The sequence below is a fragment of the Cyclopterus lumpus genome, chromosome 12, assembly GCF_009769545.1.
Source record: "Cyclopterus lumpus isolate fCycLum1 chromosome 12, fCycLum1.pri, whole genome shotgun sequence".
Classification (NCBI taxonomy): domain Eukaryota; kingdom Metazoa; phylum Chordata; class Actinopteri; order Perciformes; family Cyclopteridae; genus Cyclopterus; species Cyclopterus lumpus.
This window is the reverse complement of record NC_046977.1, coordinates 4,023,380-4,095,468: the sequence shown is the minus strand read 5'-3', so window position 1 is coordinate 4,095,468 and position 72,089 is coordinate 4,023,380. Positions and strand designations below refer to the sequence as shown.

Genomic DNA, 72,089 nt, shown 5'->3' with positions numbered 1-72,089 from the left:
GTGTGCATGATCTCATTCACACGGAGGACAGAGAGATGTTCAGATGTCAGCTCCACTTCGCCCTCAAACCCAGCGACTCGCACTCGGACGTGAGAGCACAAGGTGCGACTTCAACTCGTCAATATCTACCTGTCAAATATATATAACACATGTTCTTATCAATCGATAAGATGATATTAGAACACAACTATTTCGATTGAACACATTCCCGACTTCCACTTTGTCGGTTCAACGGATTTTCTTTTTCTTTTTTTCTTTGTCTCGATCAATAAAGTTTTATTTGAATAGCGCCTTTCAAACAAATCGATGCACCACCAAATAAAGTTAAGAAAAATAATAGAATGAATAAAATACAACACTAAATAAATTGATCATGTTAAAAGATTAAAAAAAGAAAATAAATTAGAGCAAAAATAAAATAGAAATTGCATAGAACCACATAAAAAAAACATGTAATAATAAACAATAATACTAAAACCCATAACATTATAGAACACTACATTAAAGCCAGACTAAATATGTCCATTACGTAGATATTGTTTTCCCCACAGCTCGGAGAATATTATAACTGAATATCTTCAGGTTTCGATCGAACAAAATTGATCTGATACGGCGCAGAAACACACGAGTTTGAGATGTTCCTTCTCTGCAGGTGGCCAGTCGAGCAGTAAAGCTTGGAGCCGCTCCGTGAGCTCGCTGCCTCAGTACGTCCCCCCGGAGAACTCCTCTTTCCTGGACAGAAGCTTCTGCTGTCGCCTCCGCTGCCTCCTGGACAACACCTCCGGATTCCTGGTAACGACGTCAAAGCGTCCGTTAACCCACGAGCAGCGGGGGAGGGGGGGGGGGGGCGTGTTACCTTGTTTTCCTGTGCCTATAAAACGTCCTGCTCGTGGGGCAAAACTTTACGAAATGTCACGATTTTAAACCTCGACTTGGTTGCTTTTTCTGATGGAGGCGTTCGTCCCACGTGAGCCATTCGAGGATGGTTGAAAAGTTATGACTATATGACACATTTTGTGAATCTTTTTCAAGGAAACATGCTTTTCAAACCCGCCGGAAAAACAGCTTCATTGCTTTTAGCTAAATGCTAACATGCTAACGTTTGAAAGGTATAATGTTAACCAAACGTTGGACAAATTAAATTTACCAGCTGCAACGTGAAAGTGGTGAATACATTAATGCATCAAAAATGATCATCCAATAATATCATAATTTATGATTCTGAAGGAGGACGATTTTTTTAACTTATTTTGCATTCGAGAATATAGACATGGTGTTGATAATAAACGCTGAACATTTGAGAATAAAGGCAAAATACAATAAAAATATTCCTCCTCATATTTTACCTTTATGCACTTGGTCCTAATACTCTACCGAGTAGTATTGCTTTGTTTACTTTAGTTAAAATACTGAGTACTGAGTACTACTACCGAGTACTCCCAAAGTGATGGAGCAGCATGGATGTAACCTCGGTCTCCTCCACCTCCAGGCTCTGAACTTCAACGGGCGTCTGAAGTACCTGCATTTGCAGGGGAGCACATTTCCTCCTCAGCTGGCTCTGTTTGCCATCGCCACTCCTCTGCAGCCTCCCTCCATCATGGCGATCCGGACTAAGACCCTCATCTTCCAGACGAAACACAGGATGGACTTTGCTCCCCTGGGCATAGACACCAGGTGAGCACCTGTGGTCAACTTCTTAATATAAGATAATGTGTTTAATGCTTAGCAGGAACAGCTGCTGTAACAGCCTGTGTGTGTCTTCGCAGGGGGAAGCAGGTGTTAGGATACACAGAGATAGAGTTGCTCACGACAGGCTCTGGCTATCAGTTCATCCACGCCGCCGACATGATGTACTGCGCTGACAACCACCTCCGCAGTGAGTTACCCCTGCAAACACACACCGGCGCCGCGCTCTTTCCACCTCTCAGTGCTGCCGTTAACCTGACTGCCGTCACCGCCCCGCAGTGATCAAGACCGGAGACAGCGGCTTCACGTTCTTCAGGCTGCTGACCAAAGTGGGGCGCTGGTTGTGGGTTCAGGCCAACGCCCGGATCGTCTTCAAGGGAGGGAGACCCGACTTCATCATCGCTCGCCAGAAATCCCTCACGTAAGCGCCGGCTTCTTCTCTCACCGCCTATAATATGTTGTGATAAAGTCATTCGAGGGGAAACATGATTTGAATTAAGGTCGGCGTATTAAAAATGGAGCAGTTGACGCTTCGCCAGCTTGCTATTATTCTGAAGAGCAGGAGAATTTAGTTCATTACAAATGTACAAATGCAGGAAAGAAACTCCGATTTCATTGTGATCTTTTCTTCTGAAAAAAACAAACATACAACCCCCGATTTAAGGATTTGAAAGTACGGTGATTTGCAGCATTAATGTATTTTTTTTTGCAGAAACGAAGAAGGAGAGGAACACTTGCACCAGAGAAGACAGCAGCTCCCGTTCAACCTCGCCACGGGCGAAGGAGTCCTGTACGACGTGGCTCTTGAACCCATCCCCGGTCTTCCTGGCTCCGGCTCTCCGGGTACCGCGGAGCCCGCGACAGAGAACCCCGCCTCCCTCCTGGGATCCCTTCACCGGCAAGACCACTCTGTTTACAGCCAGCCGCAGGAACCCAGTGCCCAGCTCCCGATCTTCACCCAAATAGAGGACCCGGATTTAGAGCGACCCCAGTCGACCTTGGAGCAGGCCTTCCTGGACAGCCACGCTGTGCTCAGCGTGCCGAGCCAGACCCGGGGCTCGAGGTCCATCACGGGGGACCTCACATCGGAGTCCATGATTGACTCTTTGCAGCAGATCTTGGAGGATATAGTGGATGGAGGGCTAGAGGGTCTCGACGTTGAGGAGACAGAGCTGAGGGACTGGGAGAGCACCCTCGCCAGGCTGAGTGACGAGAGGGACGACGTATCGAGCGAACTAAATCACATCTTGGCCAACGACGTGTTCTCCTACGTGGAGGAGGCTCTGAGGAGAGAGACAGCGCAGGGTTCACTTCACGTTAACAAGTTATCCATCCAAGGACAGCATCCCGGGACTGTGTTTTCAAACGACGCGTGGCGGCAAACGACGAACGCCACGTCTGTCTTTGCAGAGCAGGCTCCGTTCGGAGATGTAGAGCACGCTCCAAACGGAGACGTGGAGCAGGCTCCGTTCGGAGATGTAGAGCACGCTCCGAATGGAGACGTGGAGCAGGCTCCGTTCGGAGATGTAGAGCACGCTCCGAATGGAGACGTGGAGCAGGCTCCGTTCGGAGATGTAGAGCACGCTCCAAACGGAGACGTGGAGCAGGCTCCGTTCGGAGATGTAGAGCACGCTCCGAATGGAGACGTGGAGCAGGCTCCGTTCGGAGATGTAGAGCACGCTCCGAATGGAGACGTGGAGCAGGCTCCGTTCGGAGATGTAGAGCACGCTCCGAATGGAGACGTGGAGCAGGCTCCGTTCGGAGACGCTCTCGGTGCCGCCGGTTACTCGGTGGCACACAAGCGGTGTCGCAACGCTCCGCGGGGACACTCCTCTTCACCGTGGCCTCCGGGCAGCAGCAGCAGCAGCTCTCACCGCTGTGGCAACCAGACGGCGTCAACACAATCCTGCCCCGCTGCAGGGACGCAACGCTCTCGGCCTCCATCTGTTCAACACACCGACGGTTTCCATAGCAGCGGCCGCGGCTCCAACCAAACTGTGCAATACACACTAACCGGTTCCCAGCAGCTTCAGAGCCCGTCGGCGTGGCAGCAGTTCCACCATCACACATCGACACATTCCTCACACGCGACCCGCTCATCCGGCAGCTGCATGTACGAGAAAAGAGAGGGTGGCGAGCCGGACGCCGGGCCTCTTCTGGGACCTTCGTGCTCCAGAGGAACCGCAAACGTTCTATTCGTCCGGCCCCGTGCGAGCACGACGGGCGGAGACCTCGGTCCGGGGATGGCGCAGGCGATGGCGGCCGGCTGCACAGATGTGGACAACGTCGGCTTCGGATCACAATTTCCTCCTGAAAGTGGATCAATACAGTCGTCGTTCTTCTGTTGGACCGGTGACGCTCAGGTAAAAATAAAGACTTTCATAAACTCATTTTGGGATGGAAGGGCTCGGATTGCTTCCCAACTGTTTGTCCAGATGCTTGTGATTTGTCTTGGAAAACACATTATTAATAATCGGGCGGTTCTTACTCTGTTTTGATGAGCCTCTCCTCCACCTCAGCTGTCTATCAAACACAGAGGGTTGTGAGGGATTTCATTTAGTTAGATAGTTGCAGCCCTTTCTAGATACATACGTGCACGAAACTCTCCAGTTTGAATCATCACTTGGTTCTAAAATAGCTGGTCCTTTGATGTAAAAAAAAACAAGTACAAGTGTGTGCATAACAATTCAAGGAGAGGAGATCAACAACTCTCTCGCAGGGATTTAGTCTGAATGATCCAAGCACCAAGCTTAAAGGAATAGTTTGTTATTTTCAGGATAATCACCGTGTTTTTCTCCCACAGATCCCCAAAGTGTCCCTGAACGGTGTCATCGACCCGTTCGCCTTCTCCGCTCTTCCCACCGGGAGCATCAACCTTCCCCAGAACGACGGCACATAGCGGCTCGGAGACTCCGAGAGATTTGCACGAAGTACGATGGGGAGTTTCCCGTCTGGGATACTCGTGGTATTTCTGCGGCTCGCCGAGAAACACGAAACCCTCTCATTTCAAACTAAAAAAAAAACGTTTTGCTGCATGACAGCCTTTTGCTGATTTTGGGTCGTTGGACTGATTTATTGTACGATCTTTTCCAATAATCATCTTTTTACTCAATATGCACACTAGGAGTAACCAACAATATATGCGAGTAGACTCAAGAAAAAATCCTCTTTCAATGTCCAGTTGATAATTATTTTAAGACGGGCCTCATGAGTCGTGAACTTCTACTTTTACTAGTTTTGTTTTTGTCTCGGCGTCTGGATTTTACAAAAAAAGATTGAAATATAGAAACTAATCTTTTCCCGACATGTTGGAAAATATTGTGACTCAGCAGATGTTTTCCGTATTTTAAGAGTTACATTTGCCAATTATCTGGCAGTTTTAAAAACAACGACAATATGTCGCCATGTATGCAGTTCTACATTGAATAAGCATGATAGACATAACTTGCACACAATGCAGTTTTAAAATACTGTAAAATCAGTTTGACAGCTCAATGTGAACAGATCTAAATTAAGGGGTGTGACTCTGAACTATACAAACACGGCGTTTAAATCCGTCTCAGCTGCGTCAAAGAAGAACTTTGTTTACCTTGTCAAGTCAAATTATATTCATAGTAAAGTACACATTTATGCATTCTTGCCTGGAGGAGATCGCCATATTATTGCGCTTCTGTAATTCATTCAAAGTCATTCTACGCTCTGTAGCTGCATTGTGTTCCTCGTGTACAAGATATACCCACTGGGGACATGTGTAATTTATTTAGCCATTAAAGAACTGTAACCCCTCTTGTTACCTGCATGTATTACTCTCCGTGCCACACATGAAGCGTTATCTCTATTCATATGGGGACACACTGTGTGATTGTATTCAAACTGGGTCACCCGCTGACATCTCCAATACGAAGAGGTATGAGGTTGAAGCCTGTTATGATTGTATGCCAACTTGTATTGTTACCTGTGGAGTATCTTAGATGGCTCTTTCACGTTTTTGGTTCCAGCCTTATTGGTTTCACATCAATCCTCTTGATATATATATATATATATATATATATATATATATGTATGTTCCCACAGGCCATTATGTAACCGTCAGCTGCATCCCTTTTACGTCTGCCCTCACACGGCAGACTCCCCTCGGCCTCTTTTGTGTCTCCTGTGTTTTTGATTGGATGCACAATCTTTTCTTTCTTTTTTTTTTTAAAAAAGAGGCCCAACAAGATCAAGAGCCAGCAGACATTCTTTGAGACTGTATATGAGCACAATGGTGCCCGGAGCTGAATGACATTGCCCTAACCTGTGTTAACACTCCTCAGTGGAGGAGGGAGTACTCAAAAAACATTTACTTAACTAACAATAACAAAACCACAGCGAAGAAATACACTGTTCAAATGTTTACCTAAATAAAAGTACAGAAGTATTACCATCAAATGTATGCAAAGTTATGTAAAATGGCCAAGTACAGAAGGGATTAAGTCTCATCTTAACCTGTAACTCTACATCGCAGTTTGTGTATTGTTTCATAATGTTTTGCATTTTAAATCTTGTAACGAGCTATGAAATAGATTATGTGTGGTCATGTGAAACAATTTAAATATTCAACTACTCGGTTACCTCCCATCACTTAAAATTGTAAATAATTCTGAATTGAATGCTTGATAGTTTTAAAAAAGTGGGTGATTTTATTAGTTTAAACAAAAAGTGTTGTAATTAGTTGCCAGAGGCTCACAACGCCCCGAGTGAGAATATGACAATGCGCATGCTCCAAACTTTCAGTTTCAACCTGAGCTTCTGATTGGCTCGTAGTTGCCAGCGGACGCCGGGTCCTTTACTGAAGAAGACGGTAAATTACCTGTCGTCACCATGAACTGTGTTAATTACCTTCCACACTAAACTTTTAAAAGTCTGTCTTTTTTTGTTGTTGTAAATACATGAGATTAAAAACCGAGGTGTCCACCGGCCGCCGGGTGTTGTAGCGAACTAAACCTCTGGTTAAAATAATCAGATATAATGGTTCTCCGGGACAAAAATGGCCAACGGTAACTAGCTAGGTTAGCTAGCCTAACTGTAGTTAGCTGCTAACCTAGCTAGCTAGTCCGAGAAGACGCGTTTTGCTTCTCATGTGTTATTCTCGGAGGGGATGATAGATAACTGGCCAAGAACATGATTTCAGGATCTCAAACATCGTTCTGATGGGGTTATAAAAACATGAAAGCAGCAGGACGACTATGTAAAATGGCGCAGTTAACCGAGCTAACGGTTACACAGAGCAGGTAGCCTACGTAACTAACGTAAATGACGTAACGCTACGTGCCCAGTGGGGAATCTCAAATACAGGGAGGACATTTAACGTTATGTCGTAGTTGATGGATTTAGAAATAATTTATTTTTGTGGATTTGCTGCTAAAATGTATGATGCCTTTTTTTGCTGCATTGATTTAGTCATACGGTGTCTTCATTGTACTTTAACTTGAGTAGGATCTATTATTACTCTTTCCTCCTTTTTTGAGTAACCACACACTGCATATATATATATATATATATATATATATATATATATATATATATATATATATATTTAAATATGGTGTGTAAAAGTTAAACGTTTTTTTTTATAATTGTGACATTTATTGCTTGTTTTTATGCATGTCCTTGCAGAATGGTTTACTATTGAAACAATGTACTAAATGACTTTTGGTCACGTTTCTAATAATAGATATTTGACAATAGACTGTAGTGAGCTGGTTCGTTGAATATAATCTTCCTTTTGGAAGCATTCTGTTTCATCTCCTCAGGTTACCATGTGTGTTGTTCTTAAAGGGTTTCTCCTCTTGTCTAAGTGAGCAACCGCCTAATGTAATGCTGAACTATTATGTTGGTCATGTAAAATAAGCAAAATACCTTTTTTATTTTATTTAAAGCTTAACCAAATCCAGCGCTGCAATCCAAGCTGTCCCAGAAGAAAAGGCTGACTATTCCGTCTGAATGAGGAATTAAAGACTGAGGGAAAATAAAGTAACCCAATATCACAATCAGCTGGACCTGATACAACGTTCTCACGCGAGGAATCTGATGCTCTATTAGGACGTGAAAAGAAAAAGAGGGAGACATGCTTGTGAAAAAAGGGGGAGATAGAATGAGGGAGTGACTCTAAAAACAATCAACTGCTCTGGGAGTTGGTTCATGGAAGCTAAAGGAACATTAGTTCAGCTTTAGTTCACAAAGGGTAGATGAATATTGCCTAGAGGTAGTCTGTATAGGAATAGATTATAATGAGATTTCAAATTTTATATTGGCTTGCCTCGCAGTTATTAGCAGTATTTTCATTTTCTGTTGTACTTCCAGGGCACTACATTTCAGAGGGAAATGTACTTTTTACTCTACACTATAGCCTTTTTCTTATTGTTTTGACAGCTACAGTTATTTTTCAGATTATGATTGGTTACCTCATACCTAGAAGCAAAGTCTTACTTTTTGGTGCATTTCATAATAAATAGGCAGTGTTTTTGGTAGGGCGTGGGAATATATTTCGATATTATATTGATGTTCTGATATGATTTTGAAGTGTTGTAAAAATACCTTAATCTAAATTACTGACGATTATCCATAACAAATATTATTGTGTAATTATTAGCGAAAGCACAAATAGTCAACCGTACACTAATATCAATATTTAGGTATGTGACATTCTCCTTATTGCCCAGGTGGAGTTTTTGGTCACAGCGTAGTAATTCCATTAACAATATATATATATATATATATATATATATATATATATATATATATATATATATATTTCTACCCTAAACTTCTCTGATGAGGACCAAACAAATAAATATAAAACAAAGTATTGGAGTTTAAGTATGAGAGAAAAGTCCCAAAAATACAAAAAAAGATTGTTGTATGAGAACTTAGTTTCTTCTTTTCTCCCATTAATCATCTCTCGACCCCCTCAGATGTATCTGGTGACATTTTTGAAGGGGCTCGACCCCTATGTTGGGAACCGCTGGACTAAACTAGCTCACTGTATATAAAGTAGTTAAAGTAGCTCCACATGGAGAAGCTTCAACAGCAACATGCGGCTCTAACATTTATGCTTCAGTCTTTAATATGTACTTCTGATATGTGACGTAGGATATTAAAAGCAGGATTTTTTTCCCCTTGTAATGTATTTACATTATACATTGTTGTCCTAGTTATGACTTAAGTAAAATATATGAATACTTACATCAGTCTAGCTCAGCACTCCAACCAGTCTGCAACGCAACACCAGAATGCTTCTTTGGCTCCATCATGTGGCAGCGAACCGTCCACGTGATATTAACGATGCTCTCAACTGTGACTGGAGAAAGGTCAAAGTAGAGTTTATTGTTACTAAGACATATTCAGTGGTCAGGGGAGTCCCTGTGAAATTATTTTAAGTACACAATGAAAACGGAAACAGTCAAACAAATCAAAAGAAGCAACATATTTACTGCTGTAGATGCTCGAATTGTAGCTAGTTTAAAGTCCAGTGGTTCCCAACATGGATGTCGGGCTCCTTCCAGAGGGTCGTAAGAAGATTAATGGAGAAGGAAATAAGGGGAAAAAATGTCTACTCGTACATCTGCATTGAGTTTGACTGACTAAACACTTATTTAAAGTAAACTGTGAGAGGTTTAGAGCGGAAATGTCTCTTCTGTGGATGTTGCAATATTTTTATGCAAGAAAAACAAAAACATGAAATAGATCTGGATTGCTCAGGTTTCCTCAAAGAAACGTGACAATATTTCGTAGCAGTCACAAGCCAAAAAGATTAAAAACCACTGGCTTCATCTTTTTAAAAAAAATGTTATTAGAAAAAGTTATTATAGTTGTCAGATAAATGTTGTGGAGTAAAAAGTTCACAAATCCTCACGTAGAGTGCAAAGTTTTACTCAAGTTCAGTACTTGTGTAAATATACTTATTGAACTTCCACCACAGGTTGTTTGAGTTTGGGCTAAACACGTCAATTATTTTCTAGAGAAATTCCCCTCCTTCGCCTGCAGGATGTTGTCCAAGGATTAGTTTATAAAAAAAGACACTGTGTGTCTGAGGAGTGCAGATCAACGAGCTCCAGTATTCTAATAGGAAGGGAAGAGAGAGTGCGGCTGGTTCATTACACGGATGCTTGTTCTGCAGATACCTGGAGGTGGCGCTGTTGTGTTACGAGAGGATTGGACCGCCGTTCTGGTCCGGTAGCTCCTGTTGGTGGTGGTGAGTAATGGCCCCCAGAGGAAACCCTTCTTCACAGTTTGGGGCAGAAACATGACATACACCTACCGACTGAACCGTTACATCAGCTGTTTCTTGGAAACCGATGAATAATATCATCATGGTGTCATAGTTCAATCTGGAGGGCGAGTCAGTAGAAAATGTGGGAGAGAGAGAGAGAGAGAGACACTTCTTGAACTGATGATTTATTGGTTGATTTCATCCAAAATCAAAGTGAAGTTAAATAGATATTACATTTTATTTTCTGTGTGTGTGCGTGCATGTGTCAGCTACAGTAACATGAACGCTAACATGGTCAAATTAAGTGAACTACAATCTGCCACGTAAACAAACCAACAGAATGAGTTAAAATACACAACTCCAGATTCAGGACAGATTCTGAAACCAGCTGATTCTTTATTAATAAACTTAAGACAGCTCAGTACATTTACTTTTGGAGGTACTTTGCGCTCATACTTCTCTACACTTAAAATATTGCACTTTTTACTCCACTACGTGTACCTGTCAGAATTAAATCCACTCAACTGTATAGGGAGTAAAATGTCTGTCGACAGAAGCGTCTATAGAAACAGAGCGACCGGGTGCTGGATCGCAAGCGTGCGTCCAAGAGAAAAAGCTACAAAATGGCGGTCCGAAGTGGCTAAAACCAGAACCACCTGCCACGGATGACAGGGTAGTAATAATTAATTCAATATATGACGGAAAATATGTCATTTTTTCCCCTCAAAGTCCAAAAATAACACTGGACTTGATGGAACTCAGAAAATGAGTGAGAATATAATGTAATTAATATTATTTTATTGCATATTAAGAGCTCGCTCTTCGTAGTTTTTCTCCATTTCTGTTTTGTTGTAATATCTAAGAGCTTCAATTGTAAACAAATAAAACTCCCGTTATCAAAGAGATAAATGTTTTTTACTAGATGCAACACAATGTGAATCTACTCGCAGTAACACTGATACTCTGTAAAATGATGAATCCATCCATCCATTATCACCTCTTATCCGGGGTCGGGTCGCGGTGGCAGCAGGTTCAGCAGGCCGACCCAGGCCGACCCAGGCCGACCCAGGCCGACCCAGGCCTCCCTCTCACCCGCAACACTTTCCAGCTCATTCTGGGGGATCCCGAGGCGTTCCAAGGCCAGCCGGGAGATATAATCCCTCCAGCGTGTCCTCGGTCTTCCCCGGGATCTCCTACCAGTTGGAAAATGATGAATGTGAAATGAAAGTTTTTACTAATTAAAATGTTTTAAAAATGTCAATATTGCGGACAAACAACGCTCTTGTCTCGGGGTTGGCTTTCCCCCGCTGGCGTTCGCCGTTCCCCTCATTGAGCCTTTAAATATTGTTGTTAATATTATAGATAATTAACAGAATATAATCAGCAAATACATATCATGTGTTACTCTAGGTTGAGATAAGATACTGATTATTGATCCCAGTTCAACTATAAATGGTTTGTCCATGTAGAATAGACCAACTGGCCCTCACTCACTTAAAGTCTTTGTGGTCTTTTTCGATCACAAATCGTATGAAAACATTATTGTTTTTCCCCAAAAGAAGATTGAATGGTTGCATTCAAATTGTCTATTCCAAGACCTTCTATCTTTATAAAAAATACATTTTCATATTGCAGCAGCGTTAAGATATGTGATGAAATACCCACTCCTTTTGTTCTCTCATTTTACCTCTCAGGCCTTTTCACTCCATCAGAGAAATTATTCATAATTTTCAATCAGCAATTCGTCAGTGTTTAACAGTAATTGAATTTTGATATGGGGCAATTATTCATCATTTATGGTTATTTGCATTAATTTAAAATATTAATGGTTTCTTTTGGGTGAAAGAAGAGATGAGTATTTTGGTCACAGGAGCTCCACCACTCGAGGCATATATATATATATATATATATATATATATATATATATATCCACTGACATTACCCAGCAACCTTTGCACCGCGTCTGCGCGGCGCAGGTCGAAGAAGGGACAGTTCACGGAGCGAAACAAATAAAGGGATTCTTTAAACGTGCAGGAAAGAGCTGAAGTTAAAATCTTAAGCTTGAGTAAAAACACTTCAATGTCTCTCGGAAGAGTTTCCTCAAAAATTATAATTGCAAATGACGATTGTCGTGAAAGCCAACGTTCTCATTTAATCTCGTCTATGTTCCCTCCACGTTGTCATGGCGACGATGACATTTGCCTATCAAACTCAGTTTCTACTTCTCCCAGTTTTACATACTTATTTATTCTTTAGTTGATTTTAATTTTGCATGTTTCTTTCAGCCAGACCGGCATCACGACTTCATTGGTTGAATCTGTCGGTTGGTCCATGAACTGAAATAAAGACGGATTTCCTTTACAGGACTAGTCCCACTTACTTTGGTGATCCTCTAACTTTCCCTCTAGCGCCACCATGAAGTTGGCATTTTAAGTTTTAATTTAAGGAACTATTAGACATTGGTTTTGCACACATTCATTCATTGTTAGCATGAATTCTCATGACTTTGATGATCCCTTAACGGTGCACTGTGTACGATTTGATAACATTATTAACAGAACGTGACGTTGTTTTGCAGAGATGTCTACTGACATGAGCACGCTAACCAGCTAGCTTGTTTATTGGATGAGATCTTTCAATTTGTCCATGACCAAATACCTGCAACAATAATAATCATCTGCCTCGTGTGTACTTGGAGTGTGTACTAGCATCCATCCATTTTCAATACCGCTTATCCTCATTAGGGTCGCGGGGGCGCTGGAGCCTATCCCAGCTGACATAGGGCGAAGGCAGGGGACACCCTGGACAGGCCGCCAGTCCATCGAGGGCACATGTAGGGACATACAACCATTCACTCTCACATTCACACCTATGGGCAATTTAGAGATCAATTAACCTGCAGCATGTCTTTGGACTGTGGGAGGAAGCCGGAGAGCCCGGAGAGAACCCACGCTGCCACGGGGAGAACATGCAAACTCCACACAGAAGGTGTGTACTAGCATGCTAAACTAAAATGGCGAGAAAACGGGTAAACAATCTACCCGCTAAACACCACCATGTCAGCATTTGTACTTGTGAAGCATGTTAGCACGCCGCCGTTAGCATTTAGCTCACGCTACCAGTGTGCGTATAAGAACAGCTTTTTGGGGGATTTTCATTTCAATTTCCCCTCAAGTACCAGATGATAATAGTCCATCCTGTGGTGTTACATATCCCTACAAACTTCAAGTGTAATGAGATTTTTTTGGGGGGGCGTGGGGGGTTGGACTCTGAGAGAGGTTACAGTATGTGAAGGTGAGCGATAAGAACGTATTCGTCCGTTGATAATCAAAGTCGGGTTTCGTCTGGGATAACTGATTTTCTGATTCAGCGCTCAGAGTGTCAGATGTCATCGGCGTGATTGTTTTGACACCCCGTTAAGAAATTCAGGAGGAGGACGGCCAGCTCATGAAATTTGCAGACCCTGATTGAATTTAGGATATTTTCATAAAGGCCATGCACTGTGTGTGTGTGTGTGTGTGTGATGGGGGTGGACTGGGATGTCTTTCTCAGCTGTTCTCTTCCTCTCTTGTGGGATTGGAGAGAGGAGGAGGGAGGAGGGGGGGGCCGACTCCTCCACCCATCAATGTAGGTGCTCTCTTACATCAAGCAGACAGATATTGGATCTTTTTTTTGGGGGGGTCTTACACACCTCTCCGTCTGGTCACGCTTGACTTTGCTCAATCTCTGCACATTTTGACAGACCTCAAAGGCTTCAAAGAGTCCCAAGTTCCCTCGAACGCCAGCTACCAGCACCACAGGAAACTCTGACCAGACTCCAGAAGGAAAGCCTCAGATTCTTGGGAGTTTTCATATTCTTTTCATTATAATTTCTGTGAAATGTATATCCTAACAAGATGGTTTGAATTCGGGTTTTTTTGTACCACAGTACTGGTTGAATTTGAAAAGATTGAGTCTATACTGGAATACCTCACCATGTGTCATTTAAAAAAAATAAAATAAATAGAAAAACCTGCATTAATCTACTTTCTGGCCACTTGGGGGCGGGGCTACGAGCTGGAAACACAACACTGATTGACTCGCGTTATCGCCAGGTAAAGTCGACATTCGAGATGATGCAGAATTTGGTGGTGATCCTCAAATAGTTGTTGACGTATTTCACTCAAACCCACACATGTCTACCTCATGGTGGCGCTAGAGGGGAGCACCAAAGTCATTAGGATTAGTTCTCTGGGGAACATTACCTCATACAACAGTTGTTGAGATATTTAAATCTGGATTGAAGTGGTGGATCAACATTATATCGTACAGTGGCTATAAATAATCATATTCTTGGCATCCACCAAAATCTGAATGGAAACCGCTCAACGGTCGCTAAAGTTCCCGAAGTTCCCAGAAAAGTACTGACCTTCCTGAGACCCTAACATGAAGTATTTAAACGAACGATTCATTTTCATGTCCTAAATCTGCCTCCCGCTCACAAAAATCCTCCCCGAGAAAATGAAAAAATCCCGCTGACTTCCCGGACTGAAAGACGTCGGCTGCTATGCAGATCAGGGGGCCGAAGCAGATACTTTCCCCTCCTTTTAACTTCTCACTTTTAATGTATCACCTTGAAATCCACAGGGTATCCTCCCAGGAGTCCCTTTGTCTATGAATGCTAATAGGATCTCTCTATGTTAATAATAAATAGCTGCTGATAAAATAATAAATTTCTAATGTCCCTCCTCTCAGACCTTTCCTCCTTTTCCTCCCGTCTCAGATTAGTTTATCAGGGCTTTGCCGCCCCAAACACTTTGGTCTTAATTATTTAAAATACCTGAAAAATTCATATTCTTCTTTTCTTTTCTTTTTTTTGGGGTGCAAAAGCCATCGTTCAGCCTGTGAACATTTTGGGGGATTTCTGGGGGACGGGAGGGGCGATGAAATATTCAGCAGCGCTCAGGCCCTTCAATTATTTTTCAGATGCATGAATGTTAAAAAACACATGCACACTGAAATGAGCATTTTAAGGCAGAATAATTCCTACAGCGGTATAATACAGCTTTGTCAATTATTCAGGGTACCCCCCCCCCCCCGCCCCCGACACTTTACACATTTATCTTTAATCACATTCAGGGAATTTGGATACAATCACATGGCTGTCATTTGTTTTTTTCCACCCTGAAGCAATGCAATTAAGCGTTAAAAAATAAATAAATTAGAAGATATTTTATGCTGGCAAATATTATGTGTCCACGTGGGAGCAGATCTCAGTGCTCCAGTTTCCTGCTCGCAGCCTCCCAGTTCCTTGACTGGCTTTTTACATTTTTTGGGGGTTGGGGAATGGTCGAGCACTGGTCTCCGCTGGTTCGGCTCCCATCAATGTTTAACACGCACAACGAAACCTAAAGAAAAAGAAAAGACGTTTCCCTTCTCATCTGTAAGCTAAGCATTCCTCCGTGTTCGATTCTGTCCCCGGCATCGCTACACAAATGCTTTTGTTTGCTGGCTGTCATTGTGCTGTATTATTCAGAGGCAGAACAAACAGAAAGCCCTCCATATCTTCTTCCCCCCCCCCTTCCAAATTCTTCCTCGAGCCTGTCGGTGCATCTACCACAGGGATCAATTTCACCACCGAGAACCCACTGGATGCGATCAGATGGGACGCCATCTTTATCTCTGGCGAGCACAGCGCCTCTGAGGTGGGTGGGGGGAGGTGGGGGGCTTTATACTCTTATCGGGGGAAAGCTCTTTTTGGAAACTTTCTGATTAACTTTTAGGAGGAGAGGTTGCAGTTTGATAATCGTTTAAAACTCCTTCATGTAATTGAAAAGAGCATAAATGACTGAGGGTTAAATGATGGGCTTGGAGACGTATTTGAGTCTCAAATTAATTTAAATTGCTGCATGACATGCCCAGAGGTTCTGGGTCAGTTTTCTTTTTTTCTTTTTTTATCCCTCCGTCTCATCCTCTCTTCCTGTTCCATCTACTATTTAAATGAAGAATTGGGGAATACAACAGAGTTTTGTCAGTTGAATTTCAAGATTGTAGAAGGCAACAATCACTATTTTGTTATTATTTCTCTCCCAAAAAAGGCCAAATATATGATGGTGCCATCTTTTTAAATGTGAGGATTAAAAGCTGTCGGTCAGACAAACACTTGTGTCATCTTGGCCTTTAGTAACATGTACATTTGTATTTTTTCACTATTTTCTGACCTAACAATTAATCGATTAATCAATGAACTCGTCTGCTGGTTAATCGATTTGTTGTGACATTGGAGGAACTGGTTGTCCTCCCAATGATTTCAATAATGAGTACTAGAATGAAGTACACCTGAAACCCGCTGAACCTCATTGTTTTGGTACAGTATACATGTACCAGCACAAAAAAAACAAGATTTAAGGTAATATAGAATGCATGATTTATACTTTAAAACACTCAAAAACCACCCGTATTATAAGTTTATGAGTTAGATGACTCCTAAAACCTTAAAATCTGTAGAATCTGTCAGATCTCATCAAGAAACCAATTAATAAAAAATGTGTTTATGGCCTTTAAACAAAGCTGAAAATGATAATGAAATACATTCAGGATTCATCAATCAAATCAAAGACAGATGTTGTTTATAGTCACACTATTCTGAAGCTTACAGCAATATTTAGATATAATTAGTGCAACAAATATAAAAAAATGTATCTATTATGGCTGCTAGTTTTGCTGTGAGCCCTGACTCACCAAATCTGAGGTAGTTTTGAGATTCAACGTTTGAGGAAGGAGTAGGAATATGTTTTTATGTTCTTTAATGACCACTCATACTTTACAGTGATGTTTTATACAGTATCTAGTAGTTACCCAATATTTAGACAAATACTTTCCTCTAGGATAATACTAATAATCCATTAATTACTCCCTGGTCACCTACACCAAGGAGGTCGTTGACCTCTTGGTCCTCAGCTTTACTGAGGAACTACTGGCCCAGCTTTCATGAAGCTCAGTGGGCCAAGAGGGAAGTTATAGTTCTTCATGCTCTGTTTACATCTTCTGGAACCAGTGAGAATCTTATTGATTCCCAATCCACGCAGCGAAATGACATTTAATCCGTCTTTATAAAGCTTTTGTTAGTTAACTTTTGTTAGACTGTCCAACATATCCCAGAGTTCTAACTGAATGAATGAGCCGGACTCGAGTGAAACTCCATGTAAGTCGTAACTAAGTGGGGAGCTTCTTGTGAAAGTGTTGCACTAACAGATCTTGAAAGCGTTCAGATGATTAAAACATTTATTAACCAGCCTCCTCCGATAAATTATTCATTCGGACAGCTCATTTTAAAAATCATGTCTGGTACATAGATTATTATGATTATATTAATAATATTATATTGGCATTGTAGCATTAATTATTAAGGATTATGGTATTGAATGTCTTAAGTTGCGGTTGTGGGCAAGAAGTCACATTAAAATTTGGAAGACGAGCTCGTGTTGATTGACAGTCGGCAACATCACACGAGCTCCATGCTCAGATTTTCAAAGTCCTGGAATGAAAAGCAATCGATCGGCCGCTGTTGATGTTTATTAATGCGAACGTTGTGATTCACTCACTTCACGAGTGTGAACCTGGACCACGTTTACACCCAGTGTTTTTTGGGGATGTTAGTGGTGCAGTGTTTGCATGCAGGTAATGGTTTTTAAATGTATTTAAATGTGAATCATATGGCATATTTGTATTTAGAGGGCACTTTTCCTCTAGTGAAGCCGATGTGGAAGAGTCTTAAACCCAAATCTGGTTGCAAAAGAGAAGTCTGATCTCATAGAAGTCTATTTAGAAGTCCATTTATTCCCTCAGTAAACATTGTAAACATGAGTTTTTGGTCTCAATCTCTAGTTCAAGCCTTCTTCAATACAGCGTGATGTTCATTTAGTAAATTATGGTCCATTTAGAGTCAAACAGACCATAAAGCAGGGGATGCTTTAAGGCGGGGCTACAAGGTGATTGACAGGTCGACACCACAGACGTACACAGCGATTCTACGTCACTCAGCATGTTAGTGTTATGTATTGTGTGTCCTGCATTTTGCTGCACATATTGTACAATATTTACAAATGAAACATTTATAAAGTCATTTAAAACGCAAATATTCCCTTTCTTTTCCTATTTTATTTTTCACATTTACATATAGAAATCGTTTCGTTATGTTTTCATCGTTGCTTTTTTAAATATACACCTATATCCGCACCCAATTGTATGCACATAAAGTTTGTCCTTACCTGTCTGTGTTGTCCTTGTTTTTAGCCGTACGTCTATTTCTATCTTCCCGTAAATTGTTCTGTGTGTACGAACATTGAAACCAACTTAAAACCAGAGTCAAATCCCTCGCATGTCTCCAAATACTTGGCCAATAAGTTACATCTGTATTTAAATATATTCAGGAGATATTAGGACTGGAGGTGCATGAAGAAGTGGGCAGCAGAGTTCTGCATGACAGGAACGGAGACACAGACAGTAGACGCTATATGTTTTAAACATTAAGTGAATGCAGCGCACAACGATGAGTTGTGGGCACCGTTACAGAAACACACACACACACACACACACACACACAGAGACTTATAATCCCTACAGGCCCCGGGGCCTCACTCTCAGGCCCCTCAACTGGGTGACAACAGACCTGCCTCTCTGATTTATGGAAATGAAGAAGTTTTTTTTTATTAAGCCTCCTGCACACACACACACACACACACGTACATCCTTCTCAGTTCGGCTAAAGGGAGGACAAAGGAGGTCAAACACTAAGAAATGTGTCAACTCTGCTACGAAAATGGGAATTTGATTATGGGGCTGTGTGTGTGTGTGTGTGTGTGTGTGTGTGTGTGTGTGTGTGTGTGTGTGTGTGTGTGTGTGTGTGTGTGTGTGTGTGTGTGTGTGTGTGTGTGTGTGTGTGTGTGTGTGTGTGTGTGTGTGTGTGTGTGTGTGTGTGTGTGTGTGTGTGTGTGTACATGAAGATATCTTGATATTTAATTGCTGTTATTAACATGTTAAAGGACACAATAAATTATACAGTATTTTAAGCAGCAAATAATTCATACGCAGGTCAGCGTGTTGGCTGCATGTGAATATCCGTGTCTGTATTTATGGGTTTTTCACAGAAGTATTTAGATAATTCAGAACAATAAAAGTATAAATATTAGTGCAAAAACATGGCCCCAGTTTGTTTTAGCTTGTATTTATGTGTGCTTGGTGTCCATCTTGGTAACTCTTTGTGTTTTTATTTATTATTTGGTTTTGCCTAGCCAATATAAATATATTTAATATATATTACATTACATTTAATTTTTAAATGTTTTTATGTTTTTAGACGTTTTTATCCAAAGCAACTTACCTTCATACACCAGCTACGGGAAGCAATTCAGGGTCAAGTGTCTTGCTCAAGGACACATCATATGTTTTATATTTTTATATATATATCATTTTTCGTCATTGTGTCAGGTGGTCAGTTTGTTTATCTTGTTGAGTTGCTGTGATTCCGAGTATAGTTATGTTGCATTAACCCCTTTTTTTAGGCCAAGTCTTCAACCTCCAGTTCTGAAACATGTCTTAAAGCTGCATTCTCTCTGCTGACCACCAGGGGGCGACTCCTCTGGTTGTATAGAAGTCTATGCTTCATGTGTTAAAGCTGCGTTCTCTCTACTGACCACCAGGGGGCGACTCCTCTGGTTGTATAGAAGTCTATGCTTCATGTGTTAAAGCTGCGTTCTCTCTACTGACCACCAGGGGGCGACTCCTCTGGTTGTATAGAAGTCTATGCTTCATGTGTTAAAGCTGCGTTCTCTCCACTGACCACCAAGGGGCGTCTCCTCTGGTTGTATAGAAGTCTATGCTTCATGTGTTAAAGCTGCGTTCTCTCTACTGACCACCAGCGGGCGACTCCTCTGGTTGTATAGAAGTCTATGCTTCATGTGTTAAAGCTGCGTTCTCTCTACTGACCACCAGGGGGCGACTCCTCTGGTTGTATAGAAGTCTATGCTTCATGTGTTAAAGCTGCGTTCTCTCCACTGACCACCAAGGGGCGTCTCCTCTGGTTGTATAGAAGTCTATGCTTCATGTGTTAAAGCTGCGTTCTCTCTACTGACCACCAGGGGGCGACTCCTCTGGTTGTATAGAAGTCTATATAAATGACTCTACTTCTCTTGATTTATTCCCTCAGTAAACATGAGTTCATGGTCTCAATCTCTAGTTTCAAGTCTTCAATACTACATGATGTTCATTAAGTAAATTATGGTTAATTTATAGTCAAATACATAAAGCAAGGTATGCTTTAAGGCGGGGCTACTATGTGATTGACAGGTCTCAACCAGAGACGTATATAGTGTCTCTACGTCACTCCTCCTCAGTCCAGATATGGTCACTTCCTTTCACTGGTTGCAAAACTCCAAGATGGCGACGGCCAAACCGCTGAACTTGAGGCTTCAAAACCGCAGACCACTAACCACGACGACAAACGTCCACTTTTTAAATACAGATACGATGTAATCTGACAGTTTTTCACAACCTTTCTTTGTCATCTGCATCACTCGGTGGCGACGGTGAGATTTCAGAAAACGGCACTTCTCAAATTTACATCCCGGCTCGATATGGTTTTCTAGGGATATCTAAATGAGATCATAAGTGCATTGTGTCTTTGAGCTGAATATTCATAACTTCCAAATCATGTGTGTCAGAGAGCGAGCGCAGTGGGGGGAAGGTAAAGGTGCTTGGTTTTCATTATACATAACATAATCCGCTTTAGTGAAAGAGGCTCCCTGTCGGTCTTTAAAAGAGGAACAAAGGGGGGAATAAAAAAATAAAAGGAGCGCTAACCGGAAGAGAAGGGCTATGCTTGTCCACACACTCGTGGGATAAAAACGCATCATTCTTCCTCTGTTCCCGTGGTGACGCCTCTTCCAGCTCCTCGACACTTCAATATAAGAGCTCTCACCTCAATCCTCTTTCTCTCTCCCCTCCTCTTTTTTTTTCATATACACTTTAGTCTCCACCCTTCCTTCGTTTTTTCACTTCAATTTATTCTCTCTCTCTCTCTCTGTCTCTCTCCCCCCTGCATCCTCTCTGGTGTACTCCTTTCCCCCCCCAGTCCTCAGTATCCTCCCCCTCTCTCTCTCTCATCTCATCCCCACATCCCCGCCCCTCAGTGTTCAGTGATTAATGCAAGTTTTAATTGTCATGCTCACTTTTATGCTCATTAAAGTGTATTATGCAGCAGTTAGGGTATTAAAGTTCAGCGAGAAATTTCATGCATACTGATGAGAATGCAAATGAGCCCAGCGTGAAAGGATACTATGGTTTGTGTTGGTGTGTGTGTGCGCGTGTGTGTGTGTGTGTGTGTGATTATCCCCAGGAGTGAGCCAAAGTGTCATTATCAGCCCGTTCTAGCCTTCTTTGCTGAGCAGAGAGGGTCCAAGCATGGAAATCATGTTAATGGAAGTCTTGAAGCATTCTTCATGCCTGAATACCTGAATAGTATTAAAGATATGATGCCGTATGTTTCAAGAAATGCTGCATGGCTTTTATTCAGTGACTTACAACGAACTCGGCTAACCCGACCTAGCTTACTACCTCACTATGGTTTTATAGTGTTTGCACTGACCACTTTTAGAGATTTGGGGTTATTTTTCTTCCATAACATGTTTTCTTTCAGACTAGTGGAAAGAAAACATCCCAAAATCCCATTTAAATGTTTGTTTTATTACTAAATTGTCTATTTGCGTTCTCATAAATTCCCCATATTTTACCATCAGATAATGGCTCATTTGCATATTTAAACAGAACATTTCAGAGCATTTCTAATATAAAAAAAAAATCTTAATTGTGAGGAATCAACTGGGAAAGTCTTATGGTGTTTTATAATACAAAACATACCTTTTTTAAAGGACGTTTTCTTTAAATATTTTGTTTTCTCAGACTTCAGCAACTCTTACATCCACCAAACATTCCAGTTTCATTCCTCTCGATATTCTAAAGGCTTTTACACGTTGGTTTGTTACTTGAAATATGGCTTACTAATGTCTGTCAGTATTTTTCGGATTTATGGAGTGATAAAAACCATTGACTCTAAAATGTCAACAAGATAAAACAAGAACTTTGAACCAGGCTTTTTTATCCAATATTCAGATTTCTACTGTAATGTAGTAATGTAAGCTAATATTTAATTTGCGTATTTTAACATACATTCACAGAAAACAACTAATACAAAATAAATAGTGACGTTTCATGGCGATATTTAATAATGTGCTTCAAAATGTTCTCTGTAAACAAAGCAGCGACGTAGCAATAACTTGACTAAAGTATGCTGTTACTTTACAGTTCATGCTGATGCTTAGCGGTGCTGCTAACGGGCCGCAGTCCAACGTTAGCAGCACCGCTAACAGCTAACGATAGAAAGTTTGGTTACATTATGATGCGTTCAGGCTCTGTTCAGGGAAAATGAGTATTGAGCGAAAGTAAATTATAATGTAATCATGATGTGTTCAAATTAGACATTTTCACAACAACATAAATATATATTAGAGATGAATTATGAGCTGTTAACAAAACCTCCAGCAGCTTATAATACATCAAAACTACTAATGATATGATTTGTTTTAATCCATAAACAGACAATATTTTATTTCCTAATTTTTTTATTTCCTAATTTGTGTGTTTTTATGAAGGAAATAGATGACTAACTTAGTAAAAGTATAACATTTCAAACGTTTGATGGTTTAATGACTTCAGAGTGGTTTAAATTCTTTTAGGGAATAAAATAGCCCGGCTCCTTGGAGACCAGCTGCTATAACAGCAAAGGGATCATCAATAACTATCAATTAGTTTGACCAGGGATCAATACAAATTCTATTTGTCAGTGTAAAGCGTTTTATTTTGTAGGATCCAGTTTAGGATCCAGCCGTGCTTTTTAGCTAAATGCTAACGTGATCACAATAGCAGCTAGCTGTTAATGCTCAGCAGCTGTAATGTTTTAGAACGCAGAGAGCAACTTCAAATCCATCGCAGTATATTTTAACTGACGTTAAACGCAAATGAACTGCTAATGTCCTTGTAAATTGCTACGACTTTAAAAAGATTAGCATTCTTTAACTCTCCGGCTGTGTGTATGCATAATGGTTGGTTTCGCTACGCTAACTCTTAACTGACATACGGAATATGCTTTTGTGACTCACTTCCTCCTTTTATTGTCGCCTGTAATGAGCCGATTGATCTTGTTTCCTATTCAATTTCAAGAAACAGGAGAATTAGCCGTGACATTCAGGCATTTAAAAATCATATAGGCATATATATTTTAATAATAGAAAATTAGAAGGTATCGATAGTAATAGTAATCAGTGTTTTCATGCACCAAATTTCATGGCAGCCCATCCAGTAGCTTTAAAAGTTAACCTCCCGGTGGCGCGAGAGGAAACGTCACCAAAGTCATCAGGATGGAAATCCATCCCATAAATATCGACACCTTTCGGCGCGGACGGACTCGGCTTAAACGTTAGAAAGCCGGCGGCGGCACGGCGAAAACAAACGAGCGGCGTCTTCGTGAAAACGTGCAGAGATGAGAGAACCGCGTTAACATAACGAGCGTCTGAAATTCAAATGCATCGCAAATGAAGGAGAGAAAAATGCCTGAAAGATGAATAGAAACTCTCCGCCGATAGAAGGTGACGTGTGTGTGCGCGTGTGTGTGTGTGTGTGTGTGTTGCCGTCGTCCTCCTTCTCAGCCCACCCCGCTGTCACCGCCACGCTGAGTGAATAGCCTCAGTCATTACTGGCTGATACCGCGCCGTCTGCAGGGTGAAATGAGACAATGGTAAAGATTTTCAACCAGGGGGCCTAAATCATTTACACAGCATGGAGCTTGGCTGTGCTGAAATGAGGCTGCTGATGACTCTATCCGGCAGCAGCAGCAGGTGGTACTGTAACTGGGAGTGAGTGTGTGTATGTGTGTGTGTGGGGGGGGGTTGTTGTGTGGAGACGAGGCTCCGCAGTGGTGGAGTCACTCGAGTCCTTCACCACCGTTACTCTGTGTTTATGTGAGTACTTTAATGTGTTGCCCCTTTATACTAGCTATTGTACTTTTTACTGTACTACACCTCAGAGTTAACTATTGTACTTTTTACTGTACTACACCTCAGAGGTAACTATTGTACTTTTTACTCTACCACTCAGAGGTAAATACTGTATTTTTTACTCCTCAGAGGTAAATACTGTACTTTTTACTTCACGAAAGGAGTTAACATAACGCATATGCATTAATGCAGCAGTAATATGAATCTAGAAACATCAGATATAATAGTAAAATACTGACAGGGATTATTTGAATGCACAGTGAGTACTTGTACTTAAAGTAAATTCGCCTGATACATACTTTTGAATGCAGGACTTTTTACTTGTGTGGTTTTGGTACTTTTACTGCAGCAAAGGATCAGAATAACTATCCACTGTGTGATTCCTGAGGAGTTTTTAGGCCTGTGGATCCTTCACCCTCACATTCACGCATCTCTTGAACCAAATCGAACCGCATTCGTTGTCCAAAGTGCATTTTAGTTTTAACCGTCTACGTCACATTTTTCAATTAGGCTTCCCCTCAGGCTACGAAGCACCAGTGAGACCAGATTAGCTCCTCTTTCCTTGAAGCCCTACTAATCAATATTTCTCATATTAACACCAAATCAAAAACTACTTCACGTGACGTGGAACAACCCGCAGAGAATCGGCACCCGGCTTTTTAGTCACTTTAGCCCGATTTACTTTATGATTCAGTCTCACTTTGCTCATCAACTGGTCTCCAGCAGTAGGAAGATGTTTTTTATGCTGATAAATCTACTTCCTGTCCTTCACCAGACATCAGAGAAACTCAGTTCACTGGTGAAAAGAGTGGAACATCTGGCTAAAAAGCCAGATACTTCTCTAATAAGTTGGTGGAGGTCCAAAACCAGAGCCAAAAGGAAAGTGAATATTAACCAAAAATACGACTCTAAATTAATGTTTAATGCAGGTGTAAAAAAATAGCAATACCTGACTGTGAAAATACTCCATTACAAGTAAACGTCTTGCATTGGAAATATTACCTTCGTACAGGTAGTATTATCAGCTAAATGTACTGAATCGAAAGTAAAGATACTGGTAATGCCGGAAAAGGACCAACTAAAGCTGTAAAGCGGAGTGAATTGTAGTGGAATCGAGGTATAAAGTAGCATAAAATGGACATTAATCACAATGAGTAAATGTACTTGTTGCATTTCGACCTTTGTACTAATGTTCATTTTCTCTCCTGGATGTTCATGTCGCAAACTGTTTGGCCATATAAGATGAAATAAATGTCCTTACATAGTTTTTCAGTAATATTCATGTTAAATAAGATGCAATAACTGTTTATATTATGTGGTGCAGTTAAAGATTTGATCATATAATTGTCGGTTAGGAGATTTTAAAAGTGTTTAACAAATGAGTTACAGTTTGCTTCTACAGAATATGCTTTCTGAAACGGCTGCATCAGAAGCATATAAGTAAGATACCAACAATAACAAAAGAAACATTCAATTATAGGATGCAAACATTTGTTTTTATTTTTTAATTCAGAAAACGAATAAGCACAAGTTTGCTTGAAGTAAAAGTTTAAACAAAATACAAATACTCAAAGTCCTTTATTTAAAAAATCTTAAAAGTACAAAGTATTATCAGCCAAATGTAAACAGAATGGCCCCAGTCAGTGTAAAGATACTTAGTATAATAGTATTAATAATACTCATGATATAACATGTAAGGAACATTTTAATATTGCAGAAGTTGAAGCTAAACGTAACTACTAATAGTTTAATCTATTATAACGTATCATATTAACTGATTGTATTTATTTTATTACATTCCTCCTGATGCAAACAAAAAAAATGCACTTCAGGAACGCACCGCTGTTATAATTTACTGGACAGAGTTCACTGTGGATAATGGTCATGTTGTTGTTGTTGTTGACTCCTGGATTTGTGTTTTATCAGGTTGTTGATTGCATTTACCTGGAAGTCCCAGTTGTAAACGGGTCCCTGAACGCACCACAATTGAAAACAATGGAATGAGGATAAAAAAAGGTGGATGAACTGTTGAATTTTAAAGGAGCTCCACCTGCAACACGTTGCTCCGACATTGGTGTCGTAAGTATTGAGTATTTTTAACACTTTTACGTGTAATGGAGTATTTTTTAAGTTTATTATAAAAATACTATTGAGTATTGAAAGTAAAATTATCATTGAATTAATTACACATTCAACACAAAGTAATGTTTTACATTTCATGATTTAAGGTGTTAAATAACTTTTTATGCTTGCTTATTGTGCTGTTTAACATCTGTGTGTGTGTGTGTGTGTGTGTCAATGTGTGTGTGAGAGACACACACGCACACAAAGCCATTCATTAAGAAGATGTGTTACTTGCTAGCAGCAGTATTACTACTCCATCCATGTATTTAACTATCGAGTTGTTTCTTTAAACGGATCCACATTCCAGTGGACCTTTAAACGTAACACGCAAGGGGGTGGGGGGGCGGTGCTGCGTTCACTGGCCCCCTCCCCCAAAACCACGAGGCTCCAGTGTTGACAGGCCCGATCACCGCCCCAATCGGCAGCGTTCAGTCCGGCTTTCCGAGCTCCCGGTCGCCGCCTGCTCTCCGTTCGTGATCCCCGCGAACACGTCGACGGTTCGGACCGAAAGCCCAGACGCAGAGTCGGTGTTTTTAGTTTGTTTGTGGTTCTCAAACCTCACAAAGGATTAACGGAATTCCGCCATCCGGTCCTTTTTTTTTTTTTTTTTTTCTTTTTTTTTTGCTTGCATCGAGCTAGCCGGCCAGACCCCGCCCTCTCTTCGTTTGTCAACAAAGGGGTTTGACAAGCTCGGAGAAGCCCTGCCCCCATGTCTCCATAAAAGGATGATTTGGCCATACGCGGCCGACAAGCAAGCCGTGGGTAACCTCTCCCCTTCCCCGTCCCGTTCAGACGGTGCGTAAAAGCGGAGCTATCATGGCGGAGCGCGTGCATCAGCCCCCGGCGAAGCGGCTCTGCTGTCGCCCGGGATACGGTGCTGCGTGTCGGCAAGGCCAGCGGGCCGCGGGGGCGCCGTGCGGCGGCGGTGGCTCCTCCGGTGCCGCGCCGGGCGAGTCCAGCAAGACGCAGAACCCGGAGACCCTCCTGGACATCGCGGCGCGCAGAGTCGCGGAGAAGTGGCCGTTTCAGAGGGTGGAGGAGCGCTTCGAGCGCATCCCGGAGCCCGTCCAGAGGCGGATCGTTTACTGGTCGTTCCCGAGGAGCGAGCGAGAGATCTGCATGTACTCGTCGTTCAACACCGGCAGCGGGGAGGAGAGCGGAAGCGGCGGGGAGAGCGCCGACGAAACGCGGCTGCCCTTCCGACGGGGCATCGCTCTGCTGGAGAGCGGCTGCGTGGACAACGTGCTGCAAGTCGGTGAGTGTATACCCGAACACCCACCTCCTTTTTCTGGCAACTAAACCGCCCAGAAAGCGACAACGGAGACTCGCATTTACGGTTGAATGTCGAGTGCTGAAGGTGGATAAAGTGACCGGGTTTTGACAACAAAAGGGTGAAGCGGTGAGGCGACAGAGGAGAGCCCACAATGGGGCTTTAAATATGCTGTGTGCGTGAATGGGAATGTGTGACTGGGGCATTTAAATCCTGTTGTGCTCGAGGGCAGTTTGAATGTAAAATGTAGGGTACAAAGCCTCCAAAAAAATCCTCTAATTGTGTTGAAAATCAAGCTGTGGCTTCAACAAAAGAATCCCCACATTTTCACATCTCAACACCACCGGACCCGCTTGAGAAACTTCCCCAGAATGAGGATAAATAACCATGTCTATATGTCTGCTGCAGGTTTTTCAGAGGTGTTAATGAATTAGGCTAATGTGAGATTCAGCCGTGTCAATTTGGGACACAAAAGTAAGATTATCGAAAGCTGGTTTGGGGTTAAAACCGTGAGACTGGAAGCCAGAAATCACCCAAAATGTAATAATATATTCTCAATCTCAATACCATATGGAAGTACTTTATATTTAGTGAAAACATGTTGACATTAATGCTCTTTTACATGCTTTTAATAGGACTACGTCCTGCTTTATGATCACATTCGGTTAGAGTTTTGCCATTCAGAAAACAAGACTGTGTTTTAAATGAATTTGTAAGCTATTAAACAAAGTATTGGGTAATAAGGGAAGTGCTGGGTTGGGTGTCAACTGACGCACATTGCATTTGGATGAGTTGTCCACAGTTCGGATGCTTGTTTATGCACGTTGCGTCTCTTTTGTGGGCTCGCATATTTGTTTGATCAGCAGAATAAATTACCGAGTTGGAAAGCAGTCAAATATGCAGTCTCACATTATCGTCGGTGTGTATATTTAGAGTGCATCTACGGCGTGCTATTACTGGAATGCAGAGAATAACCATTACAGAAGTCAACGTGCTCACTCTTTCCCCCCCCTGAGTGAAATGGGAACAGACACCTGTGTGCTAAACGGACCGCTGCATGTGCAACTTTACTGCACCACCAACAACAACAACAGCAACAACAACATTGAGTGTAACGTTTTGGTTTTCTGTCCATTTTTATTTGGTACTTTCATGTTCCTTTGTCTTCCTTTTTGATATTTTAATTACCTCCCCAAGCACACGTATCGAATGCCCAGCATTCCCATTGTGAGTTTGGCACTTTGTTCCTATTTTCATGTTCATTTGTGTCTTTCAAGCTTCCTGTCGCCTCCTAAAAGGAAAGGCAAACAAAAGCATCTTTTCACTCCCTTGTTAAGTAGAGGAGATTTGGAAAGGAGGAAGCGTATTGAGCACAACGGTTCTTCTCTTTCTTTTTTTTAACCCGGGCCCCGATTCACACCGGTTTGCAGCCAATTGGTTCACGTTTGTGTCCTTTTTTTAAAGTGTAATCGAAAACAGTAAGCGCTTTGGCTGCATAGTTTTTAGTTGGCAGCGTTTATTATCAACGCCTGGTTCAGCCTGGAGTCTTTGTGATGGTGTCTGTCACCTGTGAGTTGGACCAGACCCGGGACACCTTCCCAGAGAGCGCTGAGGGCTGTAATCCCATTACGCTGCATGGTTAATTTGAGTCGTAATGCAATCTGAACACTTGAGTGGCTGCATGACACGTCCCTTTCTCCCCGCCCCCACGCCCCTTCTTTTAAATGCATGTGGGCTTTGTGAGTAGGGCCACGGAGAATACACACACACACACACACACACACACGTACCGGCTTCTGTCCTGCCGAAATAAGACGGCCATATATTCCCAGATATTGGGAAGCGTTTCTGTAGGGAAGAAACAGAATCTGGGTTATTCCAGAGAGGGAGGAGGCGGGGGGGCATGCTTACAAAGAGGAATAACACTAGTGTGTGTGTGTGTGTGTGTGTGTGTGTGTGTGTGTGTGTGTGTGTGTGTGTGTGTGTGTGTGTGTGTGTGTGTGTGTGTGTGTGTGTGTGTGTGTGTGTGTGTGTGTGTGTGTGTGTGTGTGTGTGTGTGTGTGTGTGTGTGTGTGTGTGTGTGTGTGTGTGTGTGTGTGTGTGTGTGTGTGTGTGTGTGTGTGTGTGTGTGTGTGTGTGTGTGTGTGTGTGTGTGTGTGTGTGTGTGTGTGTGTGCGCGCACACACACACACTCACATTCACAGGGAGGGTTTCTTTCTTGGCTGATTGCGCCCCGGCCTGGAATTTGCTGGAAAAATAGAGCCAAGAAGTGATAAATAAAAGATGTAATCTCCCCACGTGTGGGCTGTACCAGCGGAGGGAGGTTTTCTCTCTCTCGCAGCAGACCTTGAGGAAATGAATTGGCACACATTTGCCGTGGACCCCCTTAGTGCTCCACAACAAACCCTCACTGCTAATCAGTGCACAGATAAAGGCGGCCATTTTTTATTTATTTTTCCCATCTTACGAGAGCAAACAAACTGCAGCTTCTCGAGGTTAGACTTGAGGGTTACTTTATTCCCCCGGTTGTTGCCAATATCATAGTTGGTGGGGATGTTATTGAGCTGCGAGGTGGACTATCAACACCGAGGAAATAACTGAAGTGTGCTGCTGCTGCTCCGAATACGCTCCAGGCCACGGCGATTTTAATACCAAACACCAAACAATAATAAAAGTGTCCAGAGTCGAATATTTTGACAAGAATTTAAACGTTTCAGCCATTTTTGAGGCACAAATGCCAATAATGTGATGTTTTTTGTTGTATTACTTTAGAGCAAATGGAATAATTGGTGGTTTTGGGACTGTTGCTCAGACAAAAAAATAAAAACCTTGAGTTCTAGGACACACTTTTCTGACGTTTTACAAACCGAACAATAAAAGGAAGAAGATAATCCTCCCGATTTAATTCGATAACGAAATATTAATCTTAATCTTGTCCTTGAAACGACTCAAAGACGCCGAAAAAAATGCAAATGCAGGTTTTGCAGTTAAAAAAAAAAAATTTCTGCAATAGCAGCACGATACAGTTATTCCGTCATAACTGGTCATTAATTGCCACTATGCTTGCAATCACCGAGTCTCTAATTGTAAGTAGCAAAGTCAAGGTTCTCGTGCATACCGTATAAAGAAAGACCTTTACAGGTCAATGCGTGCAATTAGCTTCAAACCAGCAGTTCTGAAAATGTAGACGCAATCACTTTAGAACATGCATGCAGTTGTATAACAAACGGGATCTTCTCCAGACGGACGGCTTTCCTTTTTGAGACCAGTTCAATATCCTCCATCGTCTCTCTTTGTAGTTCGCGGTGGAAGACGAGCTGCTCTGGGGACGAAGTCCGCTTTGCAGTCGAGTTTCATGCAGAGAAGCAGCTGAGAAACCAGAAACGCATCCCCGGGTGCATAAAACAGCAGCTTTCTGCACAGAATTCTGGATTCATCACAAATATTATAAATCCAGACCACACTAGTGCATCGACGGATCATTTCATTAAACAACTTCCTGCTCCGTAAAAAGAAGGCCTAGCTTATTCACAAACACTTTTCAGATCCCCCCCCCCCCAATAAAACAAACGACACTGATTGTGACATTTTAAAAAGGTCAAACGCAGCATGTCGGAGGAGCTGAATGGAGGTTTCCCCCGTAAGCATGACGTGGTCTCTGCTCATGCGCTCCGGTGCATGTCTGGGCTGAAGTATAGGCTACATGTTAAAGTATAGGCTGCGGTGTTTTTTTTGGGGGGGGGGGACATTACGTTCAGCCGGCTAAGGACGGCGTCTACATATGGTGGGAAAACATGTGCGGTAATGTGTTTGCTACCTGCGTTACCCGGTTATTAGGTCACGTGTAAAGCTGCTCGCTCTGCACACGAGGTCAAGTCCAAACCTTTTACCGTCTCCTCTCCTCCCGCTGACCGATCTCATGTTAATGTGCTTCCAGCTGCAGCGTCCGGGGTCAAAGGTCATTCAAACATCAATGCCGTCGGTACGCAGTGTTTGTTATCGATGGGGAAAAATACAATCCCCTCCCGTCTCTCACTCGCTCAGTCGGGAAATAAAGGTACTGCGTTCAGGCCGACAATTATTCTCGTTATTGATTATTGATTTATTACTAAAAATGTCCATCGTAGTTCCCTTAAAGCCCAGGTTGGCGGATTTATAGCCAACAAACTCTCCAAAACACGTTTTCTTAAGTACCAAAGTAATCCAGTAATCCTACCCCCCCCCCCCCTGAAATGTTTCACAGCCACATTTCTGTCATTTAGTACACCGAAGTGCAGAATTTGAGACTCGGCCCTCAAATCTGTCACAGGCCTGCTGCTCCATAGACAGACTGAGTGTCTATCTGTAGTTTCCAGTGCTCAGATGTTGGGTTTGGTTCTGCTGGCCATCACCACACAGAGAAATCTCTCTCTCTCTGGTCTCTGGAGTCCGACTCGGCCCTGAAAAAGCAACGTTCTGGCTGGACGATCGTCCACTGAGGTGCAGCGTCCGAGTGTTTAGAAGGAGCCTCGAGTAAAAGTACAAATACCACAATCTAGAAGTGCTCTATCACAAGTCCTGCATTCAAAATCCCACTCGCAGCAAAGGTATTATTAGCAAAGAGTACATAAAGTATAAAAAGTAAAAGATGTCGACTGGGACCGATATTATTGTAGTACTGCTGCACACATTTATGTTTTATATTTTAGTTTTTCTTTGCTTTTTCTGTCAAATATCAGACAGTTTAACCTCTTTTGGGACTCGATCAGTTATTTAAATGAAACTACACGAGATGTTTAGAGGGGAAATTAATTTCAAGTGGAACTGAAATCAACTCGAGACGCCTGAAACTTGACCCTCGAGCTGCTAAATGCGCCATTATGTTCACCAGCTTGTCGCTAACTAGGTCTAACTGCAAAGATGAGAACACTTTCACCTTTTATTATAAAACAATATTGATTATCGCTTCCTCGGCTAAATCCCTGATATTGCGATACAGTACATATTCATACCCTTGACTGCTGAACTCAGCATATTGAATTAAACTTGATCCAAGCATATCAAACCACAAGTTGCGTTTATATCACGCACACAGACACACACACACACACACACACACACACACACACACACTGATGCATGCATTAAGCCTTAGGCCTTTATGTGTACACACTGATTACTGCCGGCTCGCTCTTATCTCCAATTTTATGAAGAATCAATGAGTCCGCGCACACCTATTGAATGATGCAAAGCTTTGTAAGTATGCTGAGCTGGAGAGCACACACACACACACACATACACACCACACTCAGCCTTGCAGGTTGTTGATCAGCATTAATGGTGTATGCATATCGCCTCAATATGCTTCTGCTTTGCAAGATCAATTTTTATCGGGCGAACGCTCGGCTGCATCTCACAGAGGCCGGTCGCTGGCGAAAGCCGACATTTCTGACATGTTTTTTTACACCACAGTGACCATACAAATTAAGGGTGGAGGCGTTTAAAGTCCTACAACTGGGTCAGTCTTTGGTTGTTGCTGGTTGACGAGTCGTTTCCAGGTCAGTGTCAAAACTAAGGATATATATATACATATACTTTCTTAAAACTGCTGCTCACTGTAGTTAAATCAAACAAACAAGCGGAAAGTTTGTTAGGGACTATTTTCAGCGGCGGATGAATCCTCACTTCAGAATGAACTGAAGTGTGTTGATGGTGACGAAGGAACAACACGGAGGCCCATTGAGGTGTTTTAATGGAGCTCCACGGCTCAGAGGAACAAGAGATATCAGGCTAATTATGAGGATATTTCCATGGGATTTATTGACGAGATGAATGATACAGAATATTACCAACGTTATCCTTTTTCAGGTTGGTCAGTATTTAACATGTGCTCGTAATCTCTCAGCCACAGCTGCTCACAGACTGGTTTAGCTCTCTCCCCACATCCATCCACGTCTCCCACGATCTGTATTCCTCCGCCGTGTTGTATTCCTCCGCCGTGTCCCTTCATCATTAACCTTCAACTCGAGGGAGAGGCGGATGAGAAGGGAGGAGCAGGGAGGAGGAGGAGGGAGGAACTAGTTTACCTTCGTCTGCACTCGATAGATCCCCCCTTTTTTTTTTTTCCATCTTCTTATTGGACTCTAAATATTGCTGCTGCGTTCACGTTCTCCGACTAAAGTCCCAAAATGTTCCGGTTTAGACCTGCAACGATTGGTTGATTTAATTGAACAGAAAATTAATTGAATTACTTTGAACCGATTTAATAGTTGTCGTTCAAACAACTGCCTCAAATGTGAATATTTGATCATTTTTAAGTTCTTGGTTGACGGTCGATTAAAACAAGGAACATGGATCCATTATCTTGCATTTTTCACTACTTAGAGCCACAAAACAATGGATTTGATAACGTAAATTCCCAGTAGCTTTATCCCTCTTCAGGTTCACTATGGCATACGATAAAGAAAGCACTGGGGATTGTTTGCTTGAGAATGTACTTAAACGATGCCAATTCAGGCCTGTGCATCAACTAATTGATTTTAGCTGTTTCAGCTCCAGATACCCTTTTTATTCCTCCAGGGAGAAAGCAGTGTGAAGTGGTCTCTCTTCTTCTTTTGTGGGCGTCTGGGGAGTTTTATTCAACCCCCCCGACTCTCTCAGCAAGTCAAAGCCTGCCGCTGTCACCCCCCCCCCCCCCCCCCCCGCCGCCTCATGGGAACGCCTCGCGGGGTCGCCCTCTCTCTCGAAGAGAAGCGCCCTTCGGACCTCCGCCGCTCTGCAAACCGAGCGCTTTTGAGTTAACAAAAGGTGAAGTGCTGCGAGCGTTTTCTAAACACCGGGTGCCGCTCGCCGTGTTTCTCGAGGCCATCGGCGACAAAACCGCGCATTCTTTATCTTCTCTTTTTTTATTCTCATGGAAAAGTGGCTGAAGTCGCAGAGGGGAGGGAACGAATGGATGTTTTCTGTGTGGAACGAGAGGCTCTTGTAGAGCAGGCGACCCACGTGTGAACCAGAAGCTGCTTATGAGCACTGCTTACCTTTTTTTTTTTTAACGGGAACTTTTAAAGGTGTCGTCTATCAGAGGCTGTTTGTTACCTTAAAGCTCACAGCCAGAGCATGATTAATGAAGACCGATGGGCCCTCCTCCATTGGAGCAGTTTCCTTTCTTTTTGTGTATTGTACTTTTTATTGGTCGACATTGTAATAAACCCCAAATACAGTCGTTAAAACCTGGAAATGAGTGAAATATCATAAAGGTGGTGCTCATTATCTTGATGAACAAAAAGTATCATAACAGCTCGTGTTTCTCCAAGCTTATTTGTGTGCAATAATCACAAAATTGAATAATCAGTGACTACTTGACTCGGGGGTGATGCTAACTTCCTGTTCTACTAAAAATAAATACGTCACCGCTGCTGAGACAGGGTGGAGCGGAGTTTATAAAGTGAACTTTGTTCATTTGCATGTCCGGCAGTCAAACGCTGCCATTAGAAAGTTTAGACTTGATTCATCCCATGTCCTTCCTTTTGAGATTCAACATTGTTTTATATAGAGTTTTAGAAAAAAGAGTTTGTATTTAAACCTGCCTCTGTGTGAACCTGCTCTGCCAGATATAACGCCGCCTCAGCATCTATACGCCCGGGCTCGCCGAGCCCAGGGAGTGAAACCACCATCGCGTTTGCTTAGCCAAATGTACCAAGCGCCCCAGACTGTGTGTCACATAATGTAAACCCGTTGACTGCCAGAACCGGCCCCGCTGTTGTCACGGGGACCGAAAACCATCCACTTCCTGCCTTCCGCCTCGGCTCTTCATCGTCCTGTCTGCTTTCAGTTTATTATTCTGCCTCTTTGCATGCTTCACCCTTCTTCTTCTTCTTCTTCTTCTTCTTCTTTTTTTCCTGTCTCTGTAATAACAAGCAAATGATTCTCGTTCTCCGGGTCCAGCTGTAGCTGAAGGCCTCTCCCCGACCTGCAGCATAGCTGCCTGACTCACAGACACGTCGCTGCTTTTTTTTTTCTCGGGCGGACGCCCGGAAGCTTCAACAGATATACAGCCCGTGGAAACCGGGACGAGTAAAACCAGGTTTTAAGGTGCATCCCGAAACTATTTGATCTTGTTTTCCGTGACCTTTTAAACTCTTGCGGGCAAACTGTTTTGTCCTTTTCGACTTTTATCGGTTGAGAGTCATAACAGCTTAAAGTAAAATAACGTCATGTGTTTTAAAAGTCACTTTTCAAGAAAGCGTGTCAATATTATCGTCATAATTGGCAGATGTTATCGTATAAATGCAGCCAATCACCATTATCTTGTTCCAGCTTCTCAATTGCTTTTCTTTTGGCACATGTAATAACTAACTAAATTTATTTAGGTTGGTTTTTTTTGGACAGTTGGTGATCTGAAGATGATAGATTTACACACAAAAATCCCAAAGTGAATTCATTTAAACTTTGAATTGAGAAACAAAATAAACTTCAGCAGCTTCTTCCTGCTGTTAGCGCCACAAGTTACAGCTTCTTAAGCTCTGTGACTAGATGTTTCTTTCAGAAATCCACTTCGGGAGTCTCCGTTAACGTCTCCTGTTGTTTTTGTGTGCACAGTCTTGTAGTTCAGAATTATTCTGACGCAATATTTCCTACTTATTATTGAGATCAATGTGTAACATCATCTATGGGGAAAATGAATGGAACATTTACTTCCAGGAACGTCCAACATAATTATTCCCACTTTGCAGTTAGACATCGCTGCCTCTTTCAAACCTTAAGGTTGATAACACAGGTTTTATTGCACATATTTAAATTCTCTACCCTGACTACAAATGACATCTTCAGGGGGTTATTTTTTTCTTTTCAGACGTTCCTCCTTCCAGAGCCACAAGAGACCGTCTCCTTAGACGGAGGAGAGTTTCTCCAAGACAAACAACGGCTTTCATTCATTCATTCAGGTTGCGTCGAATGCCACTTTAATGGAGGAAATAATCAGCAGATGGTTTGATAATGAAGATAATCGTCAGTTGCTGCCCTCGTAATAACAATGTGTGATTATATCAACTTGACGAACGCTTTTAAAATAAAAAAAAAGAACCAGTCGCTCAACTAAAGTCACACACCTCTGATGTGACACAAGCCGCCACATGTTTCCGGGGTATGCCTGGCATGCGCCTACAAGTTGAGTCATTGTTTTCATCTGTTAAAAGATGAGTAACGTCGTTACGCGCGATGGAAACGGGATGCACTCGAGAAGCGTATCGACTGGGCTTTAATGCGGTTAGCGGCAGGGAGGGGCGCTGGTGGTTAAAGGAGGCCGGTCGGGTGAATGTGTGCAGCTGCACGCCGAGTTACAATGAGGGGAGGAGAGAAACCGCTGAGGACGGAGTCCTGCATTCAAACGCCTACTTAAAGTACAGAAGTATAGTGAGAGGAATGTACTTAGCGCGTCAGCTGTAAAAGTACCGATCCTGCAGTAAAATAGGCTGTGATTCATATATTATTATGTATAACGTCATTTCAAAGTGTCGCCAGATAAATATGAGGGGTTGTAAGATTATTAATGGGAGAGAGAGAAGTTCTGTGAAAAATGTTGATTTAAAAAGGAATTAAATGTATTATTTTGTCTGAGCAACCACTTAGAAACAAAACACATGCAACTGTTTATTATGTAAGACCAATTTTGAAGAAGTTGCTGGTCCACAATTTGTTATAAATAAACTAATAATAATAATAAATCAGGAAGTTTATTTGACATTAGGACAGCTACTCTTAATTAACTGTTAAATAAATGTAATGGAGTAAAAAGTATAATATCTTTCCCTGAAATGCAGTGGAGTACAAGTATAAATTAAATTAAGATATACTCAAGCTAATTGCCCCCAACGTTACACTTAATCTATTTAGTTACTCTCTTCATTGTATTCCCCAGCAGAGAGAGAGAGAAAGGAAGATTAATATCTCTGCGTGGAGGATGGATAGAAACTGACGAATCAAACGGTGGCAGCCGAACCGGAGGCCGTTTCCCAGCCGGTAAACGAGGTGCAGCGAGACGGGTGGAGACGAGATAAAAGTGAGGCAACAGAAACCCCCGAAAAATAACCCTGATGAACACACAAAAGAAAGAAAAGAGGAGCCGATTGATTGCGGTGTTTATCTCGCCGCCCCAGTCGCTCCTCTGTTCCCCCAGAAACGTTGAGCAAGCCGCAGCGTCAGTTGAACCCAAATAGAGAGAAAGGAGGTCGAGGGTGTAGCTCTGGGTTTGATATGATGTGGCCTGCATCCTGTTTTGACAACCGGCGGCCCCTCCTCCTGCGTGACGCCGTGAAGGGAAGTATTTTCTCCATCCTGCAGACGTTACGCTGACAGTTAAACGGTTTCTCTCCGTCGGGTGCAGACAAAGACGAGCCCCGGTAATGCTGCTGGGCTCGTTGTTAAGCACACACACACACGCAGGACACACGCACACAAAGCCTGGATTGTTTTCAGTTCTCTTTAAGCTGGGTTTTAAAGTAAGCCGGAGTGTTGGATTATTCACAGTGAGGTGGATCTCGGTGAAAGCTGATTAATCACTTAGTTGTTCAACAGCAACTATTTTTTTTATTTTTTACAAGCGATTTTAATCATTTAAGCCAAATGTCGGTTCTCCCTCTTGACAGTCCCGTTTACAAAAATAAATCTATAGTTTCCCGAGAGATGATTCGACAGAGGGCTGAAATATTCTGGCTTGGTTTGTTTTTAATTTTAACGTGTTTTTCGATTTGAAAAAAGAAGGCCAGGTGGAATATTTCCTTAACATGTCTTCTGGCCGTCACGTGGTTCAGGTTCAAGTCGGTGATTTATTAAACTGATTGAACTCGATGTCGATTCGCAGATTGAACTGTGAAAACTGCTGAAGCGTGGATGCATTACGCAATCAACAATGATGCAACACTTTCATTCATTCGTATTTTAAGGTTCCGCATTCCGAAGTCGTACTTCTGACAACCTCTCCGCTGACCTCAAATATTCTACCTCTTCACCTTTCTGTGATTCTATAGCTACTTAACAGCAAAGCTGCGTTGATTACTCAACCAAAAGATAATTGATTGGCAAATATTAACTAACTTGATTAATCATTTAGTAAAGATGCCCCCCAAAAAAATACGACGTCCTGACTCGTAGTTTACGTTGATGCAACGAGATTAAGGAAGTGAACCTTTTTGTTGCTTCTCACTTTTACTTACTGGAAAGGGTCGCCCAGTCATTTGGGTTATAAGTGTTTCTCAAATGTTAGATTTAAATACTGTCGTATACAGCAGATATGTGTGTGTGTGTGTAACAAATGCGGAAAAGCATCCTGGACTTAACGTGTGTCCTGCAGGGTTTTTCCTCTTAGTCGTTGTTATTTTGTAAACAAAACCATATCTGTGTACTTCTTCTTCCGCCTCCGGCGTGGCGTGGCGTACGTTTGCCGACGCTTTTGTTCCCACAGAGTTTACCGAGTGTTCGTCGGCCTTTTGTTGGCCGGCTCCACCGATGCACCGACGGTTATTCCCCCGTCGAGGCTCTCCTCTTCTTCCTGCTTTATTTCTGTCAGTATCTTTAGCGGATGTGATCAAAGGCGGGATGTAAATAATTGAGAGGATTGAAAATACTTTCAGCTTCTTTCTCTCTTTTTTTTTTTTTTTTTTTACCCGAGGTATTAAAGGCACTTTAGCAGAATACATATTCTTTAATGAATCCACATCTTGTAGCCGTTTTTTTAAAGGAACCGTTCGCCATTTTGGTAAATATTTGCTCTCGTGCCAAGAGACGGAAGAGGCGATTGATGCCACTCTCGTGTCTGTAAGGTAAACACGAGGCTGGACGGCGTTAGCTTCGCTGAGCATGAAGACTGGAAGGTCACTTGAAAGTCACTGCACCCGGACGCTTTCATGCTGCCGATACGGATGGTGTTAAGAAGTTAAACGGCTCATAATTCATCTCTAATATCTATTTTATTTTCATGTACAAACATCGCCTTCAAACTACTGGATTTATTCTAGTTCATCACTAAAACATTACATTGTATTACAGGTAAACGCATCACGATGCCGTTATAATTCACCCTCAGCCAGTACTCGTGTTTACGGAGCCTGAACACATCGTAATGTACCGGTAACTGAACCTCTGTGCGTTAGCCGCTAACGGTTGTGTTAGCGTTGAAAGCTCTCCTGCTGGTTTTTGTTTATATATTCAATATATAACTTATATAATTAGGCAGCTAGCTGTTTCACCCCCTATTTCCAGTCTTTACGCTAAGCTAACTCACCGTTGGTTTCATATTGAAAGTACCAACGTGAGAGCGGTAACTTTTCCTCCCACGGACACGATTCAGAGGATATTCGCGTCACGATTTAATAAACGACAATCGGATCAAAATGTAAGCAAACACTAAAAGCTTTTTATTTGATTTCATTTATGTCTTGGTGGGATTCCTGTGCTCATTAGCAGCAGCAGTAGCAGCAGCAACAGCAGCAGCGAGCGTCTCTGTGGAGATCGGCTGCATCTCTGGAGTGGGAACAAATGCATTTGGAGAGGAGAAGCTCTGGCGGTCCTCGGAGGCTCAACAAACGACTTTCACCGAGCACATCGGGAACAGACGGCACTCAAACAAATGCTATTAAAAGTGGGAGGAAGAAATCCCCTTCTGTCCTTAGAAGCTTGTTGTGAAACCTCTGACGGACGTTATTTATCTTAGCAAAGACGCATTGACGTAAATAAACGCCGGCAGATTGAATGTGTGTGCGTCCACGATCCTCCGCGGAGGAGCCGCCTCCACTTTGTGCTTCTACTGCGCGACATCTCGGGGGTTCATAACACCGAGTTACCTTCCAGACTTATGCATCGCGTTTTTAAAAAGTTGTTTATGAAATTAGCAGCGTGCATGCATCAGTAATATTATTAATACACTATTTAGAATAGTAAGATACTCACATGGGTCATTTTTTTTTTAGCCATTATGAGTCATTAAACCTTTGCTGCTGCTACTTGTATACTTGTTTTTGTTAGTATTTTAAATGCGGGGCGTGTAGAGTATTTTCCCAGTGTGGTGTTAGCATATTTACTGAACTGGTCTGTGTTTAAGCTACTGGCTGTTCGTCTGTGAACCCATGTGTCCACACCGTGTCCTCACATGTATGTTCTGTATCTGTTTGCCCATTAAAGCCAAGGCTGAATTACATAAGGAAACTCCTGGGGGACATGATAACAGTTTTTTTTGTTTTAAAACCTTCTTTATTCCTAAATTAATGTGTTCAAATGACCACGCAACGTACACGCGGATACACAACGTGTGAGGAACGAGGGGTCGACAGGCTTCTTCTGAGCTTGACGTTGAACTTGAAGACCCCAATTAGAGGAATTGGGCCGAGACTAAAGCTTCATCCGATTACACCGTGATTTGGGGTTTTTAACATTTCACTGTGTTAGATGTTGTAGCATTCTGTACATAATTTGCATTTAATTTTACAGTTTCTATTTTCTATTTCTTTATAAAAGCAGCTGTAACGTACACGGGGATGACAAAGGTGTTCTGATGGATTAATTGCAGGACTATTATGTGAGACTGCATCAGGGTTTAAGTAAATAAATTAACCTAATTAAGTGATAATTGAGAGTAATTACATAATCTTCAACAGTTTGGAGATGTTTTCAACTTCAAACAACTTCTTACTTCAAAACAGTCAACTCCTAGCAACATGAAGGAGTGCATACTAAAGAATACATTATTATTTTATTACAATATTATCTAAATACTAAATGTACTTTGGATGCTGCCTCTAACTTCTGGACCTAACTATTTAACTGCTTAATCGATCGACGGCATTTTATATCTTTTAATAATATTTGTGAAGATTTTGTGCATTTAATATATTTTGAGTTTTTATTTGAAGACACCACCTTTTGAGTTGGACATTTCATACATGTGTGTGTGTATGTATGTGTGTGTGCTTTGATAGTTTGTTTTAGTAATCGGTTCGTGCTGATGAAAGCCACTGAGAGGTGGTTTGTTAGGAGGAACGTCCCCTCCTCTCAGCAGGTTATTGAGTCATTCTTTGAGTCCGCCGGCTCTTTTTCGTTTCCGCTGCAGGCCGGACTCGTCGGGCGAAATGCACGCGGTAAAACGGCGGCTTCTCCGGGAGTCGTTTTCCTCTCCTGTCGTGAAGGCGGACGCTCTTTTTTTTGTTGTTGTTGCTTTTCTGTCACAGCTGAGGAATTTCAGTCCTGCCTCCGTGTTGTATTTCAGTGCAGTTTGTTATTTCTGCAGTTCGGTTTCGAAACGCGGGGAGGCCGGACTGCAAGGAAGGGGCAGATCATCAACTGGCTGGACTGATTTAAATAAAACATTTTTCTTTTTCTTTTTAAATGCCAGGTGTGTTTATGGTCGCACAGACAAAGATGTCAGGGGGGCGTTGATTAATACGTCCGTGCTTAAAGGAGCTGTTGGCGGTCGCTTAAGAGGGTCACAGATTGACCCAGTTAACACAAACCCTCATTGACCTCATTTTGAGCTCACATGGAGGTGCATCTTCAAGCTCCTTACCACACACACACACACACACACACTCCACCTCCCCTTGTCCCTTAACACATCACCTTGTTAGCTGCTGGCTTTCAAACCCAGCTGACCGAAACATGACCGGCCTGCTGTTCTTTGCTAGCTAACGGTTAGCAAAGAGCTAGTTGGCTACCCGCCATATTTTTATATATTACATTACATTACATTACATGTCATTTAGCTGACGCTTTTATCCAAAGCGACTTACAATATGTGCATTAAACCATGAGTCCAAACCTAGAACAACAAGAATCAAGCAAGTACAATTTCTTCAATAACGTTAAACTACAAAGTGCTATCAGTAAGAGCCATTTAAGTGCTACTAAAGTGTTAAACTACAAAGTGCTATCAGTAAGAGACATTTAAGTGCTACTAAAGTGTTAAACTACAAAGTGCTATCAGTAAGAGACATTTAAGTGCTACCAAAGTGCTACTACGGCTCTACCTTCCCTATTCAAGGTGAAGTCGAAAAAGATGTGTTTTTAGTTTGCGACGGAAGGTGTAGAGACTTTCTGCTGTCCTGATGTCAATGGGGAGCTCGTTCCACCAATGAGGAGCCAGCACAGCAAACAGTCGTGATTTTGTTGAGTGTTTAGCTCGAAGTGACGGAGCTACAAGCCGATTGGCAGAAGCCGAGCCAAGTGAACGAGGTGGGGTGTACGGTTTGACCATATTAGTTCCCAATGTTGATGCACGGATACAATCGGTTCTCGTCTCTCTTGAAGATGCTAGCATCACAGGAGTCGGTTACCAGCGTCGCAACCATTAACTCTTATAAGTGTAACGGGAGGCTAATAACTGGTTTCAGATCAGCAGATGGTAATCAGCGCGCCGTGGCTATTGATTGGATGTTTACTTCTCCTTCCTACACTCCACCTACCCCCCCACCCCCAAATAGGTGCCTCTGCATCTCCACGGGTGATAGATTAGGTTCCCCTATTGTCACCAGAAGTACACACACACACACACACACACACACACACGCACACAAAGCACACCTTGGCTGAGAGCCTCTCACTTCCGCCTGACTGGCCAGCTTTGGAGGCTGAGCTGACTGAATGGCTGACTGGTGCGTGAAAGAGGGGGGATAGGGGGGGTGTCTATCTGGCTTTTGTGTGCTGAGAGTTAAATGAAGGCTTTGGCCACATAGCTGAGAAATGACCCCCTGCAGCCACAGTTTGAGCGGCCGATGTTGCTCTCAGCCTTGAAGGTCCCCTCAGGCTGAACTTTGTGGGGAGTTGAGATACTGCTCTTTCACAGGCAACCCCCCCACCCCCTCCCTACTGAGACATGCTCCTCACTTAATCCTATAGAGACGGCTTAAATTGATTACCTCAGGCTTAATTGGGAGTGAAGTGAAGGGAGTGTATTCAAAGTTATCTGTGGGTCTTGAAAAGTCTGATAGACGCAATGAATGGACTCTCAAAAGTTCGTAGAAGGAGTTATTAAAAACATTTTAAAATGTAACTTATTTGATTCTGTATCTGTATGTTCTGTTGCCTGCCACAGATGTTAATGTTTCTTATTATTTTTTTAATTATTTTTATTAGCCTTTATTTAACCAGGTCGGTCCCATTGAGATACAATGACCTCTTTTTCAAGTTTCTTATACAAATTAACACCTACTTAAAGATTGAAAAGTGTACCGGAGGTGTAGCACAGTAAAGTTTTATAGCTGGAGCCAGCAGCCGGTTAGCTTAGCTTAGCATAAAGACTGCAAACGGGGGGAAACTGCTAGCCTGGTGTTATCCAAAGGTAAAACAAATCTCTCTGCCAGCACCTCTAAGGCTCAACATATAAAAACTAAGTTGTGGTTATGTGCTGGACTATTTATTGTCCAGATGTAGCAACTTCCTGCCAGGCTAGCTGTTTCCCCCCGTTTCCAGTCTTTATGCTAAGCTAAGCTAACTGATCTACTGGTTTCCTGCTTCATGTTTAATGGATTTCTTCTTCTCATCTAACTATTTTGTCATACATACATATATCTTTAGGAAGTATAGTTATATTGCTGTGGATTACTGAAGAAATGTGATATATGTATCATATATATTATATAATTCCATCCCTGCTGGTTTTCCATCATTCTTTTGTACTTTTGCATTTGGCGTTTATTAGACCTTTTTTTTTTAAAAGTAAAGTCCTAAATACAACTCTCAAAACTCTGCAGAGACGCTGGCAGTGAAGGAGTTAAGTTTGGTTGCCACGCTGGTGCACAGAGCTGTATTATGCAAGCTGTGGAGCGCAGACATGAAGAGAGGAAGTGCATTACAGAATGCTGAGCTCAGGGCTTTGGCTAGCCGCCAAGCATACACTCCTGCATATGCACACGCACACACACACACACACACTCAGCTGAGGGCATACCGATTTTTCCAGCAGCACAACCCTCCTCCTCCTCCTCCTCCTCCTCTTCCTCGAGTCACACTCTCTTTCTGTTACGTCAGTAGTTCAACTGTGGGCCAGGCATGACTAGGTGTGTGTGTGTGTGTGTGTGTGTGTGTGTGTGTGACAGGATGTGGATTTTGTGCGATAAGGCGTCTGCAGCAGTAAAGAACGGACGTCTTTTTCTATTTCTGTACCAGTTTCTCTCGTTACTGGTTAGTGTCTCGAGCTCCACCGCACAGACGGTCGCCGACTCCGTTTTCAACAATCTTCCACCCAGCGGGTCCGATATGTGTCGGAGCTGCGGTGTGTGTGTGTGTGTGTGTGTGTGTGTGTGTGTGTGTGTGTGTGTGTGTGTGTGTGTGTGTGTGTGTGTGTGTGTGTGTGTGTGTGTGTGTGTGTGTGTGTGTGTGTGTGTGTGTGTGTGTGTGTGTGTGTGTGTGTGTGTGTGTGTGTGTGTGTCGCATGTGAAGTGGAAACCATATCTCACAGCTAATGTTCCAAAGTGAATAACACGGCTAGTATTGTGTGCACCTGTTTTTTTTATTTGTGGTCCTCGCAATTTTGGATTTGAACCTCACTTTACATTAGTTTACACTTATGATGCTTACTGTTTATCCAGTTTACATCTCTGAGATGAGCACATTTGGTTCTTGCACACTTTTATTTGTAATATTGTTTTATTTTTTATTTTTTTATTCCATTGTTTCCCCAGTTTTTAGGCTCTTTTAACTCCCCAACTGAACTTATTTCCAACCAGAAACTGTAACATTAACCAATAATATTAAAGAAATAAATGCATTGAACCACTTTTCTTGATGCAGCCAGTGGTTAGCTTAGCTTAGCTTATATAAAAATTACCAGATGTCAATTTTTTTTTTTTAAATGTACTTATTTCAAATGACATGATGAGAAATATTTTATCACGTTTCTACTTTCAGATACATTATTCTTTATTCATATTTATTACACAATTTCACAGCTGAGTTTGTACAGGTTTTAAAGATGTTAAGATACTCCAAGAAATGACAACAATTCCAATGTAGGCACTGGACAATTATTTATGTTGCAGAGTTCAAAGGGTTAATCTGAACAAAAGCATTGCAAGAACAACAATTCATACTATTTCTATTTTAGAAATGATCTTAACTCTGCTTTTAAGCAAATCACCATATCCAAGAAGATGTTGTGTGAATGTGCACCAGCTTCCAGATGATTTAAACTCCCCCGCAGACGGTATGATATCTGAGGGAGCTTTTTCCATTGTCTTTGGTTCAAACATCCAATAATGTGTCATCCGACAGCGTGATGTAACAGAAGTACGTCTTGCTGCACCGGCTGACAACAAAGAACATTGTTTATCTTTTTAAAATACTCAAGTTTTTAATCGGAGCAACTGTCTCGTATGTTCGAGTGTTGTAAAGAGCCACATGCTCCCTTCAGTGGAACCAAAACAGACATTCGCGCTCTATAAATGTGCGTGCACGGATGATAAACTCCCACAGTTTAGAAGTTTTGCTTCTGACGCATCTGGTATCTGCTAACCCACCAACCAAGCCAGATACACACTTCTACACACTCGGGAGTGTGTACATCGTGTCACTACAGAAGTATTTCTCTCCCACAGTTCTGCTCCATCTCTTCTGGTTTGACACGACACTGTAGCTTAAGTTGTTCACAGGTTTCTGTTCAAAATGAAAAGTTAATCATCCTCTTTTTAAAGAAATCAAAAAGCCTCTTCGTTTATCTTCGTGTCACATTTGGATACCTGAGTTTCAAGAAGCAGGTTTAAGGTCAAATCCACACTGAAATCTTTGTTTACATTCCTCCAAACTCGCACGGAGACCTATAGGTTTCGGCTTGCGAGGGGTTCAATGTACAAAGGCTTTTTCTTTCTCTCTCTCTCTCTCTGCCTTGAAATGACCCATTTAGTCCTGAGGGGGCGAGTGGGTTGAGGAAAGCACTGGAGGTGGCGTGGAAGGGAAATTAAAAAGGAAATGAGAGTATTTGGTGGAGCTCTACACTCTCCTCCTCCCCGTCCTTTCACTCCTCTGTCTTTCTCTTCATCTCTCTCGGCTTCTTTTGCTTCTTTCACCAGATATAAGTCCGGTTGAGCCGCGTTAACGGCGAGTATCGGATGCAAAGGTAGAAAAGTAGTATTTTTATTTTGCCATTTTAAAGGAACAGTATGATCTCTTGTAAAGTATGTTTATTTTTCATCTGAAAATGGAGCAGGTCCTTGTCGTGTTTCTACAGAAGCCCAGACGGGACAAACCAAACCTCTGGATAAGCTCAAAGTGTTCCTACACCCTCACGAGGCAAATCCTAGAAGCTAAACCTTTTTTTTTTTTTAAAGCAATATTTTTATTACATTCGCAATGGATCACATGACTTTGTGTTTGTAGACGGAGAGCTTTTACGGAGCTTTTTAGCGCCTTCCTTGTTTGGGGTTTCGGGTCTCAGCTCTCGTAGCGTAAAAGAATCCACTGCACGCTTCCTGTCCAGCACCGAGAAGGCCGACAGCCGCAGTTAGAGAACAGCTGGTTGAACAGAGCTGAGCATTCAGCGGCTAAAGAGACAGATATTTCCCTCTGGAGTTGGTGGAGACCAAAAACAGAGAGAGAGAGAGAGAGAGAGAGAGCGCTGCATGCTCGCTCGCTCGCTCTTGTTTGCTCGGCTTTCCATTTGTGAGGCTTCTGGTTTCACGTCGTATGATTTTATGTTGTCGAGTTTTGAGAGATTGTGCTCTTTTGAGATTGTTTTGTATTGATTTCCTTTGCTGTCTTTTTATGCTCCTCTAAGCTTTTCATCCTGGTCAGCTGGTCATATTTAGCTTTCTCCTTTTTTTTGACCAATTTAATATTAATTTAACATTATGAGGGACAACGATATAAAATGACCCTATTGGCTATTAATGGCCCATTTATTGTGATATTGATAAATGTGCATTGTCCCTGACGGACAACAAATACATAAATAAGTGAAATATTGACAACAAATTCAGCCACATCTTCATAAAAAGCCAACTCCAACATTTAGGAACTTACTCCTTAGCTTCAGATGATTGACGGTGAATGTATCCTCCGTTCCTCTGCAGGGTTCCACCTCAGCGGCACAGTGAGGGAACCGGCCACGTCCTCGGAGCCCGAGCTGGTCTGCAACGTCAGCGTCAGCTTCGACCGCTGCAAGATCACCGCGGTAACGTGCAGCTGCGGCAACAAGGACATCTTCTACTGCGCCCACGTGGTGGCACTCTCGCTGTACCGGGTACGGAAGCCCGAGCAGGTCAAGTTGCGGCTGCCCATCTCGGAGACTCTTTTCCAAATGAACAGGGACCAGCTGCAGAAGTTCGTCCAGTACCTGATCACGGTGCATCACACCGAGGTGCTGCCGACGGCGCAGAAGCTGGCCGACGAGATTCTGTCGCAGAACTCGGAGATCAACCAAGTTCACGGTGAGCGGAGTGAATAACGGCGGTTATTTGGGATTCAAAAAGCAGGTAGTTGTGTTTAGATTTCCTCCGTCTCGCTCCGGTGGAAGTCCAGCTGGAGGCGGACGTCCTCGGGGTGGGGGGGGGGGGGGGGGGGAGCAAGCTGCTCAGGGAGAACAGGAGGGAGCACACACACACACCTTGCACATGCGCACACACACACACGTGTGGAAAGTTTGAGGTGACTCTTCTGTGTTGCTATGTTGTGCACAGAGAAACATTAAGAAACACTCAAATCCCTCAAATAATAATAAATATGTAAACAGTTCTGCTTCCATATTCATTCTGTATGTTGTGCTATGTTGTTGTTTACTGTAGCATAGTTTGTGTTATTGTCAACTCTTCAATTGAATGCAACTGTTTTGATACTCAATAAATTGGTTTGAGTCCTTTTTAAAGATTAAGTATTATATTAGAAATATAATACAATTATATTTTAGGTGATGAACACATTAATGCATCAATAATAATTACAATCCAATAAAGTAATATTAGACTGAAATGGGCTGTCGTCCATGATTTGGTACATTTCTACTTTTACACAAGTCAAAAGATCGGCCGACTCCTTCCACCGCTGGAAGAAGCGACCTAATAACTGACTGAGTGTTAACGTCTTGCTGACTGGTTTCCTTTGTTTCGGAGCAGGAGCTCCAGACCCGACGGCCGGCGCCAGCGTGGACGATGACAACTGCTGGCATCTGGACGAGGAGCAGGTTCAGGAACAGGTCAAGCTCTTCCTCTCCCAGGGCGGGTACCACGGCTCGGGGAAGCAGCTCAACTTACTGTTCAGCAAGGTAACGGACACACATGCGCACACGCACACGTCACGCTCAAAGGCAACGCTTACCCACAATGCACCCCGACGTCTCTGCAGGTGAGGGAGATGCTGAAGATGAGGGACTCCAACGGAGCTCGCATGTTGACGCTGATCACAGAGCAGTTCATGGGCGACCCCAGACTGGCGCTGTGGAGGCAACAGGGAACCACCATGACTGACAAGTACAGGCAGCTGTGGGATGAACTAGGTAACGCACACACACACACACACACACACACACGCTTCACACACTCACACGATATTGTTTGGCTTCAACCAGTTTAATATGTACATTTTTTTTCATTTAAATGTCTACAATCGAACATTTTTACGACTTGGAAAATAAAGGTAATAAATAAATAATAATAAAATGTCTGAAAACGACAAGACCTATGTTATATATTTTGTTGAGTCCTTTTAATCACGCTAATTAAGTAAAAATGAGAATTCTGGATAATATGTTTTTCCAATGTGAAGATTTGTTGCTGTTGGCCGGACAAAACAAAACATTTAAAGACGTCACCTTGAACCGGGGGAAATAGTTAACCTTGGATCTTTGTGGCATAAATATTCAGTAAATATAATATATGTGTGTATATATATATATATATATATATATATATAACATAAAATGTTCTGAACTGTGCGGAAAACACCTTCAAGATAATAAAACAGCTGATTCGATCGACTTTAGCTCATTTGCTTGTGATGGAAATCAACCAAAGCTGTGATGCAACATGTAAAAGACGGCAGGTTGCCCCCCCCCCACCCCCCCACCCCCTCACCCCCTCACCCCCCCACCCCATGTTGTAGATTCTTGCTTTGCATTTCGTCACTCTCCCCGTCTGACATCATTTTCGCGGCGGCGCTCTGTTTTCCCCGGTCGTTGTTGTCCTTGAAGCAGCCCTAACAAAGAGACGGAGGATAAAGCCTCTCTCCTCTCCTGTCCCCTTCCCCCATCCTCAGCCTCCCTCCTGCATTCACTTACCTCCTCCCCTCTCCTCCCTCATTTTCTTTTCTCACTTCACTTCCTTTCCTTTCATTTTGTCATCTTTCATCTGCTATTCATCCCTTTTTTAACGTGTCCATTGTTCCCGGATCTTCGTCCTCTTTCCAGCCTGTACCCAGTGTCTTCGTGTCTTTAGACAACAATGCAGACGATCTCCGCTCGTGTTTGCACACTTTGATTTATTGTTTCAGTGATTTCTATGAAGCAGAAATAAATTAAAAATAAGACGTCGCATTGGACTTTCTTTATTTTCTAAACCATGTCTAACCACCTTTTGTTGGGTATTATTAACCCTTAAAAATATTTTCTAGCAATCTCAATAGTAACTGGTTTTATTTTTTATTTTTAAATCCTTAAAGTACTTTTTGTTATCGTTTTGATAAACTGCCAAATAACCTTCTTTTCTTTCCTGTGAATGAGAAGAATACTAAATAGTATTTAGTATTCTTCTCAATTAGCAGAACTTCAATTAGTCAACAAACCGATGAGTGGACTGTTTTGTCCATTTCAAACATTTTGATGGTTCCAGCTTTTGAAAACGGGAGAATTTTATGTTTTTTTTGTTGACTCGCGGCATCGTAATCTGAATATATTTTGCCCGTTTAAACCGAACAAGGAAACTGTGATGGACATGTTTCACTTTTTTACCGACAAACGCACCAAAACGATAACGGAAGCCGCACAAATTAGTGCTTTATTAATTAAATGTTGGATTATTCAGCTCTACTTTACTGTTTCGAAGAGGTGAGAATGACGCGGAGTGACTCATCTTGTCGTGCGTTTAATATATAGTTTACTAACGATTACGAGCAGTGTGTTTCTGCAGGATAAGATAGCTGTGTGCGTGTGTGTGTTATATCTCCTGATGTTAATGTGTGTGTGTGCAGGAGCCCTGTGGATGTGCATTGTGCTGAACCCCCACTATAAACCCGAGCAGAAGGGATTCTGGCTTCGACAGCTTCGCAGGTGGAACAGCGTGGACGTCTGCCCCTTGGAGGACGGTAACCATGGCAGCGAGCTGACCAATCTGACCAACGCTCTGCCCCAGGGCCCTCCAGGCAACCCAGGTGAGATGACACCCGGAGAGGAGACGTCCTCTCCCCCCCCCCCCCCCCCCCCCCCCCCCTCCTTTCTGTTTTAAAAATATATCCCCAAATCCTATCCTGCGTTACATCTGAAGGTTTCGTTCTCTTCTCTCCTGCAGCATCATCTCCTCATCTGTATTAACACTGTTAAGTCTTCTGTCTCCCCCCCCCCCTCCCTTCTCTTTTAATCAAGTCTCCCGCCTTCAATCTCTGTGCCTGCAAGCCTTATTACCCTTTTACTGTGGCTAATAGAATGAGCCTAATAACACAGTTGAGGTCCTGCAGCTTTTTTTTCTTTCTTTCTCTCCACCAAATCGTAGAAAATACAGACGAACGATTTTGTCGGGTGTTAATACCGACGTTTGGAATGAGAAGACAACGTTTGTTTTGATCCTGCTGCAGCAGTCTGACTCAATATATCTATTGATGACACTATTTAGATGTTATATTTCTTTCTTTTTACAATTTCAGAGCTACAGTGAGTTACAATTTGAGCGCTTTACATTGTGGCATAATTAAAATAAATATGCCGAATGAGCCATCAGCAGTTCCTGTTTGCAGAGCTGATACTGAAGAAATCTTAAAAACATGATGACTTGAAGAAATGTTTTTTTTTTCGGGGGGGGGATTTCTGAGTGGATTTTGATTGCAGCAGTTTTAAGTGTTTTTGAGTTCTTAAATGTCACTGCTGCAAATCAATCTACAGTGACTAACATCCCAGCATGCACCTGTCCCTTTCACCTAAACTGACGCGTTGTCTTTTCTCTCAGATTCCCTCACTCGGCCTCACCGGACGGTGTTCACGCGAGCGATCGAGGCCTGCGACCTGCACTGGCAGGACCCCCACCTGCAGCACATAATCACCGAGGACCACTACGCCAACTACTGTTACCACGACAACCTCAGCAGCTCCCTCTTCGACGGCCGAGGGTGGCCCCTGTGGCACGGTAAGAGAGAGCCAGGCACATGCGAGAGGGGAGTTTAATTAATACGGAAGGAAATGGAGGTGGACTGACGACATATCTTTTCTTCTTCTTCTTCAGAGCACGTCCCGACGGCGTGCGCCCGAGTGGACGCGCTGAGATCTCACGGTTACCCGAAGGAAGCGCTCCGGCTCGCCATCGCCATCGTCAACACGCTGCGGCGGCAACAGCAGAAACAGATGGAGTTCTTCCGCACGCACAAAAAAGGTCAGTTTTCCACTTCAGTGTCGCGTTTTTCACCATTTTTAAACGAGGCTCCTTTCTCATGCAGCTGGTATGTTTATGCATTTTATTTCTCATAAAACATTTAGCGGCTTATTAAAAAATGAGTCTAGTTAAACCACGAATTGTTTTACAAAATACAGTCGGAGCTGAAATTAACATAAAATAATAAAGGCAAATAAAGGTATTTATTTCAGGAATGTGCCTCGAAAGATGAAACAAAGACGACGGAAAATAACAAATAAATATCGATGTGTATATTGATAAAGAGATATTGCAGACTTGCTTTACAATACTACACATATAATGTTACACCTTCATTGGTCGTTTGTGTATGATTGATTGACTTCATATTAACGTCCTGCAAAGTTTTACAAAGCATTGAAATCTCCACATTATTTTAAAAAAAGTCTTCTTGCCTGTCAAGAAACATTAGTTATAACTTTTTTTGTGTGTGTGTGTTTTGTCGACTCTGGAGGAATTAATTAAATATAATTATCTTTTAATTGGTTTATCTAGCCATCAATTTTCCGCCACTTATCTGGGTCCAGATTATGTTAATCTGCTAATTATATTACCAGAAATATTATTGTTATTTACAGCTCGGAGGTCCTGACAAAAATACGATTTAAAAAATGTCAATAAATGTTTGTACTTAATAAATAATTCATCGTTCTTTGACCAGAATGACAGTGAAACGGGTTTTAAATTCAATTTGGTTAACTTTGGCACAAAAAGCCCAAGCAATGAGTATAAATATACAATCAATAGTTTGTGTTTGCACTATTACAGAGCTGCTCCATAAAGGCATAACGTCAGTGACCAACCTGGAGGGCTGGGTGGGCCACCCTCTGGACCCCATCGGCACCCTGTTCAGCACCCTGATGGAGACGGGGCGGGGCGGCGAGGACGGCGCCGCAGCTCTGCTCGACTTCTCAGGTACACACACGGGAAGAAGTGTGAGATGTGAGAGTACTCCATTACTAGTTAGGATTAAAAGCTTCATGACGTTACTTTTATGTTCCCAACATAAGGGTCGGGTCCCACTAAAGGGTCGCCAAATGAACCAAACTAGGAGAGAAGTTTTTCAAATTTATCTGTAATCTGCATCTTCTTTCTGAGGAGCCCAAACTAGACCCTGATTACAATTGTTTTAATTAGAAGAGGTCACCAGGTTGAGAACCACTGATTTAGTGTAAAGTAGCAGAGGAACTTCGACACAGTACCCAAACGCACACATTTCCCCGACTGCCGTGATTGCGTCTTCCTGTCGGAGCTGCAGGCCTTCGGGTTGCAATCAGCGGCGAAGAACCAGAAGTGCAGATTGGCCCGCAGTCATCCTCCAATAACAGCTCATGAATAAGAAATGCAGCAGGAAAAACACTCCAATTAAAATGCATTAATTATGCAGCGGGGAGGGGGTGATGGAGGGGGAGGGGGCAGACGTATTTCAACAAACTGCGGCCAGAGAGTACCGTTTGTTGTTCTGGTTGGTTTCTCTTCTAAAATGTGGTGAACTCATGAAGCCGCTGCATGTAGAAAAGTTGTGAAAGTTTTCAATTAGGACTTCTAGCATATAAGTGTGTGTGTGTGTATTCACTGGGGACTGTTACCCCTCCTGGGAGGAACTGCAACGTCTACCAAAACATCATGAAGCCATTAAAACACATGATTCACGTCCTAAGGAGGATTCACTCTCTCTGAAGAGGAACACCAGAACGAACAAATGGATCAATATCTTCATCAATACTCGGCTCAGCCCACAGGGAGCGTCTTTACTCCTCCTCCTCCCCCCCCCTTCTAAGTCATCTCTCACCCTGCCCTCCCCCCCCCCCTCAGGCTCGCCGGGTTCGGGTCGGAGGACGGCGCATCCTGTTTTGCCGGTGGAGCGTTTCCTGGAGGAAGGAGAGTCGTTTATGTCGCTGGCCGTGGAGACGGCTCTGATTGGCTTAGGGCAGCAGAGGGTGATGCCGGACGGCCTGTACGCTCAGGAGAAAGTGTGTCGCAACGAAGAGCAGCTGTTGGCCAAGCTTCAAGAGGTCAACTTGGGCGACGCGCTGGTGAAGATCTTCAGGAAACAAGCCGCTTTCCTGCTCGAGGGTGAGGAAGCAGAAAAGTGTTGTTTTTTAAAAAAGTATTTTGGAGCTGCTTTTATATATTTTGTCTCAGCATATTCAATTAAATGTATTTTGGTTTTGCACTCGTTGGTCCGACAGAAAAACACATCTGAACATTTTACGGGAGAGTTTTTTTTCCCACTTTTTCTGGACATTTTGTAAATAAGAGTCGGTTAAGAAGGGTTGCAACTCTTATTGTGGAGGCTAAGACTCATGTTAGCCGCTCTGAGGCTGCACACGTGAGCTAAATGTTCTCACTCAGCATCTTCAGCGTGTTAGCAGACCGTTAACATTTAAAGGATTATACTTTGGCTTTTTTGGGAAATGCGCTTTATTCACTTTGTTCCTGAGAGTTAAATTAGAAGATCGATACCAACACGAAGCTAACCGGAGATGCTAATCTCAGTTTAGCACGACGACTAATCTCTCACGGACTAAACATATTGTTTTACTGACTACAACTTATTGTTGTTGTTTTTTTTAATTTATATCTGTTCATAGTATTTCAATTTTAACCTTTTAACTTTGTTGTCCTTGTTTTTAGCTTATTGTCTATTTCTCTGAGTCCTTTTGTGTTCACATACTTGGCCATTAAAACTTTATATATATAAATTAGAGAATTTAAAACTCAATCCTATGGTTAACTTTATTGTTATAATTTCTTTTAGAAAAGAAACTAAACTAAACGCCATCTTTGTGAATGAATGAATCCCTAGTAAAACATTAATAAATACATCATCCTGATAACTAGTTAATAGTTATCTTAGTTCTTTTGTGAGCTTTAGAGGTGCTGGGAGGCCGATTTTATTACCTTTTGGACGGAGCTATGCTAACTGTCTTAATGCTAAGCTAAGCTAGCTGTCCACTGACTTCAGACATGAGGTCTACAGAGTTTTATCATCTTAACTACCTGCCTCTAATTGCATTTCCCAAAATGTCAAACTATTCCTTTAAATGTTTCCGAGCGACAAACCTTATGTTCACAAACCCTGAACCACAAGCAGCTCTTTGTGCTTTTATGGTCTGCTGTGTCAACTCGGTGTGCTTTTACACTTTGTACTTCTGTATTCACTAGAGTGTGTGTGTGTGTGTGTGTGTGTGTGTGTGTGTGTGTGTTGACTCATCGTGGTTCAAGGCCCTCGTCACAATCTAAACCCACTAATGATTGAGCGGCTCAATCATTAGTGGGTTTAGATTGTGACTCTTTAAAGGCACACAGGAAGTGTGTATTATCTCAAAGTATCAATAATCTGATATCTGTTCCTCCTCTCCATTAAAACACCAACGCGGCTCACCGTAGTTTATTATGACCCAATCACACACATACACACACACACACGTGGTACTAATACTCTAAAGCACCAGATGTGGATTCATCCGCCGCTGAAAATAGTCCCCAACACATTTTTGTTCTACTTCCTCCGGTTTGTTTTTAATAAAAAGAGAGCAGCTGTTTTTAGGAGATTATACTTTTTTTTTTAAAAATGCAACTTTTCCTTTTATTGGAGATGAGACGCACAACAAAAGACGGAATAACACATTTGTTTTTTAAAATAGGATTTGTTGACAAAAAAAACAACAACAAATATAAATGAACACCAGACTGCTCCTTTGAACCTGTGATGCTTCATTGTATGCCACATTTTCTAAATTTGTATTAATAAATGATACTTTATCTCAGAGTAATGCATAAAAAAAAGAAAAAAGAACACCAGTCTTATCCTTTTTTCAAAATATTAACATCTTTTGAGATCAAATGATCTGTAATAGAGTTATCTTGAAGAAAAGAAATGTAATTTAAAAAAACAAAATGTGCAGAGAACTAAAAGGCGGATCCGTCTTTAAATACTTTTTTCTCAGAAGCCGTCGACCTTCAAGCTCATTCTTTGTAATTTTTCTTCGTGCACGTTTCAGGACGTCTCCGAACGTTTGTGGTGGTAAAACAAAGCGATCGTCATCCTGATGCTCACACTGAGTCACAACTGTTTCCGATCACCCCCGTCGGTGTTTTTAAAATCCAACATGTCGACACATCGGCCTGGGAAACGACCTCAAGGTCACCGTCTTAACTGTATACCGTGTCCTTGTCTCCTCCAGCTGGTCCTTACAGCGGTCTGGGGGAGTTACTCTACAGGGAGAGCGTCCCCATGCACACGTTTGCCAAGTATCTCTTCACCTCCCTGCTACCTCATGACGCCGAGCTGGCGTACAAAATTGCACTGAGGGCCATGCGGTGAGTAGAAACGCTTCCTCCCTTCTTCTAATTCTTTTTTTTTTTTTTTTTTTAAAGCAGCCAGGACCTGCGTTTCCATTTATGAGACGCACATCTTTTAGAGGATACGTTTGAAAACTCCCACGGTTAAGGTTAAGTTTGGTAAAAACGACGATCCCCTGACGTGTCCTTCCCTGATTCGTCGAGCCCCCGATCACATGACGTTCTCAGAAAGTCCTTTATTAACTTTACGCAGTCTTTGGGTTTCAGTGTGTGAGGGATCCGGAGACACAGAGGCAGGTTTCATCTCTTTTCTTTGGGCTCTTGTTTAATGACAACAGCGCCTTTTCTTTTTTTCTTCACTGGAATATTCACTGAATTATTCAACGCCACTGAAAAAACAGTTTTATAGAAATGTGTGAATAATAAATACAAGCTGTCGGTTTCCTCCCTGACCGCCACGGGTGTTACGGAACTTTATATGTATGTATATATATATATAAATTAAACCCCCTTTTTTTGATTTTTATCATATGTGAATCGATATATTTATTTAAGCTTAGGTCTCACAGCAGCTATAAGAGAATATCACAGGAATCAGTGTTAAAGCTTTTCTCAGCCACCTGAGGAAGACTTGATTCTATAAAAGGAACGTCTGACAACTTCCCCGTGAAATATTCCTCAGACCGTGTGTGTGTGTGTGTGTTCGTCTAATAACAAACTAATAAAGTTGTATTTCCTGTGCTCAGATTGCCGGTCCTGGAGTCCACGTCCCCCTCCGGCGACTTGTCTCGGCCTCACCACATCGTGTCCGTGGTGCCCAACCGCCTCCCCCGCTGGTTCACCCTCAGCCACATAGAGACCCAACAGTGTGAACTGGCCTCCACGATGCTCACTGCTGCTAAAGGTACACACACACAGCGGGTTTTTAGGTCGCCGTGGGCAACCGCCACAACTGTTCAAGGGTTTCTGCAGAGAAAATAAAATGTTAGAGCTGAAGATGAATTTGGCTCGGAGACTGAAAAGTGAAAATGACTTTGTTTGTTTGTTTGTTTGTTGCCAGGCGACGCCCGTAAACTGGAAACAGTGTTAGAGTCCATCCAGAAGAACATCCACTCCTCTTCACACATCTTTAAACTGGCCCAGGACGCCTTCAAGATCGCCACTCTCATGGACAGCCTGCCGGACATCACGCTGCTCAAAGTCTCCCTGGAGCTGGGTCTTCAGGTAAACAACAACAACAAACACCACACGCAAAAAGACATAATTAATATCATCAAGCGGATTCAGAGCTAATCTCTGGTACCTTACAGGTGATGAGGATGACGCTGTCTACCTTGAACTGGCGGAGGAGAGAGATGGTGCGATGGCTGGTCACTTGTGCTACTGAAGCCGGTGAGTTTGTTTACACACAGAAAACAACAACAAGCCCTCTCTCGTAAACAATGTAGTCCTTCTACTACATTGTAGCACTAAAGTCTGGTGTTATAAATGACAAGCTCACTGCCTTTTCCTTCTAACATAACGAGCTAACTATAGAAGGGGCAGATATATGACGCCTTACATTAATAATCTGCCCGTCCCTTTCTAGATCTAATTATATAACTGTTAGATCATTTAATGTCGTTTGGCTCTGAACGAAAAGCCATTGGAGGTAACAACGTTAGCTACTTAGCTGAGCAGACAAACAACTATTCAACCCAATTTAGCAAAGATGAAAGAAGTCTTCAGATCTATTACTTACTTACTATACTCTGAGTCATGTTTCATAAAACAAATAAGAAAACAATAGAAGAAGAATGAACTTGTAGAACCAATTCTGACTGACTTATTTAAATAAAACCATAATACAAGTATATTTTATTGTTATGTTAATAATACAAGTACATTAGAAATATAACATATTTATTTGAAATCATGTCATAAAAATAGTAAATATATATATATATTTATAAAAATGTAAAAAAGAAAGTTCTAGTATAGCTTGCCATAAAAATATAATAGTAATTGGTACAATTATACTTAAGGATTAGGTACTTAAGTAGCAGAATTGTATATATGTTTCCACCATATAACACATTGTATAAATCATGTTTAATGTTAAAACGTAGTAGAATAACTACCACATGCAGCTGTATACAAGTAGCGTAAATTGGAAATAAAAGTATCACAAAATCGTCCTCAAGTACCTTGTAAGTTTGCACCACTCAATTTTGTTTCAAGGAAATAAATAAATAAAACACAGAGAAAGTGTCCAAGTTTTGCTGCTCAGGAAATATGTTTATTTAAAGTGGATTTAGGAGGATTGGAATGACTGGCATGGTGGTAATTATGGAAGATTGTGGGGCTTCTGGCTGATTAAGTGGAGCTCTTTGGACTTCCCTGAAGTGGACAGGAAGTTGTGCCCAGAGGGACGGAGCTCTTTAGGGGGAAGAAAAAAAAAAAACTCCCCAGATGATTTCTTGTGACTGTTGGGGAGTGACAAGGAGTTCCTGTTTCAGTGAAGCGCAGTTTAAATGGACTCATTGATAACGTGCCAGTTGGTGTTGCACAGCCCCGGGGGCCTTCTGATGTAGGAGAATTAGAAAATAGAGTATTTAATTACGAGGTAAAAAGGTCGTCGTAGGACTCGTGTTTATTTTTTGTCTGAATTCTCGAAACAGAAGAGCACGTCCAAAGAGGAGCGTCTGCGTTTTTTATGACGGAAGTCGAGAATTTTAATGCCATTTATTTGGTCTCGACTGCAGAATTTAAAGGATGAACTTGGGGACATTTTAGATTTGTAAATTAATCTTATTTAAAGTGACTTAATTACTTATTTCGACCTACTATACTATGACTTTTCTTATGATTTCTTTTGACGACCTATTATACATAAAATGGAAAAAGAAGAGTCCCTATGATTGAACCTTGGGGAACACCATAAAAGCTTTCCGTCTGTAAGATATGAATCTCAAACTCACATTATTTTTCTTCCTCTCTGTCCAGGTGTGTTCGCGCTGGACAGCATCATGCAGAGCTGGTTCACCCTCTTCACCCCCACCGAAGCCACCAGCGTCGTGGCCAGCACCGTGATGTCCAACAGCACCATCGTCCATCTGCATCTGGACTGCCACCAGCAGGAGAACCTGGCCAACTCGGCCCGCACCTTGGCCCTGCAGTGCGCCATGAAGGACCCCCAGAACTGCGCCCTCTCGGCTCTCACGCTCTGCGAGAAGGACCACATTGCCTTCGAAACAGCCTATCAGATTGTACTGGACGCCGCCGCCACGGGGATGAACTACACCCAGCTGTTTACAATAGCGCGCTACATGGAGCACCGCGGTTACCCCATGCGGGCGTACAAATTAGCCACGTTAGCCATGACTCACCTGAACCTCAGCTACAACCAAGACACGCACCCGGCCATCAACGACGTGCTCTGGGCGTGCGCGCTCAGCCACTCGCTGGGGAAAAACGAACTGGCGTCGGTCATCCCCCTGGTGGTGAAGAGCGTGAAGTGCGCCACAGTGTTGTCGGACATATTGCGGCGGTGCACGCTGACGACGCCGGGCATGGTGGCGCTGCACAGTCGCAGGAACTCTGGGAAGCTGATGCCTCTGGACAAGGCTCCGCTCAGGCAGCTGCTGGACGCCACGATCGGGGCCTACATCAACACGACGCACTCCCGGCTGACGCACATCAGCCCGCGGCACTACAGCGAGTTCATCGAGTTCCTCAGCAAAGCCCGCGAGACGTTCCTGATGGCGCACGACGGGCACGTCCAGTTCACGCAGTTCATAGACAACCTGAAACAGATATACAAGGGCAAGAAGAAACTCATGATGCTCGTTCGAGAAAGATTTGGTTGACCCGACGACCATGTTTTAATACATCCTTTCTGACTTGAAGTGAAAATCCTCCTAAAAACAACATTCGTGCAAATCTTATTCCTACGATTTGCCGCGAAGGTCGACGGCGACAACGTGCACGACTCCCCGAGACCGAAGTGGAATAATTCACCGTGAATGTTTCCTCTTCTTTTTTTTTTTCCATCGGGAGTCGCAGGACCCGCCAGACTCACTGGACGTCCCGGGAATAAAGATGTGAAATGTGTTTTTTAGGGTACATTTTCTCCTAAGAATTACAAGTTTTTGGAAATTGAAGGAGAGAAAAAAAAGAAAAGAAAAGAAAAACACTGTTAAAACCATAAAAAGGAACAGCTGATATCGATGTGTATAAAAAAAAAAACAAAAAAAACATTAAGTTTGCGTGTTTCCCTTTATATATGTATGAAAGTGAGAGAGTAAGAGTTTTACACTGAGTATATTATACTGTCCAGTGGATTAAAACGTCCACCACGCACCTCCTACTTCCCTCAGCTAGACGTTCGACAGCCTCAAAGGAGACAAACGGCTTTAAACCAAATGGAGGAGCTCCATCTGAAGTGACACGTACCTCTTTTTAAAAGGATCCAGCTTTACTCTTTTTTGTTTTTCTTTTTTCTACTCCTCACAAACCAGAATTCATTTTTATTTTATTTTTTTAGTTTTTCATCTTCAGGCTGATTGTTTTGTTTTTTTCGTCTCAAACATTCAATATGTTTTTAATTTACTGTTGCGGGAACACAAAAACAAAAAAACTGTCAACATACATTCTCAGGGATTTCAACTAAAATAAAAGAAGGAAGGAAAGAAAGAAAGAAAGCAAGCAAGACAAAAAAAAAAAAAGAGAGAACAAAAACATTTTATTGTCCTGTATATATGAAAGTATACGTCTGAATATTGAAAAAAAAAAAATGTATATGTTAACTAATTTATGACAGAATATTCTATGTGAGGCACAATACTTGAAGCTGCAGTACTTTTTTTTTTTTTTTTTTTTTTTTTTTAACCAGAAAAAAAAAAAAAAAAAAAACACATATCAGAAGGACTTTGAAACCGGTCGCCTTGACGACAGAGAACACAGAGGAACACGTTTGGCTCTGCGAACGCGTGACGGACTGTAGAAAAAACAAACTCAAGACAGGAAGTGGACGTCGCGAACAGAGACGCCCTATTGAGGATTGTGGGAGTCGAGAGAAAGAAAGAGACGACTGTCGAGGAGGAAAAAACGCACAGCTGCGATATTCAAGTGAGTTTCATGTCTTCTGACACTCGAACGTCGCTCTTGAACGTCGCTCTCGAACGTCGCTCTTGAACGTCGCTCTCGAACGTCGCTCTCGAACGTCGCTCTCGAACGTCGCTCTCGAACGTCGCTCTCGAACGTCGCTCTCGAACGTCGCTCTTGAACTTCGCTCTCGAACGTCGCTCTCGAACTTCGCTCTCGAACGTCGCTCTCGAACGTCGCTCTCGAACGTCGCTCTCGAACGTCGCTTTTGAACGTCGCTCTCGAACGTCGCTCTTGAACGTCGCTCTTGAACTTCGCTCTCGAACGTCGCTCTTGAACGTCGCTCTCGAACGTCGCTCTCGAACGTCGCTCTCGAACGTCGCTCTTTTTCCATTTCCTCTCACACAAGAACAGCCTTCTTTCTTGCCTTGTCTTAATGCTTTAAAATAACCAAATGGGAGTTCGAACTACCAAACCTTTTTCTCATACGCCAACACAACTTTGGTTACAGCCCCGTTTTTTTGTAGTTTTTTTTTTGGTTAATTGTTTTTAGCTGAACTGTATTCTGTGCTTAAAAGCTTAATTTCATCTGTTTCTTTCAGTGTCGTCTCTCGTTTATTAGCTCTTTGTTTGGACCTTGCTCCCCTGTTTTTATTTTTATTTATTACGTTAGTTAAAATGATTGTACAACCATGTCGGACATGCTCATGAAGTTGAAACTAAGATTTGATACACTGATCGATTTATTTATGTAACTAAAAAAATCACTGTTTTATAAACTTGTTAATGAATCAACATTTTGTTTTAATTAAATTCGTTGTTTTTTTCAGAGGACTAAGTCTTTGCGTGTTTTAATTTTATAAACTCAGAGAATTCCAGAAGTTGATGGAAAAAACTAAAAAAAAAAAGGGTTTAGAAAAAATGTAATAAAATTGCATAAAAAGGTTAAAGTATAGTATGTAAAAAAAACATTACATAAATACAAATATTAAAATAAGTCATAGCTTAGTATTGTTAACAAAAGGCCACAGTAAAGTAAGTCCTAGTCATATTATTAAACCATAGTAAAGTATTTAGAAAAAAAGTCCTATAGTAATAATATAGTAAAGCTAGTTTATATAAGTCAAAATATATAACCATAAAAAAAGTTACATAGAAAAAAAATATTATTTAATGTTTAAAAAAAGGTCATAAAATATATATATATATATATATATATATATATATATATATATATATATATATATATAGTACTTCCAAAAAAGTCATAAAGTAATTGTTTGGTGTAATGTAATAAGCCACAAATAGTCTATAGTAATCATACATTATAATTATACTAATATAATTTTTAAAAGTCATGAGTATGTGATTAAAAAGTACATTTTGCAGATAATCTAACAACTTTTACTTAAGTAGAGTTTTAAATGCTGGACTTTTATTTTGAAGTCCTTTGAGGTGGATCTCTTGTCCAGATCCTTGTCGTGGTCCAGCAGCAGGAAGTGGACGCAGATGTTTATCTGGAGTTTGGTTCTGAGGGTGAAAACGGTCGCTCTGTCTCACAGATCAATGCCCTCAAACAGGAAGTCGTCATGGCTCTCAGTGCTCCTTTTACTTCCTGCCAAGATAATTTAGGAATTTTAAGCTTTTCCTTATCCCACTTCCTGTCTGGTGCAAAAGGGTGGGGGGGTGGGGGGGGCTGTTCTTGACAGGAAGTTCATACAAAAAGTTTTTGTAGTGTGTTAAATTATGGAAATGCGGTTCGAACTACAGACAACTATATACAATATATTTTATAATGTATTTTTCTAGCGTATACACTGTCACAGTAGATGGAATAATTTATTTTGAAACATATAATATATATATATATATAAATATTTTTCTTTTTTTTTAATATATATATATTTACTTAATATATGTCCGTCCTTCTGCACTGGGGATAAAGTATTCTTCTCGTCTAATCTTCTTAATTACTGAATTATCTCCAGATGCCAGACGTGAGTTTTCTTTTGATCAAGACGTGAATATCAAATCACAGATTCTCAGCTCGATGTCCACTCGCGAGCTTTCAGTCGATTGTTTCTGAAGAGCAGCGTCGTCCTGTCACACACATCGGGCAGTTCTTCTGGACCTCACGAGGACCACATCAAAACGGTTTCCATGACGATCGGAGGAGCAGAAAGCAGCTCATTTCTGAACGTTATCGCCTTCAAATCGCACGTGTTATTCCACTCCTGCTGCCACATCGACTTATTATATATCACGGGAACGGCAGAGGTGTTTTTTTTCACAGGATATCAGATGTCAGGAATCCACGAGATGATCCATCATTTTTAAAGGCGACCCTAAAAGGATAACTTTAATTTATTCTATTGCTAACAACTGCATGAAAAACTCCTGGTAGGCTCCTTCCTACCTTTTTGTTTACCTTTTTTTTTTTTTTCCTCATAAATATGATTTATGAACATCTGTGTGTAAATATACACAAAGTACTAATAAAGCTCATATAGTACACACATTTAAATATTTGCTCAGTTATTCAGGAAAAGTTTTATTTGTATGAACAAACAAATTTATGCTGCAAATCTTCATTATCATTATCATTATTTGTTTTCTTGTAAAAGAGATCGTTGACCGAGGGGTCTCACCTGATTAAATAAGTAAACTAATAAATTAATAGATAAATAAAAAAGGAACAAACACATGTAGCAATCTACACTAAAAAAAATACCTGATATTTCAGATATTAATTGGATCTGTGGCCTGACCCTGGATCAGCAGAGCAGCGCATCATCACTGTGTTTTATTTGTACGTTAATACGAGGCTGGACAAAGCACCTTGGTGAAGATTACTCGACTGCACCAATCATCCATCACGCTCCGGCTTGTCCTTGGAATACATAATGTAATGATAATCTGATCCTGTATGCAAATGGGGGCTCAGTGGGATGACTGCAGGGGAGCACGCTCCACAACACAAGTAGCCCCAAACTACAGATCTGCAGTCAGATTTCAGCCCTCGGTGGCTTTTAAAGCAGATAAGAATGCACATTAAAAGTATAGAAAGTATTCACCGACGCTGTTAACTGCAGCGAATGTTCATACTTGTGCTTCTAATTTATTATTAGTATTACTGGAGCACTGACAGCATGTGATGTAATACACTCAACGAGAGGGGGCGGAGCTTGTCTACGTCAAGGATGCGAAGGCAAAGTTGATGAACAATGGATTTTTATTTTAACGTTAAGATGTCAGCCATAAAATCCGTCCAGGGAATTCTTTAACTGAACAAAACATATTTTTTTGTCATGTCACAACTGCATTTTGTTGTAGGTCGTCTTTGAATCCTTGAAATTAGATAACCAAGAACACAAGCTTCTTATTAAATGATATTAGCAGTAGTTTGTATGAGTCAGCATGTTGTTGTTCCGGCAGCTTCATTTCTAATTCATGCCAGAGATCCACAATCCCTTTGAATTAAAAGCACCATGACTTGGGTGCCTGATGCTGATAAAACCACATGCATAACATAAAATAACTCATAATGTAACTGAGTATCTTTACTGAAACTAAATCTTTTAGCATTTAACTGCTGCTCGAGTCTGGACGTTATTACTTCATCACGTCGGTTACCTGCAGAGCTCCACAAGCTGGTGGAAAGACGACGCTTCATAGTTATGACCTTTTCGTACGGGGTGAACACGCTGTCACTCTTCTTTTCTCCTCGTTGCTCTTTCATCCGTGACGCTGCTGCTGCTGCTGCTGTTGTTGTTGTTGTTGTTGTGGAGGTTTTTTTATTTTTAAAGTAAAAGTAGAAAAACCTTCATATTCACACAGCTTTTAAAATAAAAATAAAGGGAATTTTAAAATGTCACAAGCTGGAGCGATCACCGTCCATAAAGTTTTCATAAATGTCACAGCGAAACGAAAACAGCCAAGAGCAATTAGGTTTTTTCCTGAAAGGACACCGTTTCACAATAATAATAAATAAATAAAAAGCTTCTTATTGAAGCACCGGAAGAAAAATAAAGAACAGTTTAATTAACAGTTTAAAAATCCATCTGAAACATGACTAATTGCGCTCAGTTACACCAGCGGCCGGTGATGACGGACCAATCGGAGTCTGGGTGGGACCGATTGGAAAATATCCTCTCCAGTCTCCTAGCAACAGAGCCAGCCTCTCCGCCTGTTGATTGGCATTAATAAATGCTGCTGATAGTGGAGCTCTTTGGTATCAAGTATCAGCTCCTCGCATTCAAATGTGAACGAGGATTTAAAAAAATATCTGGACCACTGCAGAAGAGCCTCGTTAGCACCCAAGTGAGGTCAAGTTATTTAATAAGATAAAAACATATATATATATATATATATATATATATATATATATATATATATATATATATATATACACATATATACACACACACACATACATGTGTATATATATTCATATATATCTGAATTACTACATCTGAATAAGGAATAGAAAGAGCAATATTTTATTTTATATTTATTACATTTTTTTATTTTATATTTTAGTCAAAATGTTTACTTGTAAGAAAAAGCATTTAAATAATATCATTTTAAAAAATCACCATGCACACTAGTACTGTGTACACTTTTATCTTATTAAATCTTATTTAAGTATGCAAGTATACAAATTATACTCAAAGTAAGAAAGACTTCACCCTTCAATTTATCAAAATAATACATTTTAGTAGCCAAAAATGGAAAATAATGAACTAGAACGTATCTTTCTATCCAGCAGCATAAAACAAGATACAACCAGTTAACTCATTCTCTTTCTCCCACTATTACCAGTCGGTAAACAACTGAATGTCCTCAGTGAACTCCGAAATCACTAAAAGAGCACATTAGCATGTTGGCTAGTCCCAGCATGCACCTGTTATCATGGGTGTGTTTGCTTGGGGTCGCTGAGCGTGCTCTGACTCAGTGACTTATAACATAGTGAAGTACAATGCTCGTATTTAAACAATTACCAAAATAAGAGTAACATTACGATTTTTTTTAAAAACACTCCTAAATTCACCAAAACATTTTTTAATTTGTAACTTCCACTTACATTATAACCTAAAGCAGTAAACATCTGAAATATCCAAAAGTAGGCGTATAGATACATGTTTGAAATGGTTGGCTAAATGTAATGATAATAGGCTAAAATAAATCTAAATGTAACAAATACATGTTTGAAATTATTAAAGTAGCAGATGAAGATTTTAAATAGTTAACGTTAGTTAAAAGTAACATTTACATTGTTGAAGTAGTTAGCTTAAAGTAACAGATTCATGATTTAAATAGTTAACGTTAGCTAAAAGTAACAGATTCATGATTTAAATAGTTAACGTTAGCTAAAAGTAACAGATTCATGATTTAAATAGTTAAAGTTAGCTAAAAGTAACAGATTCATGATTTAAATAATTAACGTTAGCTAAAGGTAACAGATACATGATTTAAATAGTTAATGTTAGCTAAAAGTAATAGATTTATAATTTAAATAGTTAATGTTAGCTAAGAGTAACAGATTCATGATTTAAATAGTTAACGTTAGCTAAGAGTAACAGATTCATGATTTAATGTTAGCTAAAAGTAACAGATTCATGAGTTAAATAGTTAATGTTAGCTAAAAGTAACAGATTCATGATTTAAATAGTTAATGTTAGCTAAAAGTAACAGATTTATGATTTAAATAGTTAACGTTAGCTAAAAGTAACAGATTTATGATTTAAATAGTTAACGTTAGCTAAAAGTAAGATTCATGATTTAAAGTTAGCTAAGAGTAACAGATTTATGATTTAAATAGTTAACGTTAGCTAAAAGTAAGATTCATGATTTAAAGTTAGCTAAGAGTAACAGATTCATGATTTAAATAGTTAATGTTAGCTAAAAGTAACAGATTCATGATTTAAATAGTTAATGTTAGCTAAAAGTAACAGATTCATGATTTAAATAGTTAATGTTAGCTAAAAATAACAGATACATGATTTAAATAGTTAACGTTAGCTAAAGGTCACAGATAAAAGATTGAAGTTGAATGTACGCAATAGTTATCTTAAGTAATATATTAAATAACTAAAAGGTAACAGATACAGGGATTCAATAGATGAAAGTAATGGTTGTCCTTTACTGAAACAGACTCCCTTCCCCAAGTGAAAAATATATGAACGCTTCTATTGATATTTATGACCAGGGTTTATAATTAAACACTAATTAATACCTCCAGAGCTGGTGCCTGAGCGATGTTTTCTACATTATCCCTGTCAGGTAATTCATATTTGCCATTTATTTTCTTACATAATAAGCCTGCAAACCCAGTTTTCAGTTGAATTAAGAGATAATTTCCCTCCTACTTACGACTTGAAAAGAAGAAGCCAGAATTTTAATATCACAATTGCCCCTCTCGATAACATTCAACCTGCAATAATTCCTCGAAACCCGTTGTAACCGTGTAATGTATCTCCCCCCCCCCCCCCCCCCCCCTGTGAGATCCACGATAAAGAAAAAGTGAATACATTAAACATGCCTTTTGTTGAATTTCACCTGAGGGTATCTATTACCTTTAAATTGTGTTGAAGCGCGAGGAGCAGTTAATTAATGCTTTACCAGACTATTTCTGCTCTCTCGAACTTAGTGAGCCGTTTAAAGATAAGTGTGAATGTTTGGGTAAAAACTACATGCACAGCAGGATCTGATGCAACCAGGCCTTTCAGGTAAGTCACCTTTAATGCATGTTTATATTATCAATATGGACTATTTACTGCCAGCAGTACAGTCTGACCTTTGCTTCTGCTCTTTGGACAAATCACTAACTAGTCAGTGAAATAAACCAAGCGAGAGACAACCACAGTGAGGCACTGAAGACGTATTACACAGTACCCTCATTCAAAAAGCAAGATGTAAGGAACGTTTACTTTTTGTATACGGACTTTCAACGTTTCCTACAAAAGGCAAAGACATTTATTAACTATCTTTAAAAGCACAATGAGGAGGACTAAAAGGAAAACTGTATTAAATTAGAATCATTTGAGATTAAGTAAAACTACAAATGCAAACATACAAAAGAATGAAGAAATAAATAATTAGAAGTAGAATTATGATCAGAAAAATGTACTTAAAAGTATTAAAAGTGGAAACATGTCAATTGTGACTGTTATACTATTATATATTACATTATCATTAGATTATTATCACTAATGCAGTAATGTTAACAAAAGTTTACTGTTGTAGCTGGTGCTCATTTCTAACTATTAACAAAGATAATTTTCATTACGGATTCATTTCACCATTGGAAATTATAAAAATATTATTGCTGAAACATGAATATGAAAGCAGCAAATCTTCCATGAAATGTTTTTAGAGGTTTTCAAAATAGTTGCCCATTCATTTTCTTTCAAACCACTAATGAATCATTTAACTAATCAGTTCAGCTGTAATATATTATAAGATAGTTACATTTATAACATATTTATGTATGTTTTGTATGCAAAAATCTTAATTCATGAAATAAATAAATAAATAATTCAATACATTTAGTTAAAAGTACAATATTTAGTCGATGGGGCATGAAAATAAAAGACGTAAGTAACATACAAGTATCTTAAGTGTGTACTTAAGTACAGTACTTGAGTACATGTACTTTCCACCACTGTTGCTGCAGAATCTTGAGATTCACAATATATTTCTGGCTCTTATGAACCGTCCTGATCTCTCGATATCTGGCCCCTGTGCGAGACGTCGCGTATGAACCGGCTGCCTCTGTTCATCAGCAGTGGTGGGTGCGTCACTCACCGAATGTTTCTCCACCCGAATGAGGCGTCAACCTCCAGGAGCCGGGATAAAACCAGGCTTTGGTGTCAGCTTGTCAGCCGTGGAGGACTGAAGAGGAGACAAAGGTTACAAGAGGAAGAGGGAAAGAGATGAGACTCGTCCTCGTGAGGGATTCAAACCCCCTCAAAGCCCTTTTTTTAGACATCGGACACTGAGGCCTGAAGTAGGGAGATAAAAGAGAAATTATCCATAAATCACTGAGTACTGAAAAATCACTGAGAACATTTACTTGAGTATTTCCATTTTAAATTTGACTTTAAACCTCAGGCGGCAACCTCGGGCTATGCAGAGTGAAGCTATGCAGAGTGAATTCTCTCTCCTGATCACCAGGGGGCGACTCCTCTGGTTGTATAGAAGTCTATGCTTCATGTGTTGAAGCTGTATTCTCTCTCCTGACCACCAGAGGGCGACTCCTCTGGTTGTATAGAAGTCTATGCTTCATGTGTTAAAGCTGTATTCTCTCTCCTGATCACCAGGGGGCGACTCCTCTGGTTGTATAGAAGTCCATGCTTCATGTGTTAAAGCTGCATTCTCTCTCCTGACCACCGGGGGCGACTCCTCTGGTTGTATAGAAGTCTATGCTTCATGTGTTAAAGCTGCATTCTCTCTCCTGATCACCAGGGGCGACTCCTCTGGTTGTATAGAAGTCTATGCTTCATGTGTTAAAGCTGCATTCTCTCTCCTGACCACCAGGGGGCGACTCCTCTGGTTGTATAGAAGTCTATGCTTCATGTGTTAAAGCTGCATTCTCTCTCCTGACCACCAGGGGGTGACTCCTCTGGTTGTATAGAAGTCTATGATTCATGTGTTAAAGCTGCATTCTCTCTCCTGACCACCAGGGGGTGACTCCTCTGGTTGTATAGAAGTCTATGTTTCATGTGGTAAAGCTGCATTCTCTCTCCTGACCACCAGGGGGCGACTCCTCTGGTTGTATAGAAGTCTATGCTTCATGTGTTAAAGCTGCATTCTCTCTCCTGACCACCAGGGGGTGACTCCTCTGGTTGTATAGAAGTCTATATAAATGACTCTACTTCTCTTGATTTATTCCCTCAGTAAACATTGTAAACATTAGTTTTTGGTCTCAATCTCTAGTTTCAAGTCTTCTTCAATACAGCGCGATGTTCATTTAGTAAATTATGGTCATTTAGAGTCAAACAGACCATAAAGCATAACATAAAGCTTGTTGTGGAGTATTTTCAAAGTGTAGTATTAGTACTTAAAAGGAGTACTCATCACTCATAATTATCACTTGACCGAACACATTTCTTAATTCATCCTCTTAATGCCAAACATATTTGGTATCTTTTTAATCTGTTGTTTAACTACTTTTAAGTTTCACCTTCAGTTTTGATTTTTTTTTCTGATCGAGAGGTCGAACGTTACTGCCATCACTAACAATAAAAAAGATTATATATCAAAAGGCAATTACTAACTGCAAATACATTGAATGGTTAACATTTTTTTATTTTATTTCATAAGTTTTATGATCATGATTTGTGTCTTAACTGTGGCTTTGTAGTCATAATAAATAATGCACACAAGTACGCAGTATGCCACACACACTCGCTCACTCTTTCAAAGGTCTCTGTGTTATTACTCTAAATTAGTCCTGACCCTAAAACCTTATCTCGGCTCCACAGGCAAACCTCCAAAGAGCAACGCTGAAACTCACGGAGGGTCCGGACCCACCTGAACGCCTCAGAGAGCAAAACAAACAGAGCAACGAGGCACTGTGGGAAAATAAATTTAAAAAAGATGACGGAGAGAGGGATGAAAGGTTGAGGTGACAGACAGCGAGGGAGAGGTGGCTTAAGAAATGCCGTGTTGAATAAGAGCAATCAGGGAAACACTGGATACGGGCAGGAGGCTGCAGATCGGGTGGGGGGATGGAAACAGTTTGATATACACAAAAAAAATAAAACATGAAAGATCCGCAGAGGAGAAACAGATGAAGAGTAATTACAAGGGATGTTCCTAACAATTACTTTCCTTACGTTTAAAAAGTCAGAGAACACTCGGAAAACCTGTAAAAATGTGGGTCCAATGAGGTTAAAACTAAAATAACTACATCAAGGAGTGCCAAGCAACACTTGAGCGCTCGGCCATTTAGTTCATTTTGTAGTATCGAGCTAGCTGGCGTTAGCCCGTTATGTTGATTCATAGCACGTTAGCTTGCTAGCAATCTCTCTCCTGACCACCAGGGGGCGACTCCTCTGGTTGTATAGAAGTCTATATAAATGACTCTACTTCTCTTGATGTATTCCCTCAGTAAACATTGTAAACATGAGTTTATGGTCTCAATCTCTAGTTTCAAGTCTTCTTCAATACAGCGTGATGTTCATTTAGTAAATTATGGTCATTTAGAGTCAAACGGACCATAAAGCAGTGGATGCTTTAGGGCGGGGCTTACTGTGATTGACAGGTTGTTATCACTTTTAGAGACATATCTAGAGTCTCTACGTCACTCCTCTGCGTCAAAATATGGCCAATTGAGTATTAAACGCATGGCGACGGCCAAAAGGACGAACTCAAGGCTTCAAAACAGAAGTTCAAACCAATGGGTGACATTACAACTACTACGTCCACTTCCTACTTACAGTGTACGGTTTCAGCTAATTTCATCTCCAGCTGTTTATTAAAGCAGTGGATGGAAAAAAACACTGGAAATTATAAGAAAACTTGAAATTCCACAACAAAATTCTCAATGGATTGAGGCGCTCTTAATTGCATCACGATCCTCTACTTGTGGTACAATGGCACCCGTCAGTAAAGCCACCAGCAGTCCATCTTGATGCAAGTAACTTCTGACATTCGCATCATGATGTTGGATGGAAACAAACATTGATTAATCTACAACGCTCCTGTTTTGGTTCACT

At 41.4% G+C, this 72,089-nt stretch overlaps 2 protein-coding genes across 6 annotated transcripts in view; both read left to right on the top strand.

The window, feature by feature from the left end:
• LOC117740926 (aryl hydrocarbon receptor-like) overlaps positions 1-5,471 on the top strand; it is a 14,903-nt gene extending 9,432 nt beyond the window's left edge. The window contains exons 5-12 of one of the 3 annotated variants that reach the window (XM_034547592.1): positions 1-102; positions 653-792; positions 1,490-1,674; positions 1,767-1,876; positions 1,966-2,107; positions 2,399-3,162; positions 3,211-4,049; positions 4,490-5,471. The exon at positions 1-102 is cut by the window's left edge and continues 19 nt beyond it. In XM_034547592.1, the coding sequence (XP_034403483.1) occupies positions 1-102; positions 653-792; positions 1,490-1,674; positions 1,767-1,876; positions 1,966-2,107; positions 2,399-3,162; positions 3,211-4,049; positions 4,490-4,585 (2,378 nt within the window). In that variant the 3' untranslated portion in view covers positions 4,586-5,471. Of the gene's footprint in view, positions 103-652; positions 793-1,489; positions 1,675-1,766; positions 1,877-1,965; positions 2,108-2,398; positions 4,050-4,489 lie in introns of all 3 variants that reach the window. The other 2 variants (XM_034547590.1, XM_034547589.1) reach the window with 2 other exon arrangements.
• A 21,301-nt stretch (positions 5,472-26,772) lies between these two features.
• On the top strand, positions 26,773-61,176 carry zswim6 (zinc finger, SWIM-type containing 6). Of its 3 annotated transcripts, none has more exons than XM_034547586.1 (14): positions 26,773-27,403; positions 47,443-47,799; positions 48,481-48,629; positions 48,710-48,860; positions 50,549-50,728; positions 51,517-51,693; positions 51,790-51,936; positions 52,744-52,890; positions 53,791-54,051; positions 56,166-56,301; positions 57,030-57,187; positions 57,344-57,507; positions 57,594-57,675; positions 59,269-61,176. In XM_034547586.1, the coding sequence occupies exons 1-14, from the start codon at positions 26,965-26,967 to the stop codon at positions 60,129-60,131; spliced, it is 3,411 nt and encodes a 1,136-aa protein (XP_034403477.1). In that variant the 5' UTR covers positions 26,773-26,964; the 3' UTR covers positions 60,132-61,176. The 3 variants fall into 3 exon arrangements, with proteins under 3 accessions (XP_034403477.1, XP_034403479.1, XP_034403478.1); XM_034547588.1 differs by lacking the exon at positions 26,773-27,403 and adding an exon at positions 37,712-37,794; XM_034547587.1 differs by lacking the exon at positions 26,773-27,403 and adding an exon at positions 46,420-46,490.
• Positions 61,177-72,089: the final 10,913 nt, after the last annotated feature.

Coding starts and splice junctions, on each gene's coding strand:
- zswim6 (XM_034547586.1), top strand. CDS start 26,965: ATGGCGGAGCGCGTGCATCAGCCCCCGGCGAAGCGGCTCTGCTGTCGC. Junction 48,630..48,709: donor TCAACTTACTGTTCAGCAAG/GTAACGGACACA, acceptor ACGTCTCTGCAG/GTGAGGGAGATGCTGAAGAT. Junction 50,729..51,516: donor GGGCCCTCCAGGCAACCCAG/GTGAGATGACAC, acceptor CTTTTCTCTCAG/ATTCCCTCACTCGGCCTCAC.